At 41.2% G+C, this 72,089-nt stretch overlaps 2 protein-coding genes and 1 long non-coding RNA gene across 16 annotated transcripts in view; all 3 read right to left on the bottom strand.

Moving 5' to 3' along the window:
• naca (nascent polypeptide associated complex subunit alpha) overlaps nucleotides 1-2,610 on the bottom strand; it is a 21,515-nt gene extending 18,905 nt beyond the window's left edge. For 7 of the 14 annotated variants that reach the window (XM_078534596.1, XM_078534598.1, XM_078534602.1 and 4 more), the window contains exons 1-2: nucleotides 2,504-2,594; nucleotides 639-710 (exon numbers count right to left, since the gene is read on the bottom strand). In XM_078534596.1, the coding sequence (XP_078390722.1) occupies nucleotides 639-708 (70 nt within the window). In that variant the 5' untranslated portion in view covers nucleotides 709-710; nucleotides 2,504-2,594. Of the gene's footprint in view, nucleotides 1-638; nucleotides 711-1,296; nucleotides 1,339-2,385 lie in introns of those variants that run through there. The other 7 variants (XM_078534606.1, XM_078534608.1, XM_078534597.1 and 4 more) reach the window with 5 other exon arrangements.
• Nucleotides 2,611-14,859: 12,249 nt separating this feature from the next.
• Nucleotides 14,860-39,952, bottom strand: prim1 (DNA primase subunit 1). Its single transcript, XM_078534614.1, has 13 exons — nucleotides 39,836-39,952; nucleotides 38,017-38,174; nucleotides 36,787-36,893; nucleotides 35,826-35,899; nucleotides 34,708-34,844; nucleotides 34,542-34,600; nucleotides 32,552-32,661; nucleotides 28,024-28,100; nucleotides 26,894-27,014; nucleotides 25,743-25,812; nucleotides 21,334-21,431; nucleotides 20,070-20,168; nucleotides 14,860-18,880 (listed from the first exon to the last, which is right to left on the bottom strand). The coding sequence occupies exons 1-13, from the start codon at nucleotides 39,948-39,950 to the stop codon at nucleotides 18,861-18,863; spliced, it is 1,245 nt and encodes a 414-aa protein (XP_078390740.1). The 5' UTR covers nucleotides 39,951-39,952; the 3' UTR covers nucleotides 14,860-18,860.
• An 11,071-nt stretch (nucleotides 39,953-51,023) lies between these two features.
• On the bottom strand, nucleotides 51,024-67,181 carry LOC144672696 (uncharacterized). Its single transcript, XR_013574135.1, has 4 exons — nucleotides 67,094-67,181; nucleotides 59,262-59,337; nucleotides 53,525-53,562; nucleotides 51,024-51,084 (listed from the first exon to the last, which is right to left on the bottom strand). It is a non-coding gene; the product is annotated as an uncharacterized LOC144672696 (long non-coding RNA).
• Nucleotides 67,182-72,089: the final 4,908 nt, after the last annotated feature.

The following is a 72,089-nucleotide window of genomic DNA, read 5'->3' as shown; positions in this document are numbered from 1 at the left end:
GCATTAATAGACAGCCTCTGACATTCAATACAAACAATGGTGCTGCAGTCCAAATGACTACTTCACTCACCTCCTCCCCAGGAAATGGCCCATATGGAAATGGTCACAATACACATCCTGGCAAAAGTCATCACTTTTATTTTAAAAACACACAGGCGCAGATACCTTCTAATCGTCAGCACACCATTCGCTCTTGATCATTGGACGGGTGCAGAAACCTGCCTTCCATTTATAAATCTTTTATTTTCCATTAATACATAAACAAGGCTCAGCATTTTGAGGTATAATACCAATCTTGCTGGACATTTAGTCACTTGAAACAGACTTAGAGTGTGCAGGGAGGAAGGAGAATACAAATGGAATCTGGAAATGGACCAGGTATGGGAATAAAGTGTGGACGACAGAACTTTAAAACATACTTAACCTGGTTTGAGGGTGGGGGTACTTGAAAGCCAGAAGTCAACAGAGAGGTTACACTAGTATTTAAGCATGACCCACAATGAATGTATCAAGCCTTGATCACTGCTTATAGGGATCCTAATGAATGAGCCAAATATAAGCTGGTTTGGCACAGTGCAAAACAAAACCCATAAACAGCTAACAAGGATCCCTCACGCACAGTTGACATGTATACAAACCTGTTTCAGCTTGAGGCTGCTGCATTTCTTGCTCTGTGGCAGGAACGGTTTCTGTGGCTTCACCAGGCATTTCTAGACAAAAAAATATCTAGTTAGCAGAAATTCATGCCATAAGTGCATCAGTATAAAGGATTAAGTAGCAGCACTATTGCGAGGAATTTCTGTTGCAAAGGCAAACTTTTTGTTTATCCAAACTTAACATAGGAAAAGTTTTTGAAAGTACAATCTTCATACAGAAACTTTGAGTCACACTTGCATTATTCAAAATGTACTGCTGTTTGCTGCAAAACTGGATTCGCTAGAAACAGTCAGTGCCCCAAAGAGTTACGCTAATTGGGGAATATTAAAGCAAATTTTAAAAGCTAGTGAATGAAGCACACAAGGCCAAGCCTAAATTAAAGCTAGCCAAATTAAAACTGTGTCTGAGTCATAAAGGCCAACCCTAAAACTTGGTATTTCAGCTAAACACTGAACAAAAGGCTGAGAAATTATAACCATGCGAATCAAGCAAAGAGGGAAGTCATACAAGAAGGCTGAACCAGAAAGGAGCGTGCCAAAAGCAAAAGATGTTGGAAATAAAATAAACAGAATGCTGGAAAACACTCAGCTGGTCAGGTAACAGTTGTAGAGATAGAAACAACCAACATCCAGACCTGACCTGTTGAGTGCTTTCCAGCATTTTGTGTTTTTATGCCAAAACACAATTCTGTTTGCTGCTCCTATCAGCTCAGGTCACTTAGCATCTTATGCTTGAAAGAAAAGATAAGGAAAATCAATGTGTGATGGAAGTGGCACTACAAGTGTGCAGTACACATGGATCAAAAGCACCAACAATCCTCTACTTAGAGCTGCAGAAACCTATTGGTTTATATTAATGCTACACGCACTTGACACAACTTCAAGTACAGACAACTAAAAGAACCAAACAAGGTCATCTCATCGCTCACATAGGATTCTGTTCAAAAATGAAAAACATGTATTTCAGCTAATGTCAAGTCGATCACATTAGCAGCTTGGAATATTCTAGCCATAATAAACGAGCCATCATCATTATGAGTTCAACTACTACATACCATATTTCAAGAGTTCAATCATTTAGATTTAAAAATACTAATGCTTTCTTCAACCAGGGTTTTTGGTCTTTGCCAAAAGCATATTATGAACAGATCTGTTAAGGTTTATGGGAAGCATAGCGTAAGGGCAAGTATTTTTAACGGTCGCATTTCATTGCGGCTTCCAGAAATAATGACAAAACTGAAAAATCCGGAGGTAGTTTGCACTTGATGGACAATAGTTAGTAATAAAATACCCTAGTAGTCAAGAGTGGCATTCAACACGAATACGTGAAGTTTCTTTATAAACTTAAATAACCGATAAGATCACATTTCAAGAGTAGGACAAAATATAACAACCCAAAAAATATTTAAAGACGATTTGTACTCCGATAAATGGATCCCTACAAACTAGAGCTCCCTCAAAACCTAAAGGTATGGCCGAAACAACTTTTCATGGCCTACATGAGAAAACTAAAAAAAATTGAAACCATCTGAAAACAGATAACCAGCTAAATATACCCACAGCCTCAAACAGCACATTCGGGCTAAAACCTCGACTATTGGGCTTTTTAGCCACCCTACCCCCTCCACCATTAAACTAACCCTGCTGGGACACCACGAGATTGCTGCCGCCCCCTCCCTCAGCGCCCCGCACATTTTTTGTGAACCTACGACGTTAATAGAACTTTTACCAGTAAATTTTCACGATATCTGAAGCATAAAGTTCCCCTTTCCCTCACAATGCCAAATTTGTGCCCATTGCCAACAGTTTAATAAACGGATGGGAGCGGATTTTCCACAGACACTTACTGCTCCAGTTCGTCAAATCCAAGATGGCTGGGAAAAGAGACTGGACTTCTTTCACACAGATATTAAAAAGGTCGCACTTGTGTTTCCGGGTCACTCGTACACCCGGAAGTCCCGCCCCTATAGCTTGCTAATTGGTCAAACTACTTGCGGTCGCCCATTTCCGGGTGGCTCTTTGTTGCTCCTCCAGAATTTGGATTTCTACGTTTCTCCAGAGATACTGAAAGTTGTTAACAGCGGATTATGACAGCCTATATTATTGATATCCACCAGTGCTCGCCGCATGTAAAATAAAACTGTCTTTTTTTGGCCAGACAAGTATCTATTATGGAGAAACCCATCGGCGTGTCCAAAAGTTTTCAAACCCAAATTATTGAGAAATTTGCGCGGGTAAATTTTGTATTTGATTTATTATAAATTGCACAATCCTCTTGAAGGGTCATGCTAACCTTAAGTACGTCCAAGGAGCTGAGGTATTTTCTGGCAGAGCCTAGTCTTGGGGACCCTCACCCCAAGAACTGCTGGAGTTTTAACTAGGTAAAAACTGCAATTTATCACCTCACAGCACTGGTATACTTCTCACTTTTTGTTCAGCCAAGACCACCCTGGTGGGGTGTTGGGGCACTAGGGTAGTTATTTGGAGCATCCAGATCCGATTGATAGATCTGTCTCTCCAAGCTATCTAGTAAGTCCTGGCTAATAAGAAGCTTGACACCATCCAGGACAAAGCAACCCACTTGATTGGCACCCCACCCACAAACATTCACTGCCTCCACCACCGACACACATTGGTAACATTGTGTGCAAAGTACAAGATGCACCGCAGGAACTCACCAAGCCTCCTTTAACAGCGCCTTCCAAACCCATGACTGCTACCACCTAGAAGGACAAGGGCAGCAGACAGATCGGAACACCACCACCTGCAAGTTCCCCTCCAAGCCACTCACCATCCTGACTTGGAAATATATCGCCGTTCCTTCACTGTCGTTGGATCAAAATCCCTCCCTAACAGTACTGTGGGTGTACCTACACTACATGGACCACAGCGATTCAAGAAGGCAGCTCACCACCACCTTCTCAAGGGCAATTAGGGATGGACAATAAATGCTGGCCGAGCCAACAATGCCCACATCCCATAAATAAATTTTTTTTAAAGTGCTCAGTAATACTGAAGACCTGACTAGATCAGGTATCAGACTACAGAATCTGCCGTAAAAGACGGCAGCAATAGTGATGGAATTAATCAGTGACCCAAGTCCAATCTACAATTAATGTACTTATTTCTGAAGAATAATGTTTGTAAGAGACATAAAAATGATAGATCGGTGACTCAAGTCTATGCTAATTTTTTTTCTAATTTCTACAGAATCGTGTCATTTGCTTTTCAGCACATCTTAGCTGCAAGTTGCAGAGAAACTTGGTGGAATATTGGGAAATGGTTCCACCTTTATTCTGGACTGGGTGACCAAACAACAGTAAGGAAGATAGAATTAGAAATACAGTGAATCATTGATTATGATAAATGGCTGTACACTCAAGGTCTATAATTTAAATCTTTTCCCTGCCTGTAAATCAACAATCACTGCCCTTCACATTTCCCTCCAGAATCTCTGTTCGCTCATGAACAATGCCCTTGCCATCCACGACCTCAGTGCAGATGACTGCATGGACATTAACACACAGCTTATTTTCACCTACTCACACCTTCTAACAATCACCAATTTACTATACTTCCGAGTCCATTTTGTGAATAATCATTTTTTTTTACTCATTCATGGGTTGTGGGCGTTGCTGGCTAGGCCAGCATTTATTGCCCATCCCTAATTGCCTTTGAGAAAGTGGTGGTGATCTACCTTCTTGAACCACTACAGTCCATGACATAGTGCGTGTTGTTAATCTGCTTCACATTTTGGGGAAGGATGCCATCACAGCCAATACAATTAATGGCAATTTTATATTGTGGACTCACACTTACCAGTTATTGGGTTGAACCAACCCAATTATTTTCACAGAGAGGAGACTTTCATATCACTAGTCTGGAATTTAAAACTAGCACTTAGAAGTGAAAGAAAAATATGCCACCCATTCCTCCAGGGAAAATCTGAGATTACATTGGTATACTGGGAAATATGTTTTAATATATTTATGATTAAATTATATGCATCAGCACTATGGGTGTACCCACACCATATGGACTGCAGTGGTTCAAGAAAGTGGTTCACCACCGCCATTTCAAGTGCAATTAGGGATGGGCAAGAAATTCTGGCCTTGCCAGCGACACCCACATCCCATAAAACAGGCCGACATAACCACTATTGTATAGATAAGTCTGTCATACTGGGTGGGAGAAGGAACTCCTTCTCCACCTGGTGGTTTAATTACTTGAATGTGCATCATGTGAATGTATTTTTCCTCCCAACTGTGTCTCCAGATCATACACTATGCAAACAGGCTGGAGTCTGGTTGCTCCCATATCACATCAGAATTGGAGCATATGCTGGACAATCTCAGAACTCTCAATCACAGGCATGGGAAAGTTCCCAGCTCAGATCACTGCATCAACTAAATGGAGAAGAATGATTGTCAGTGAGCATCCTGTAAGGGAAAAGTATCTAAACTGTCTGCTACCCTGGCTGAGTTCAGCCAGTTAGTAAATATTGAAAATCAAAACTTCAATCTTCCTCATCTGCATGGCTCAGTACCATATTGCACACTACCTCTGAACTATCAAACAAATCAGTTAGAACATTTAGTATTAAGCTCTTCAGGCCACAAGATCAGAATCCATTTGATTTAAATGCTGAACTTCCCTTCTTATTAAGGACTTTTAAAAATTTCAGATCATTGTTTTTACAGCAGCTCTTAACAGAAATATGTTTTTGACCAGGATAAATCATAATTATGAGATTTACATCACATTAGTTTGGACTGGTTTCGAACCCAGCAAAAGAGTGTAACGGCAGTCTACCACCTCACTGATTGCATAAGCATTATCTAATGAGACAGTAATATACTGAATTGCTGTACTTTGAAATGCATTGTAATATGTATATGGTTAAATTACAGTTGTATCTGCAACAGGCCGACACGGCCATTATTGTACCCATGGATGTGTCATTCTCCATCAAATTGCAGCAAGAACAAGCAGTGACAGATTTGTATAAATTCCCATAATGTCAGCACTATAGATGGGCAAACACAATGTGTGGAAATCAGCACTGTCATCATGAGGAATCAAACATATTAAAGGGCTATTGTAGTCAGGAATGTTTGGATCCCAAGACAGAATTTCCTAACTGCATTATTTAAAAGGCAGTGGACAAGAAGATTGAACGCTTTAATGTTTGGGATACATTGGCTACTAGTAGGCTATTGATAAGGGTTTGCTGTTGGGGAGAGAATTGGCAACAATCTTAGCCTCACGTGTAATTGCTTTCGCTAGCGTTGCTCCAACCTGAATATGCTAAGTCTTGCCTCACTGAGGGAAACAGTGGTCATTACACCTCTCCTAATATTTACTCATAAATGTATGTCTGCTGTTTATAGGGTACCTGTCCAAATATAACTTGTATATTGTGGTTGCTATTGTTTTGCTGAGTTGACAGAGGGCTGATTTATGCATAAATGTGGTTGCTATTGTTTTGCTGAGTTGACAGAGGGCTGATTTATGCATAAAAAGACAAATTGACTGTAGATCTTAAGGTAAACCTACATTTCACTAGGAAATTGAACAGTTAATTTTGTTCTGACCCGATGCCTCACTGTTTTTCTTGGAGATACTGACTCTGATAGATATGGTTCCATGGGCACCAACTGCCCTCTAGTGTCTTGCCCAAACAGCCATTCTTCATGTGTGCACTTCGACAGTGAATAAGGGCACATATTTATATTTTGGCTCTCTAACACATGATTTATTGGTCAAATTCCTTTAAAGAAACTTGGCCTTCCTTTTCCACAGTAAACGCTTCATTTCCAGCTACACAGTTTTTTATCCCCTCAACAACACTCGATTGTTTTTAAAGTCCCAAGTTTATCAATAATTTCAATGCTGCTCTTATATTCAGAGGTGCTGGTTATCACCTCGCTCCTGGACAGGAAAAATAAAGTTTCTGTCTGACAGGTGACCTCTCTCTCTCTTCATTGCAACCTTTCTTTTATCTCCCAAGAATTTTGCTCCTTTGCTACTCTTAAGCTTCAAATACGCTATTTATATCCTTCCTTGGGCAAACGGAGTGCAGCTGAGTTGGGGGGGGGGAGGGGGGGGGCGGTGGGGGGGGATTGTTTGTTTCCTCTTTCTTATGCCATAGAAATTGGTTCTTGCTCTACCATGGGGAAAAGAGCCAGCTCTTTGGTGAGTATCTGGTAAGTGGGTAAGTTCTTATTCAATCCCTAAAGTTTAAAAGATGTAGGGGACAGTATAGTAAGGGGGATTGATACTGTTCTCTGTAGCAAAGAGCAGGAGTCTAGATGGCTTTGTTGCCTGCCTGGTGCCTGGTTCAGTACATCTTTTCAAGGCTGGAGAGGAACTTGCAGTGGGAGGGGGAGGATCCAGTGGTTGTGGTCTGTGTAGGTACCAATGACAGGCAGAATGAGGAAGAAGGCTCTGCATCGATAGTATGATGAGCTAGGTACTAAATTAAGAAGCAGAATGTCAAAGGTAATAATTTCTGGATTATTACCTGAGCCACATGCAAATTGGCATAGGACAAATAAGATTAGAGAAATGAATGCATAGCTTAAAGACTAGTGTGGGAGAAGTGGGTTCTGGTTTGTGGGGCACTGGCACCAGTATTGGGGAAAGTGGAATCTGTATTGTTGGGATGGTCTACACCTGAACCGTACTGGGGCTGGTGTCCTCACAAGATGCCTAACTAGGGATATAGAGAGGGTTTTGAACTGAATAGTGGGGGCAAGGATCAAATTTGGGAAGATATGGTAAACCAAAGAGAAGTTACAAGGCAAGAAAGACTGGTATTATGGGAAATGATAGACTCATGGATGTTTACTGCACAGAAAGAGGCCATTTGGCCCATTGTGTCCATGCCAGTGAACAAAGATCTGACTACACTAATCCCATTTTCTAGTCCTTGGACCATAGCCCTGGAGGCTATGGCTATGCAGGTGAATATCTAAATACTACTTCAATGTTATGAGGGTTTCTGACTTAACCGCCCTTTCAGGCAGTGAGTTCCAGACTCCCACCACCCTCTGGGTGAAAAAATTTCTCCTCAACTCCCCTCTTAGCCTTCTACCTCTTACCTTAAATCTATGACCCCTGGATAAACAGACTGTGACAGGAAGGGGCAGAGTACAAATCTAAGAGTAAATCAGCAGATAAGACTAGATGCTACAAAAATAAAAATTCTGCATCCCAAGTGCATGTAGCATTTGAAATGAAACAAATGAACTGATGGTGCGAATAGAAATAAGTATGATCTTATTGTCATCCTGTAGCCATGTCTCTCTAATGGCTTTGATTGGGACCTGACTATTGAAGGGTATGTGACATTTAGGAAGTACAGGGAGTTGGGGAAAAAGTGGAGGCGTGGCTTTGTTAATTAATGATGGTACTTGCATATTAGAGAAGGATGACTTAAGTTCAGGAAACCAGGATGTAGAAGTAGTTTAGGCTGAGATGAGGAATGATAAAGGCAAGAAGTCACTTCTGGGAGTGGTGTACAGGCCCCCCTAATTGTAACTACACAGTAGGACAGAGTATAAAAGAGATAATGGGAGCTTGTCAGAATCCTACAACTATAATCATGGGGGATTTTAAGCTACATAGGCTGAAAAAATCAGATGGGCAAAGGTAGTGTAGATGAGGAGTTCATAGAATGTTTTTGGGATAGTTTCTTAGAACAGCACATTCTGGAGCCAACCAGAGAGCAGACTATACTAGACCTGGTATTGAGCAAAGAGATAGGATTAATTGTTAACCCCCTAGTGAAGGCACCCCTAGGTAGCAGTGATCATAATATGATTGAATTTTGCATTCATTTTGAGGGAGAAATGAGTGTGTCCATGACTAGTATTTTAAACTTAAATAAGGGCAATTATGAAGACATGAAAGCAGAGCTAGCCAAAAGTGAACTGGCAAATGAGGTTAAGGGATATGTCAACAGAAGTTCAGTGGCAGGCACTTAAAGGGATATTTCAGAATACACAGAATATATATTCCAATGAGAAATTCCAAGGGGCCCACCATCTGTGGTTAACCAAAAAAGTTAAAGACCGTATCAAACTTAAAGAAATAGCAAATAATTACACAAAGACACATGGCTGGTCAGAAGATTGGAAAAAATGTGAGAGTAGCAAAGAATGACAAAGATTCATGAGGAGGGAAAAATTAAAATATGAAAGAAAGCTAGCTATTAATATAAAGACAGATAGTTAGAGTTTCAATAAATATTTAAATAAGACTTAACAAAGTGAGTGCTGAAGGGTCATGAGAACTCGAAACGTCAACTCTTTTCTTCTCCGCCGATGCTGCCAGACCTGCTGAGTTTTTCCAGATAATTCTGTTTTTGTTTTTAACAAAGTGAGTGTTGGTCCTATAGAGTGTCTGGGAAAATAATAATGGAAAGTAGGGAGATGGAGGATAAGTTAAACAGGTGTTTTACTTTGGTCTTCACAATAGAGGACACAAGTAACATCCTGGAAATAGATGTGAGGCAGGAACTCATGGAAAATTACAATCACCAGTGAAGTGGTATTGAGAAAATTGTTGGGGCTGTGGGCTGACAAATCCCTAGATCTGGATGGACTTCACCCCGAGGTCTTGAAAGAAGTGGCTAGTGAGGTAGTTGATGCACTGGTTTTAATTTTCCAAAATTCCATAGATTTGGGGAAGGTTCCATTAGATTGGAAAATAGCAATTATAACTCTTTAGTCAAAGAGAGGGACAGAAAGTAGGAAACTATAGGCCAATTAGTGTAACATCTGTTATAATAGAAGCAAAGATGTTATAGCAGGGCACTTAAAAAATTCAAGGCAATCGGGCAGTCAACATGGTTTTGTGAAAGGGAAATCATGTTTATTGGGAGTTCTTTAAGGAGTCACATGTGCTGTGGATAAAGGGGAACCAGTGGATGTACTGTACTTGATTTCCAGAAGGCATTTGATAAAGTGCCACATCAAAGGTTATTGCAGAAAATAAAATCTTATGCTGTAGAGGGTAATAGGGGGGTAACATATTGGTATGGACAGAAGATTGGCAAGCTAACAGGAAGCAGAGTTGACATAAATGGGTCTTTTCAGGTTGGCAGGATGTGACTAGTGGTGTGCCACAGGGATCAGTGCTAGGACCTCAATTTCTTGCAATTTATATAAATGACTTGGATGAAGGGACTGAAGAAATGGTTGCTAAATTTGCTGACAACACAAAGAAAGGTAGGAAAGTACATTGTGAAGAGGATGTAAGGAGGCTGCTAAGTGAGTGGGCAAAGATCTGGCAAATGTGAAATTATTCATTTTGGCAGGAAGAATAAAAAAGCTTATTATCTAAATGGTGAGAGATTGCAGAGCTGAGATTGAGGGAATTGGGTGTCCTAGTGCATGATTCACATGGTTAGTCTGCATGTAAATCAGTTAATTAGGAAAGCTAATAGAATATTATCATTTATTGTGAGGAAAAATTGATTACAAAAGTAGGGAGGTTATGCTTCAGTTGTACAGGTCATTGGCGAGACCACATCTGGAGTATCGTGTAGAGTACTGGTCTCCTTTAAAGAAAGATCTAAATATGTTAGCAGTTCAGAGAAAGTTTCTAGACTAATACCAGGAATGGGTGGGTTGTGTTATGAGGAAAGGCTGGACAGGTTAGGCTTGTATCCACTGGAATTTAGAGCAAGAGGTGACTTGATTGAAACTTTTAAGATCCTGCGGGGTCTTGACAGGGTGGAAAGGATGTCTCCCTCTTGTGGGAGAATCTAGAACTAGGGGCCACTGTTTAAAAATAAGGGGTTGCTCATTTAAGATAGATGAGGAGAAATTTTGAGTATTGAGTGTCTTTGGAACTCTTCCTCAAAAGGCGATGGAAGCAGATTCTTTGAATATTAAGACAGAGCTAGATAGATTTCGTGATTAACAAGGGGGTGTTGGTTATCAGGGGTAGGCAGGAGTGTGGGGTTAAGGATCAGCCATGATCTTATTGAATGGCTGAGTAGGCTCGAGGGGCCAACTGGCCTGCTCTTAATTCATATGTTCCTGCAGCTTCACTGTGCTTGAACCCAAGTTTCACTGTAGCATCTGCTCTTGCTCATTCTTTCCCATTAACTCAATATTGTGGAATCCCTTCCCTTCCTTTTCTACAATCTACATTTAAAAACCCAAGCAAGATGTTAGCTATTTCCTTCGTTCCATCAATTTGATGGTGTCTTGCACTATGGAGCTTGAATAACTTTACTAAACAACTGGGAAATCTGAGACTGCAAGTCTGAGGCTAATTTGGGTACTAGTAGAGATCAAATCAAAATTCTACTTGAACTATAAAAGTTTTTTTCTCTTTTTTTTATTCACAGGATGTGGGCTTCACTGGCTGGGCCAGCATTTATTGCCCATCCCTAGTTGCCCGTGAGGTGGTGGCGAGCTGCCGCCTTGAGCTGCTGCAGTCCATGTGGTGTAGGTACACCCACAGTGCTGTTAGGGAGGGAGTTCCAGGATTTTGACCGTGACAAGTGAAGGAACAATATATTTTCCACTCAGGATGGTGAGTGACTTGGAGGTGAACTTCCAGGTGATGATATTCCCATCTATCTGCTACCCTTGTCCTTCTAGATGATGGTGGTGGTGGGTTTGGAAGGTGCTGTCTAAGGAGCTCTGGTGAATTCCTGCAGTGCATCTTGTAGGTGGTACACACTGCTGCTACTGTGTGTTGGTGATGGAGGGAATGAATGTTTGTGGATGTGGTGCCAATCAAGTGGGTTGCTTTGTCCTGGATGGTGTTAAGCTTGTGTTGTTGGAGTTGCGATCATGTAGGCAAGTGGAGAGTATTCCATCACACTCCTGACTTGTGCCTTGTCCACCATCTACAAGTCAGGAGTGTGATGGAATACTCTCCACTTGTCTGGATGAGTGCAGCTCCAACAACACAAGAAGCTTGACACTGACCAGTGTCCAATGCCCATTTTCTAAAGCTTTTAAGAGGCTCACAACAAGCACACATTAAAGGCAGCAATATTTCATGTAATTTCTCATTTAAGAGATGCCTGAACAAAGTCTGTGGTATGTCACAGTAAAGACCACTTGACTGTATTTGGAAGCAGAAATTGCTTTCACAAGATTTATTGCACACTTGGGAAGGCTACTGCTGCGCCATATCCAATTAATCTCAGACTCAAGTTTCTATAGTTTTCTCAGTAAAGCAGTTCTTCATTCAGTTTTAAACACTGCCACAGAAACTGGGCTTCAAAGTGTGATAAATATGGATCATTCCATAGATCTTGAATTCTGTCACTGGTAACCTGTGTATTGGCTGTGTCAATCAGCTGATCTATTAACACAAAATACTGTGGATCCTGCACATCTGAAATAAACACAATTATGGAAAAACTCAGAAGATCTGACATCTGTGGAGAGAGAAACAAAGTTAACATTTCAAGTCCATATGACTCTTCAGAGCAGTGGAGGCTAAGGAGATTGACAAATACATCATGCACAAAAAGAGTGTTAATGGGAGTAGTAAGGGCTAAAGAAGGTGCTGATTGTGGCATAAAGGTAAGAAAGCAATGTGTTAATAGCAGAACAAGGGTCAGTACTCTGTGAAAGATCAACATGGAACAAGTAACAGCCCTTTTTTTTGGGGGGGAAGGATAGAAAAAGGGATAAATGAATAAAAATAAGTAGATAAAAAATAAAAATACATTTAAGGGGTGAAGATAGAGTTCATGGTCTGAAGTTGTTGAACTCCATGTTTGAGTCCGAAGGCTGTAAAGTGCCAAATCGGAAGATGAGGTGCTGTTCCTCCAGTTTGCGTTGGGCTTCACTGCAACATTGCAGCAGGCCAAGGACGGACATGAGAGCAGGATGGTGTGTTAAAATGGCAAGCGATGGGAAGGTGTGGGTCATGCTTGTGGCCAGACTGAAGGGGTTCCACAAAGCAGTCTACCTTTTCGTAACCCCAATGTAGAGGAGGCTGCATTGGGAGCAGCAAACGCAGTAGACCAAATTGAAGGGGGTGCAAGTGAAGTGCTCCTTCACCTGAAAGGAGTGTTTGGGGCCTTGAAGCTCTGAAGGTCATATGGACTCAAAACATTAACTGTTCTTCTCTCCACAGATGCTGTCAGACCTGTGTTTTTCCAGCATTTTCTGTTTTTATATTATATAAGCTAACTGATTAAAGTGTGTAAAATTATTTCATTCTGAATAATTATTTTTCAAAGTCCTGCACTAACATAATAGTTCTGTGACACCCCTCTCCCTTGTCCCATGATTGAATGTAAATCCTGGAAGACCATACCTACCTTAACTATATTTAGAATAGTTTCAAGAACAAAAAAATGCTGGAAAAACTGTCATGAAGATATTAATGTACATTATTTGAAAATTATTTTAGTGGGGTTTATTTGTAGTAGGGTCTGTCTGTGAGTGAGTGTGTCTTAATTGGATTAGAGCCAGCTAGTCTGGGTGCTTTGATGTATGGTAAGTTTAGAGATGTTAAACAGCAAGGTACAGGGTTCATTTGCATTTTGTTGAATAAACCATATGAAGACTAGGGGGTGAGATCTTGCACCTAGCTAAGAGACACCAAGCAATATGTTTATATTACTAATAAAACTGGTACTACGAAAGGGGTTTTATTGTTAGAGGTGGAATTCAAAAGGCCTGGTGATGCAATGAGTACTTACATTCAAAGGGAAGGCTAGGTATATACAGAAAAAGGGTTGTGTTCGAGTCAGGTATGTATTATTGAAGCAGCCTGTAAACCTTAGCACTGGCTGTGAAGGACCAAATTGAAAGCAACCTCATTTTGAATTCATAAGATAAAATGTGCCTTGCCTGGTGTCTAAGTCTATGGGTTATTGTTGCCTTCAGGAAGATTACCTAGGAGTGATTTGGGGAATTGTTTAAAAGTTACTATGGTAGTAATTTGTAGCTATGTGTTTAAATTTGTTGTAAATAAATTTTTAATAAAAAAAAACCTCACGGCTTGGTGGTTTCAATTCTGAATTCAGAGCTGCATCGCAAACATACAAATTGAAAATATAGGTTATGACAGTTGTTTAAAGTTTCCCTCTGGAGTTTTAAATAACTCAGCCTTTACCAACTGCTGTCATAACAATCAGGGGTTTGTCCAGGATAATATTTCTAATTTCTTGATTAGTGAATCTTGCGGTTGAATACAAGAAGCATTTTGAGTTCAGGAGTTGGTGAGATTTTTAGAAGTGGCGAGACTGCAAAATGGTTTTGGCAACTGCTAAGACATGTCTGGGAGTAGAAGATATAACTCTGGGTTACAAAAAATAACCAAGAGTAAGTTGAGAGTTAGCAGATACTAAAAATTTGGGTTACCTGCAAGGGGGGGGGGGGGGGCTAAGAAAGCAAGTAGAAGTATAGCGCAGCATTTGAAGTTGGAAATGATACCTGACACTTGTGAGTCACAGTTGGAGGTAGTGAGACTTCAGTTTGAAATGAAGAAGCTTGAACTTGACCAAGCAAAGGAACTGAAAACTTGAATTCGAAGCAAAGAAATTGCTTTTAAGAGGGAGCAAGCAGAAAGGCAGGAGAAAGAAAGGAAGCTGGAACTGGAATTTCAGGCAGAGAAAACTTCCAGCCTTTTAAGCAGGAATTCTAAAAAAGATCTTTGATTCGGAGGAGAGTTCTGATGATGAAAAAACGTTTAAAGAAACCCAGTGGGGAGATGTTTAGATTTGTACAAACTCTTCCAAAGTTTGAGGAAAAAGATGTGTTTTTTCCTTTGAGAAGATAGTTAAACAGATGAAATGGCTACAGGAAAACTGGACGTTATTATTAGTCTTAAGTTGCTGGGTAGGGCATAAGAAGTATATGCTTTGTCTGAAGAGGTATTGGTGAATTATAATGTGGTGAAAAAGGCTAATTTGAGTGCATGAGTGCCTACAACAAAACAAGAAGTTTTGAGATTTCTGGGCATGAGTGGGTTTTAATGGAAATTTGTACCAAATTTTAGCAGTGTGGTTGTTCCACCGATTGAACTATTTCTTTTAAAAAAACAAGAAGTTTCAATGGACACTTGAGTGTCAGAAGTCATTTGATAGCTTGAAAACTGTATTAACTACACAACCAGTTTTGGCAGTACCCAATAATGCCAAGTAATTCAAGTTCGCTTGTTGACACAAGCAATATAGACATTGGGGCTGTGTACTGTTACAAGATAACTGGAATTGAAAAACCAATAGGATATTTTTTATGGAAGTTGAATGTACAACAGAATATTCAATATCGAAAGAGACCTTGGGTTTGGTGTTAGCATTGCAGTATTTTGAAATTTGTTGCCAACGATTCATAAAACAATTATTTTGTACAGACCACAATCCTTTGAAGCTTTTGGATAAATTGAGACAAAAGTGCAAGAGTTTCAGGACAAAAGTTTCAGGTGGAGTCTATTACAACCATTTAATCTATGGATTATACATGTTGCTGGTACAAAGAATCTGTTCACGGATGCATTAGCATGAGTTTGAAACTTAAAAGAAAATTGGATGTTTTAAGGAAAACCTGGACACTGAACTGAGTTTCTGTTGATACTAAGGACTTGTGTATATATGTCTGATAGTGAGACGGGTTATTAAAAAATGAAGCCATCTTTTTGAATTGATGGTTCATTTTTCAATAGGGAGGGGATGTCAAAGATATTAAAGTATATAATATTGTAAATTATTTTAAATTAGACTTTTAATAGGGCCTGTGGCTGTGTGCGCATTAATTAGATTAGATCAAAGCCAGCTAGTTTGGATGCTTTGATTGTATAATAGTTTTGAGATGTTAAATAGTAAGGTATAGGTTACATTTGCATTTTGTTGAATAAACCATTCAAAGACTGAAGGTGAAAGCTTGCACCTAGCTAGGAGACACCAAGCAATATGTTTATATTACTAATAAAATTGGTACTATGAAAGAGACTTTATTGTTAGAGGTGGAGTTCAAAGGGCCTTGGTGATACAATGAGAATTTACATTCAAAGGGAAGGCTAGGTATATATAGAAAAAAGGTTGTGTCTGAATCAGGTATGTAATATCGAAGCAGCCTGTAAACCTTAGTACTGGCTATGAAGGACCAAATTGAAAGGAACCTCATTTTGAATTCATAAGATAAAATGTGCCTTGCCTGGTGTCTAAGTCTATGGGTTATTGTTGCCTTGGAGATTATCTGGGAGTGATTTAATTTGGGGAATTGTTTAAAAGTTATTATGGTAGTGATTTGTAGACATGTGTATGTGTTTAAATTTGTTAAATTTTATTTAATTTATATTAAACTTCTGGAGGCTTAGTAATTTCATTTCTGAATTCAGAGCTGCATCTCAAACATACCAATTGAAAATATAAGTTATGACAATTGTTTAAAGTTTCCCTCTGGGATTTTAAATAACTCAGCCTTTACCAACTGCTGTGTCATAACACAGGTAGCATCATCGACTTGAAACATTGGCTCTGTTTCTCTCCACATATGCTGCCTGACCCAGTTTTTGCAACATATTTTGTTCTCGTTTCAGGATTTCCAGCATCTGCAGCATTTTAGTTTTGTTTAGTCTCCTTTACCATGTACTGAATGCCACCTTTCAGTTTAATGAGCCTCCAAACTAGATTGCAACCAAAAAGCCCAATGCAAAATAAGTAATCAAAAACTAGCTTATGCAGAATAAAAATAGGTCCTTGTTGAATAGATATGCTGCCTGACATTAGCTGGCAATAGACACTGCAGGTATCTGTTCAATGGACTGCCTGATTGTTCAAGCAAAATGGCCTTGCAGTTTTCCAAAGTACACATTTTCAGTCAGTCTCTTGTACAATTCACCGTCGACCCTCAATGTTTCTTTTTTCCAATTCTGCACCCCAGTTCTTGAAGATGCTGATTCTGACTGGGGTATGGGTCCAGATGCCAGTAGTTCTCTAGTCCTTTGCCCAAGTGGCTAGTCTTCATGCACAAGCATAAAAACATTGAGGTATAAGGGAACATAATGTATTAAATTAACAATGTTCCTCATTTACAACAAGTTTTTTTTTAAAAATGCACAAAATAATGGGACATTAGATAAATCTCCAGGAACTAATCATTTCCACTCTATATGTATTAAAAGAAACAGGTGGGGAATATAAACAGAAGGACACTACGGCAGATGGAATTCAAGATGGGGAAATGTGAGGTTATCCACTTTGGATCTGAGAAAAGCAAATTAGAATATTTTCTTTATGGTGAGAGACAGGGAGGTGTGGACAAGAGAAGGCTGAGAGGAGATTTGAGGTATTCAAAATCATGAGGGGGTCTGGACAGTAAATAGAGAGAATCCATTGGTGGATGGACTGAGCCAGAGGGTATTGATTTAAGCTAATTGACAGAAGCAGCAATGGTGACAAGGAAATTTTTTTTAAAGTGGAGTGCGTAGTTAAGATCTGGCAGAGGCAGATTCAAACATGACATTCAAAAAGGAATAACTGGATCATTATCTGAAACTTGGACAAACTTGCAGGGTTATGGGGAAAAGATGGAGTAGTATTAGGTGGATCACTCTACAAGAGTGCCAGCACAGACATGAGGGGCCAAATGGTCACCACCGATGCTGTAATGAAGCTGTAGTTTGGGTGTCCAGGTTCACAAATCACTAAGTACATAGTACGAAAGGCAATCAAAAGAGGCTAATGGAATGTTAGCCTTTATCTCAAGGGTACTGGAATTCAAAAGTGAGGAAGAGATGCTGTAGTTTACAGAGCCTTGGCAAGACTCCACCTGCAGTGCTGTGTTCAGTTTTGGGCACTGAACCTCAGAGGAGATATTGGCCTTGGAAAGAGTACATCACATTCACCAAAATTATACCAGCACTTAAAGGGTGGCATAAACTTGCCTTGTATTACCTTTGGTTTGGAAGGATGAATGGTGATCTAATAAAGCTATTTAAAATCATTAAAGGTTTCCATAGAATAAATACAGAGAAAGATTGATTGATATTTAGTTAGGCAAGGCTATCAAGTGATTTAGAGCAAAGGCAGGCAAATGGAGTTGAGGTACAGATCAGCCACGACACAAATGAAGTTGGAACAGGCTCAAGAGGCTGATTGTCCTATGTCTCTATGGGGGTTCCACCCTTCCCATACAGCCAGCCCAGAATAACCTCATGACATAGGAGTTAAGGGCAGTGGCTGGATGTTAAAGGAACAGCTTGGAGAGTGGAGAAGGAACACTGCAGGCATTCTCTGATGTTTGGAGAATAGTGAGTTGTACTGCTGCCCCAATTGAGATACTTGAGTCAACAAAGGTCAAGGATCAAATCTGGGACCTTACTGTCTCCATGTCTCAATACCTTGGCAAGTACATTTACCAATTGAGTCATTAGGAGAACTCAGCATTTCCAACACAATTTTTAAAAGCTGATGTGTAGGTCGAGTCAATGTAAAATAAAACCTACTGCTAGGTTTACATCAAGGGAAGAAAACGAAGATTGATAGTAAAAAAAAAAATCAACAAATAACTGGTTAGTTAATTTATAGATTAAATAGTCTCCAATGGCATTGCTAATGACCAAAACCCTCTCTTTTCAGGCCTCTCTCTGGACTTACTCTTGAATCCCTCGTTCCCCAGGGTCCTTGGCTTGACCTCCACCTTAATTACAAAATTCATGCCTACAATTTAATTATAGTTTCAGTTAGACACACTACTCTTGAAATAGTTGTTACTTCAGATTGGTTAAATTTTGTTTGAACTTTTAAATGCTTTTAAGCTGCTTCACCTTAAACATTTCAGGTGTCATTTTTGCCTCGCGTTTGTTGTGAAGTGTGACTTGTGATCTAATTGATCCTGATTAACCACAAGGCAAGCAGGAATCCATAAGAAAAATAAAAGGGATCTTAGAGACAAAGTAGCAATATATATAATATATATATATATACATACACACATATGTATATAAATAGCTGCTATTAGATACAAAATGATTACACAAAAACCTCAGGTAGGAAGTCTGAAACAAGTATTCCACTGGCTTTCTCAGTTGAAGGCTGTTCAGAGCTGATAAAATGCAATTTGGTATACCACGAAGAACATTTAAATCTTCACTGCAGCTACGGAAGTGAAGTCCAGAAGGCAGTCACTGGTTCCAGGTTTTACAATCTGATGATTCAAGACAACATACGCCAAAATGCCTTTGGAAAAAGGAACCCACTCATTGCCGACATCAAAAATCTCCTCCTCTATCTGGAAAAAATATATAAATGCTTAAACAATGAATTAAGCAGGCCCTTTAAATGAAAGTGGCAGATACAACAATTTTCTCATTTCTGGCTGTATTTTTTTTTGAAAAGAATCCTCCATGTCATGCCCTATTCCCCACCCAAATTCTGAAAATTCTCCCAATTCGCACTCGCCTCTTGAACTGCCCTGCTTCCCCTCTCATAGCTACCTTATGAGAAATGACTTCTTGCTCAGATATCAGCACTTGTATTGGCTCCAGGGCTTAGGAGTGAAGTTGCAGTACTTGAGCAGTGAACTGCACTGTGTGTAGGACCGAACGGCCTACCCCTGCTCCTATTTCTTATTATCTTATGAAACTGAATACTGAAGAGAAAGAGTGTGACGCAGAATGCAGTGCATATGGATGAATAAATTCCTTTAAATTTCTCTGCTCTCAGATTAAAGAAAAGAAGCCTTCTGGGGCCGATCAAGATTTTTGAACAGTTTACAGAGAAAATAGATGTCATGTTCAGTATTCTGACAGTGTTGTACGTGTTGGGGATCCATTCTTTGGAGATGATATTAAGCCACCTCCCGCCCACCCCCTCTAATTTCTCTTCTGCCTCCTCAAGAATTGTCAAGACTTTTAACGCCACCCTGAAGAGCAGGGGGCTGTCCCAGGTATCTTGGTCAACATTACTCCCTCAGCCAATACCATCTAAATAGATTGACCAGCCATTCATCTCTGTTGCTGGGGGGACACTGCAGGTCCAGAATGACTGACGTTTGCCTACATAATAGCCACTTCAGCCCAAAAGCAATTAATTTGGTGAGCACTATCAAATGTTGATCTTATAAGTGTATTTCATTTTTTTCATAATTCAGGAAGGGCATAAACCTCTAGTCCGTCACTTCACAAGCAATATTCTTCTGAATTTCAAGTACAAGACAAGAATTCAAATATGAAAAAAAAACGCAGCTCAAGCACATCTTCACTCTTGAGAAAAGCTTCTAGACTTAACTCAAAGCAAACTTATGGTTTAACTCTAAAACAGAAACATTCCAAATTTTAAAAAAAACAGAAGATTCCCAGTAAAAACAATGGTCCTTTCCAGGAAAAACTTACTAGACCTGCATTGGCTTTTTCAAAGCTCCACATTTTGGCAAGTTCATGCCATAACATTTTTTGTAAAATATCCCGAATGATACTCACCACTCTGTTTCAGTAGCTGTCCTTTTCGTGACTGCTCCATTTTCTCTATAAACTGTTCAAAAATCTTGATCGGCCCCAGAAGACTTGTTTTCTTATAATCTGAGTGCAGAGAAATTTATTCACCCATATGCACTGCATTCCATCGCATACAATTTCTCTTCAGTTTCATAAGATAATAAGAAATAGGAGCAGGAGTAGGCCATTGAGACATTCGAGCCTGCTCAGTCATTCAATAAGATCATGGCTGATCTGATTGTAACCATAACTCCACTTTCCTGCCTGCCCCCCCCATAACCCTGGACTCCCTTGTTGATTGAAAATCTGTCTAACTCAGCCTTGAATATATTCAATGACCCAGCCTCCACTGCTCTCTCAGGAAGAGAATTCCAAAGACTAATGACCCTCAAAAGAAATTGCCCCTCATCTCCATCTTAAACGGGAGACCCCTTATTCTGAAACTGCGGCCCCTAGTTCTAGATACCCCCACAAGGGGAAGACATCCTCTCAGCATCTACCCCATCAAACCCCTTCAGAATCTTATACGTTTCAATAAGGTCACCCCTCATTCTTCTAAACTCCAATCAGTTATCAGTCGAACCTGATTAACCTTTCCTCATAAGACAACCCTTTCATCCCAGGAATCAGTCGAATGAACCTTTGCTGAACTGCTCCCAATGCAATTATATCCCTCCGTAAGTAAGGAGACCAAAACTGTACACAGTACTTCAGATGACATAGTCACGTGCTAGTCAGCCCTTGGAGTGAGGCCCCAGCAGAAATCAGGACCTTCAGGGCAGAAAGATGGGTAATGAATGGTTTTAGGAGAAGTGATCGGATGATATACTGGACCCGCAGCACTAAAGGATTGCTCTCACACAAGAGACAGCATCATAATGATACTGTCACTGGACTAGTAATCCAAACGCCCAGGCTAATAACATGGGTTCAAATCCCACCATGGCAGCTGGTGGAATTTAAATTCAAATTAATAAATGCAAATTAATTTTTAAAATATCTGCAATTGAAAGCTAGTCTCAGTTGTGGTGACCATGAAACCATTTATTGTAAAAATCCATCTGGTTTACTAATGTCCTTTAGTGAAGGAAATCTATCCTTATGTGGTCTCCATATGACTCCAGACCCACAGCAACACGGTTGATTCTTAACAAGGGCAATTGGGTTTGGGCAACAAATACTGGCCTCATCAGCAACACCCATGAAGGAATAAAAGAAAGAATACTCATGACTGTGCGTATACATTTACCTCTGGTGCGACGCTTCATCTCTGGTTCCTCACCACTCTCAGCACTTGTATTCTCCTGCTCTTCCTTAGTTTTCCTATCAAGTTCCTTGCAAAGAGAACTGAAAGACAACACAGAGTCAAGGGTTTATCCTGCTGCAAATTACAGCAGAACGCACTGTCCCTCAACTTTCTTCCCGTTCCCCTGAGAGCCATTATTAGGTTACACGGATGGCGGGTGCCTTTGGACACCCAACCAGCTACTCATGCAAGTTTAGACAGATTGTGCCAGCATACTGTCTCATGGTGAAGGCCATCATAGCTGAGCACAATGCTGCCCTCAACATTGTTCCCCCTAACTTCTGCTTGCTGTGCGCTTGTTGCGCTGTGCAATTCCTTTAATATTGATGCGCAGCCATGCATGCACACATCTTGAAGGGAACGTTGCTCATGGGCAGCCTGTTTGCTCCCTGCATATCACGTTCGTTCCCAATTGTTGCATGGCCACACACTCGCACAGTTTAGAGGGAACATTAGTCACCCACCATCCAAAGATGCTATGCTTCCAATAAGAAGGCTGGTACTGCAACCAGGCGGAAACTTTAGATAATTTTCCTCGCCCCTTAAATGCCAGCCTGGATTTTTTTTCATTCATTTACAGGATGTGGGCGTCTGCTGCCTTTGTCCTTCTAGATGGTAGCAGTCGTGGGTTTGGAAGGTGCTGTTGATGGAGCCTTGGTGAATTCCTGCGGTGCATCTTGTAGATGGTACACACACTGCTGCTACTGTGCATCAGTGGTGGAGGGAGTGAAAGTTTGTGGATGTGGTGCCAATAAAGCAGGCTGCTTTGTCCTGGACAGTGTCAAGCTTCCTGAGTGTTTTGGGAGTTGCACTCATCCAGGCAAGTTGAAAGTATTCTATCACACCCCTGACTTGTGTCTTGTAGATGGTGGACAGTCTTTGGGGAAATCAGGAGGTCAGTTACTCGTCGCACTATTCCTAGCCTCTTGACCTGCTCTAGCCACAGTATTTATAATGGCTAGTCCAGTTCAGTTTCTGGTCAATGGTAACCCCCCAGGATGTTGATTGTGGGGGATTTAGTGATGATAATGCCATTGAACATCAAGGGGCGATGGTTGGATTCTCTCTTGTTGGAAATGGTCATTGCCTGACACTTGTGTGGCGCGAATGTTACTTGCCACTTGTCAGCCCAAGCCTGGATATTGTCCAGGTTTTGCTGCATTTGGACATGGACTGCTTCAGTATCTGAGTCGTCGCGAATTGTGCTGAACATTATCATCAGCGAACATCCCCACTTCTGCCCTTATGACATAAGGAAGGTCATTGATGAAGCAGCTGAAGATGGTTGGGCCGAGGGCACTACCCCGAGGAACTCCTGTTGACTCCAGTTTTAAGAAGGCTCCTTGATGCCACACTCCATCAAATGCTGCCTTGATGTCAAGGACAGTCACTCTCACCTCACCTAAGGTCTCCCAAAGGAATAGACTCCTTGCTGGGCTATAGTTCTGTGGGGCCACGTCACCTTCTCATACTTTGCCCAACTGACCATTGTCCACGTGGGAGTTTTGACAAGGGATCTTGTGGGCTTTTCAACCACATGGAGCATCATGACAGAGCCCGATCCTGTCCTCACCCATCACTGACATACATGTTCTTCCAGCAGGGCTTGCTAGACAGCAATCTGGAGCAGAAGCCCTGGCAATTTCTCCTTCCTTAAAACAACGGTGCTCCGACCAGTTAATGGCACCTCCCCAACACAACTCCGATTGGGGCGTCACTGTGAGAGGTATTATGCTGTAAACTAGCCTCAGTATGCTTGGCAAGGGATGACGAGATGAAAAGCAAATGCAAGCAAGCATAGCTCCATTCAATACCTCCCAGAAATGTGTTATGGGTGCCAGACAAGCACCAGTTGGGATGCTCCCTCACAGCTTCCAAAGAACTAGTCTGATGACACTCTGACTACTGGCTGAACAATGGGCTACCTTCAAGGAGGTAGCATTGCAAGCAATATCAACGTATATTCCCTTGATAGGGAAAAGGTAGGACAGATAAATCTAGAACACTCTGGATGACGAGAGAGATAGAGGTGAAGACGAAAAGAAAGAAGTACATGCATGTCAGGTAGAAAATACAATGGAGAATCAAGCTAAATATAGAAGGACCAGAGGGGAAGTGAAAAAACTAATCAGAAAAGCAAGGAGGGAGCATGAAAAGAGACTAGCAGCTAACATAAAAGGGAATCCCAAGGTCTTCTATAAGCATATAAATAATAAAAGGGTGGTAAAAAGAAAGGGTAGGGCCAATTAGGGATAAAAGGGGAGACTTTCATGCGGAGGCAGAAGAAATAGCGGAGGTATTAAATGAATACTTTGCATCTGTCTTTACAAAGGAAGAGGATGCTACCCAGGCTGAGGTGAGAGAGGAGTTAACTGGTAGACTCGAGGAATTAGGACTGGATGAGATGCATCTGAGGATACAAAGGAAGGTGAAAGTGGAAATTTCAGAGGCGCTGGTGATAATCTTCTAGTCTTCCTTAGACACAAGGGTGGTGCCTGAGGATTGGAGAATTGTGAATGTTCAAAAAGGGGTGCAAGGATAAAGCTGGCAACTACAGACCAGTCAGTTTGACTTCTATGGTAGGGAATCTTCTAGAAACTATAGTTGGGGACAAAAATTAAGACACTTAGACAGGAGCGGGATAATTAAATAAAACCAGCATGGATTCATTAAGGGAAAATCATGTTTAACTAACTTGGAGTTTTTTTTGAGGAGGTAACAGAGAAGGTTGATAAGGGCAATTCTGTTGATTTTCAAAAGGCATTTGATACAGTGCCACACAATAGACTTGTGAGCAATAAAAGGGAAAGTAGCCAATTTCTTATCCAAGTGCCTGAGTGACAGGAAACAGAAAGTAGCGATAAATGGTTGTTTTTCAGATTGGAGGAAGGTCTGTAGTGGAGTCCCCCAGGGGTCAGTGTTGGGACCCTTGCTCTTCTTGAGATATATTAATGACCTAGACTGTGATGTGCAGGGCATGATTTCAAAATTTGCAGATGACACAAAGATTGGAAGCATTGTCAACTGTGATGAGGATAGTCTTGAACTTCAAAAGGACATAGCCATTTTGCTGAATTGGGCAGACAAATGGCAGATGAAGTTCAATGCAGGGAACTGTGAAGTGATTCATTTTGGCAGGAACAATATGGACAGACAGTATAAAATCAACAGAGAAACTCTAAAGGAGGCGCAGGAACAAAGGGACCTCGGTGTATGTGTACATAAGTAATTGAAGGTGGCAGGGCATGTTGAGAGAGCAGTTAATAAAGCATATGGTATCCTAGGTTTTATTAATAGGGGCATTGAGTACAAGAGTAAGGTGGTCATGTTGAACTTGTATAAGACACTAGTTATGCCTCATCTGGAGTAGTGTGTCCAGTTCTGCTCACCATACTCGAGGAAGGATGTGAAGGCAGTGGAGAGAGTACAGAGGAGATTCACAAGAATGATTCCAGGGATAAAGAACTGTAGCTATGAGGATAGATTTGAGAGATTGGGTCTGTTTTCCTTGCAGAAAAGGCGGCTGAGAGGAGACTTGATTGAGGTATTCAAGATCCTGAGGGGTATGGACAGAGTAAATAGTGAGAAACTGTTCTCACTCAAGAGTACATCAAGAACTAGAGGGCACAGATTCAAAATAATGGGCAAAAGGAGAAGAAGCAATGTGAGGAAAAATTTTTTTACCCAGAGGGCGGTTGGAGTCTGGAATGAACTTCCTGAAAGGGTGGTGGAGGCATGTTTGATTGAGGTATTCAAAAGGGAATTGGATTGCTATCTGAAAAGAAAGAATGTGCGAGCTTATGGGGATAAGGCAGGGGAGTGGGACTAGGTGGAATGCATTTTCAGCAAGCCAGTGCAGACTTAATGGGCTGAATGGCCTCCTTCTGCACTGTAAAGATTCCGTGACTACAGATACTGAAAAAAAAACTTTTTTTTTGCTCTTGCATTTCTCCATATTTGCTCAAAAGGCACTTGTCTGGCCAGGAAACCCTCTATAGAATGTGAAATTCAAACAGGCTGTACCAACATTTAGTTGGCACTGTAGTGCAATATTCACAAGGTACATGAAAATAAGTTAGGGATAAATTAAGTAAAATGGAAAATTTTTAATATTTTGGGATCAATTTTTTGACATCTTATGGAACCCTAGCCGATGCACTAAATTAAATTTACAAATACCTGGACACTCATGTTTCAATGTCATTCTATGGAGTTCCTCCCCTGCCTTATCTAGGCTTTAAAGAACCCTGATGCATGGCACCAACATAGTAAAAGAGAGAAAAAAAATCACATAGTTAAGTCGCTTTCTACATATGTAAAAAATCATCGATGCCAATGTCCTTCCTACCTACCTTATTGTAGGGACACTAAAGGGATCAAACTTATCCAAATTCTTCACATCTATAGGCATTGAAATGCGACCTAGAACAGCAACAGACATGATGAGTAGAATATACTTGCACGCAGAAAACTTGCAATCAATGACAATGGCGCTCAACAAAAATGATGTAGCAACACTATAAAACACTAGTGACAGAACAACTTTTGATACAGCCTTTAATATAAAAAAAAAAGGGGCTGAGGGAACAACTTTTATTTATATAGTGTTTTTAATGCAGCAAAATGCCCATTGTCTTCACAGGAGACTCTTAAAGGAGGAGAGGGGTTTAGGGAGGGAATTCCGAAGCTTAGGGCCCAGGCAGCTGAAGACACAGCCACCAATGGCGGAGCAATTAAGATAGGAGATCCTCAAGCAGTCAGAATCAGAGTACAGAGATCTAAGGGGCAAGGCTGTGGAGGGATTTGAAAATAAGAATGAGAATTAAAATGAACAGCTTTGAAGCATTGTCATTTTATGAGGCCTAGGGTTCAAATCTAGCCCCGAATGGATAAAAGTCTTTGCTTTTCCAGTCTCAAAGGAACCTTGCAAGATGAATTTGGGATGCTTCAAACCAAATCTCTATGTCTGAGTTCACAAAACAGCCAATGATGACAGGAATCAACTCCGAATGACTACAAGGGTAAAATGTGAGTGGTAGCAGTAGAGGGCACTCAAGGTTGACGCTAAGGCACATTGCTGAGGCGTAGGAGAGGGAGCTTCATTTAACTCTAGATCTCACTTATGCTATATCAGGTTTGGGAGTAATTGATACTGGATGACAAAAGGAGCAAGCGTTTCAGCATCCAGGGCTAACAATCTCAACATTTAAACACAAAAGGCTATAAAATTAAAACAAAATTAAATACTTGCGCACAGATTTATTCAAAATCCAAAACAAACAAGCTATCAACTTCAGCTGCGGGGGATAGGAGGGTAGGAGGCGCCCAAGAGACCAGATGCTTCACCATAGGGAGGATTAAAATAAAACGTACTTATTCACCTATAAGCTGAAAAGTAGCTATAGACCTAGAATTATGTCTCCTAACTACTTGTTGACCTGGATTGGTGCAAAGCACAGTCAACATTTGGGAGGGAAGGAAATAAAAGACAAACACTCAATACCTGTTTTGGGATGGACAGAAAAGGGGCTTTTTAGCAGATGGTTGATGCCTTTACTGACATTCACGTCCAAACGAGGATAGCAGTACTGCAGCTTAATCTCTTCTAAATGGATGGTGGTCAACTGTAGAAAATCATTTGATAAATGACAAGTTCTGTTCCAAAGACAACATAAGCAGCTTGTGCAGCGTAAGTCCAGCAGACTTCCAAGTCTCTTCAACTGTTATTTCAATAGTCCATCAATGTTTCGAACAAAACAATCAACTAATTTTCAAGACTTAAAATCCTCACGCATTCACTCATGCAACTAAGTTTCAGCTATTTGCGACAAATAAAACCCATTATTTTTCTTAGAATCCTATTAACCATCATTAAACAAGCCTAGGAAATTTATAAACATTGGCCACATAAAACTCATTATGTGACTATGAAAAGTATGAGACCACATTACATTCCATACCACCTAGCTTTCCATTCCCCTAATAAGGCACTGATTCATACAAGGGTACAGTTACCACAGACATGGGCAGTTTGAGAGTGACTCACCCCAGGTGGCCATTCTTTACACATGAGCCAGTGGGAGTAAGTGTGAAATGTCGAGAGACACAGCTGAGCCTCATCTGACATTTAAATGCACAAACTCCAAAACTGTAGCATCAATACAATACTCGAGGTTGATCAGAGGACCAATTCCTTGTAACTCACTCATTTGTGGTCTACCGTTGAGATGGATTAAAAATCCATCTGGACTAAGCCATACTGACCAGAACCAGATTTAATTGTTAGTCTGTGTGGAGCTGGCTATTCTCAGCCAAGGTGGCAAAGGAGCACAGTAGGGGGTGGTTAGGTGAGGGCAGGATAAGGTCTGCAGTAATGTACTGCTTTCGAATAACTGGTCGACACTTGTCTTGACACATACACGAATGATAATTTGGATGAGGAACCCAAGGTTTCCAATACCCACAGAACTGTACTCTAGCACAGCAGTGCTGTATGAGGGGAAAGTGGGAAATATTGAAAGATTCAATGCATCAGTTTAATGTTGCCACCCCATTTCCTCAATCACACCATTCGTTCGAATCACTCCGCGGGTATGCTATGTCTAATTAAGATTGAATTGTGGGACCACTTACAGTGCGTTGCATCAATTTCCAGCGTTCAGCTGAATTTCGCGCTTTGACAAAATCTATTTGCAATCCCTCTCGAAACTGTGCACCGCTGTTAAAGAAGATACCTCCATCGTCTCATGTAAATATTTGAACAGATTTTAACCACAGCATGGAAGTTTAAAGGAAAGAAACAAATCTTATCACGAGATCAATTCTCGTAAGGAACTTAACATTCTGCTCCTTTGCAATTTTAAGAACAAAGCACTTATGTAATACTAACCTAAGAAGTCGCTTAACATTAACTGGGTCAATGTGTCCCAGCATTTTACAGCAGGAACCTTTGTTGCATTTTTGCATCATGCATGGTTACACTGTAAAATCTGGTGCATCAGTCAAAACACTGTGCATTTACATGCTTTCTAAATACTTATTTGGTTATTGAAACAGCAATGATAAAACAAGGGTCAATTTACAGAAAGCGGAATTTTGAAAAAAAAAAATCAATTCATTCTCTGGATGTGAGATTCAATGAAGCCAGTGTTTATTGACCATAACTGCCAGTCCATCTTAAGGCCAGAAGTGGGGATATTCGCACGATGTTCAGCACCATTCGTGACTCCTCAGATACCAAGCAGTCTGTGTTCACATGCAGCAAGACCCGGACAATATCCAGGCTTGGGCTGACAAGTGACAAGTAACAAGTAACATTCATGCCACACAAGTGCCAGGCAATGACCATCTCCAACAAGAGAGAATCTAATCATCTTCCCTTGGCATTCAATGGTATTAACATTGTTGAATCCCCCACTACCAACATCCTGGGGATTACGATCGACTAGAAACTGAACTGGACCACCTTTATAAATACTGTGGCTACAAGAGCAGGTCAGGAGCAAGGAATCCTGTGGCGAGTTACTCACCTCCTGACTCCCCAAAGCCTGTCCACCATCTACAAGACACAAGACAGGAGTATGATGGAATACGCTCCACTTGCCAGGATGAGTGCAGCTCCCACAACACCCAAGAAGCTTGACACCATCCAGAACAAAGCATAGCTTGATTGGCACCACATCCACCACCTTCAACATTCACTCCCTCTACCACTGAGGCACAGTGGCAGCAGTGTGTTCCATCTACAAGATGCACTGCAGCAACTCACCAACAATCCTCCTTCAACAGCACCTTTCGAACCCAAGACCTCCACTGTCTAGAAGGACAAGTATATGTTAACGATTTGGGAGGCATGGGATCAGGAAATTTGCAGCTGACACAAAAATTGGTTGTGTAGTTGATAGTGAAAAGGATAGCTGTTGTCTCCAGAATGATATCAATGGCTTGGTTGAGTGGGCAGCAAAATACCAGATGGAATTCAATCCACAGAAGTGAGGTTATGCATTTGGGGAGGACAAACAAAGCAAGGGAATACACAATAAATGAGAGGAAATTGGGAGGGGTAGAGGAAGGGAGAGACCTTGGTGTGCATATCCACAGGTCCCTGAAGGTGGCAGGGCAGGTGGATAAGGTGGTAAAGAAAGCATATGGAATGCTTTCCTTTATTGGACGAGGTATAGAATACAAAAGCAGGGATGTAATGATAGGACTGTACTAAACGCTGGTTAGGCCATAGCTGGAATTGTGTACAGTTCTAGTCGCCACATAACAGGAAGGACACAATTGCTCTGGAGAGAGTACAGAGGAGATTTACAAGAATGTTGCCAGGGCTTGAAAATTTTAGCAATGAGGAAAGGCTGTGGTTGTTTACCTTGGAACTGAGGAGTGACCTGATTGAGGTGTACGAGATTATGAGGGGCCAAATTGGGGTAGACAGGGATGCCCTGTTTCCCCTAGCAGAGAGGCCAATTACCAGGGGGACAGATTTAAGGTGATTGGCAGAAGGGTTAGAGGGGACATGAGGAAAAACTTCTTCATCCAGAGGGCACTGGTGTCTTGGTATTCGCTGTCTGGTTTGGTGGTGCAGACAGAAGCACTCATTTAAAAGCACCTGAAGTGCTGTAACCTGCAAGGCTACGGACCGGGCGCTGGAAGGTGGGATTATAATGGGTGGCTATTTTTTCTTTTTCGGCCGGTGCAGACATGATGGGCCGAATGGCTGCTTTCTGTGCCGTAACTTTTCTATGGTTCTATGGCAGCAGACACATGGGAACACCACCACATGGAAGTTCCCCTCCAAGCAGCCATCCTGACTTGGAAATATATCGCCGTTCCTTCACTGTCGCTGGGTCAAAATCCAGGAACTCCCTCCCTAACAGCACTGTGGATATACCTGCACCACGGGGACTGCAGCGGTTCAAGAAGCAGCTCACCACCACCTTCTCAAGGGGAATTAGGGATGGGCAATAAATACTGGCCTAGCCAGTGACACCCACATCTCATGAAAGATTAAATTTAAAAAAACATTCAGCTTATCAAACTGCTGAGTTGGCTACATTGGGACTGATGTCAAAAATAAGCCAGACCAGGAAATGACAGCAAGTTTCCTTTCCTGAAGGACATGAGTGAATCAGTTCGACTTTTCCAACAACTTCATGCTCACTTACGGATACCAAATTTTTATTCCTGATTTTGCTGCCATGGTGGGATTTCAACTCACGTTCCAGCCCTCTAGAGTCCAGTAACACAACCACTGATCCCACGTATACAAACCAAAAGTTCCAGAAGATGGAACAATACAGCCAAGGATATAACCTACTAGTTGACTTGGGTGAACAATTTATAAAAACAAAACCATCTGGTTGGAAGTTGAGAATTTCTCCATGGAGGTCAGGGTTAACAAAACAACTAATTCACTTCCCTTCACTCTTACTCCTATTCTCTATTGGCTGGGGAGAATGCAGTGTACTGCTGAAAGAGTGCAATTACTTTTTGAAGAAAACAAGTAACACAAAAAATAAAAAGGATTTCAAATGTCACGAATAGATTTAAGGAGACTTCTTTCAACCTAGCAAGTGTCAAAATCTGAATTTTTGGGCTTGAGGTGAAGAATGTTTGTGCAGTGGACTACAATGCTTCCTCACCTCTTGCAACAGTAAGCAAGCCTTGCATAAAGAGCAAATCTAACTCAAAACACACCTTAATCCCCAGCCTCAAAGACAAGCACCCCATATTGTGACAATGAGGTGTTCCCCACACCAGACAGCACAGATTTAAGGTAACTGGCAAATGAAGCAATGGAGACCCGAGGACACACTTTTTCATACAGCGAGTGGTTAGGATCTGGAATGCGCTGCCTGAGAGTGTGGTGGAGACAGGGTCAATCGAGGCGTTAGGATCTGGAATGCGCTGCCTGACAGTGTGGTGGAGACAGGTTCAATCGAGGCGTTAGGGTCTGGAATGCGATGCCTGAGAGTGTGGTGGAGACAGGGTCAATCGAGGCGTTAGGGTCTGGAATGCGCTGCCTGAGAGTGTGGGGGAGACAGGGTCAATCGAGGCGTTAGGGTCTGGAATGCGCTGCCTGAGAGTGTGGGGGAGACAGGGTCAATCGAGGCGTTAGGGTCTGGAATGCGCTGCCTGAGAGTGTGGGGGAGACAGGGTCAATCGAGGCGTTAGGGTCTGGAATGCGCTGCCTGAGAGTGTGGGGGAGACAGGGTCAATCGAGGCGTTAGGGTCTGGAATGCGCTGCCTGAGAGTGTGGTGGAGGCAGGGTCAATCGAGGCGTTAGGGTCTGGAATGTGCTGCCTGAGAGTGTGGAGGCAGGGTCAATCGAGGCGTTAGGATCTGGAATGCGCTGCCTGAGAGTGTGGGGGAGACAGGGTCAATCGAGGCGTTAGGATCTGGAATGCGCTGCCTGAGAGTGTGGTGGAGGCAGGTTCAATCGAGGCGTTAGGATCTGGAATGCGCTGCCTGAGAGTGTGGTGGAGGCAGGTTCAATCGAGGCGTTAGGATCTGGAATGCGCTGCCTGAGAGTGTGGTGGAGGCAGGTTCAATCGAGGCGTTAGGATCTGGAATGCACTGCCTGAGAGTGTGGGGGAGACAGGGTCAATCGAGGCGTTAGGGTCTGGAATGCGCTGCCTGAGAGTCTGGTGGAGACAGGTTCAATCGAGGCGTTAGGATCTGGAATGCGCTGCGTGAGAGTGTGGTGGAGGCAGGTTCAATCGAGGCGTTAGGGTCTGGAATGCGCTGCCTGAGAGTGTGGTGGAGGCAGGTCCAATCGAGGCGTTAGGATATGGAATGCGCTGCGTGAGAGTGTGATGGAGGCACGGTCAATCAAGGCCTTCAAATGGGAACTGGATTATCTGAAAAGGAAGAATGCGCAGGGTTATGGGGAGAATGGCACTTGGTGAATTGCTCATTCGGAGAGCCAGTGAACACATAATCGGCCGAACAGTTGTTGCCTGTGCTGTAATTCTGTGATTCTGAAAAGGCAATCACTCTTCATATCTAGACTAGATCAAAGTACAGGCACAGGGATAGGACAGCAATATTCAGAGACACTACACCAAGCAATCAATTTCCAATATCAATGGAAAATAGAAATTTAAAAAAAAGTTGCCCACAGATTCACCAAATGTTGCTAATTCCAATGAAAGGATATCATCAGGGACCAAAGCAAGGACTTTCTGCCAGGTTTCTTTACTGCCAAAGATGTCTTGTTCATTCACGGCATAGTCTTCAAAATAGCTATCTATCACAGTGATAGCTTGCCTACAGGTGGATCAAGAGCAATGGTTAACAATTGGACTGACATGATAAACCCTCATCAACTAATTGCTCTTACTCCACTCTTTAGATCATCACTGCATCACACAAACAGAAGAATTATTTGCTTAGACCTGGGCTTTAAAAATGCCAAGGCATCAAATTTAGTACACAGGCTAGCCATCATAAATCAACTGAGTTACAATTTTGATAAAAATACAAACATAATTCGAGTATGAACCCAATAATACAACCAACAATAGCATACAAATGCAATTTCACGTATTCAATCACTAGATCACCAGCATTGATATATTTCATATTATACAGTATACTCTCTACCTCACTGAACAATGCCACAGGCAATTTGCTCATACCATATAATATAGAAGGTTTACACACACACATGCACGCACACACACACACATCCATCGCATAGGCAATGCACAGAAAATGCCACAGAACACAAAAGGCTGGAGTCACAATATCTAGTCTAGTAGTTGACCCTGGTCTGAATTTTTCCCACGTCGGGCGGGCTCGGTTGCAGAACCGCCCGCAATCGGCTCTACACTGCCATTTTACGCGGGCGGGCCAATTAAGCGTAATACGCAAGTGGTAGCTCAGCACTACCTGTGAGGGCAGGGGGGGAAGAGAGAGAGAGAGAGTTGGGTCCAGCACTCTTTTGCACATGTGGGCAAAAGAGTGCTTCAATCTCCCCAAGGCATGGAGCTGCCTCATGGAGATTGAAGCGTTTTTTAAAATATTAAATAAATGGAATAAAAATTTAATGAAACATGTCTCATGTGTCACATGAGATGGGGCAGGTTTTTATTTTTTAAAGAAATTTTTTATTTAATTTGTAAAAGCTTTAGGAAACTTCATCCCGCTCGTGGATGAGGTTTCCTAAAAAACGTAAAGGCCGTTTGGCCTTTTCGCCTACCCGCCAACCGTAAGGTTGGATGGGCAGTGTAAAGTTAAGGTTAATTACCTAGTTAATGGCCTTAGTAGGCCTTTCAATTATCGGCGGTGCTCAGTCGACTCTGGCACGTGCCCGCTGAACGAAATATTGCGAGACAGCACGATGACGTTGTGATGCATGCCTGATGTCATCACGCGTCATTTTACGGTGTGTCGGGCCCGCCCCCACATACCAAATGTAAAATCCTGGCCCTTGTCACAAAGTAGGGTTTTTAAATCGGCAGCCTTGAATAAATTAACCTTTGAACTCATCCAGTGGTTAATCACCAGACATACTTTTTAAAACTTAAAAAGGCACATACTTTAAGGACAAGACATTGTGTTCGAAGTGGTACAATGCTCCTGTCCTTGCACGACAGTGATCCAACTACATATGGATACATTCAGATGTCTTCATAAAGACTTGCATTTCACAACCTCAACATGCAAAGAGGTGCTTCACAGCCAATGAAGTACTTTTGAAATGTAGTCACTGCTACAATGCAAGGAAATGCAGAAACCAATTTGTGCACAGCAAGGTCCCACGAACAGCAACGAGGTAACAATCAGATAATCTGTTTTTGTGATGTTTACTTGACCGATAAATATTGGCCAGGACACTGGGAATAACTCCCTTGCTCTTTTTTTGAATGGTACCATCAGATCTTTTACATCCACTCAAGAGGGCAGATTTAATGTTCTCATCTCAAAGACAGAACCTCCAACAATTCAGCCTAGATTATGCTCAAATCTCTGGAGGGGGGTTTGAACAAATGGCCTAATGGGTCAGAGGAGAGAATGCTACCAATAAAGGCACAGTTGACATTTAATCCACAAAATGAGGTTAGTATCTTATAACCACATTCTGGTAACAAAATATTCTCCAAATAACCATAGACAGAGCTACTTTCTTACTCTAATGCACTCACTGAATAGAAGGATGAATGGGATTAGTCAGATGTACTTTCTTGATTGCATCTGTTCCACCCTGTAAAACAGCCGGTTGCATTTGGCGTTACAAACTGATGGTAGAATGGTTACATGTTATGTTTTCTCTAAAAGTACAATTAATCGCATGGCTTAGAAGATACATACCTTAACCACACTCAGGTACTCTGCAACAGCAGACCGAGCTGCCTGGGAAAGATTCCGTGCATTTTCATCACAGACCCAGCAATGGACCCCTCTTCGCCCAGAGTATATCCAGAGCCGGTGCTGAAACCCAAAGTCCTCTGTGATGTGAACATAGGAAACCTGCATTATGTCAGGTGCTTGACTTATCTCAGAGCACCTGTGACATTGAATTTCAGAATACAGAGACCACTGCATTTCTGTTATGACAACAATACCAGTGTAGTTTAAAAAGGGGTACGCTTACTCCCTCTCTCGTCCTTAAATTTTCCTTCAAGGGCAGTACAGTATATTGGATCCAATCTACTATGCCACAAATTGATTGGATGTGGGTGTGATCCACGTTAAGTTGCTGATTATAGAATGTACTGAACAGAAACAGGCCACTCATTCCTGCTGATTATTTGCAATCTCAGCACACAGGGAAGCATAGGGAGGAAGAGATGAGTCAATCCAGCAAACTTCAGAGAGCCCAGGCTGAATGATAGAACATCATGTTCTTATCTCTCAACTTTAGTAAAACGATAAGATAGCAGCCCAATCAAGAGGTCAACCACTTCTGTGGCAGCTTATTAAAGGAGTGCGAATGTGCTTTGATAAATTGAGTACCATTTCAATTTACACCAGTACTTGAAATCAACATCCATTTATAGCTTAGAAACAAAGCAAATATCTCCACAAAGTTAAGGTGCCTAGTGTGTTGTCGTGCTGACCCAGACAGACTAAACTACCTGCAGGCTCAATCCATGCTTAGGTTGGCTCAGTTCGGCTAGGGCAGCAGTAAGCGTGTTACAATTCACCTCAGCACTCCAGGTGGCGAGGGAAGAGGAGAACAGTAAAGAAAGAAAAACAGGTAAGAGTTCGTGTTTCCAAACATTACCTATGAGCCCCTTCAGAACATGTCTATTAGCTCGCTGACACTCACTCAAGGACAAAGCCACTTGCGTCAAATATCAAAAAGCTGTAGGCCCCTGTGGAACTGTAGCCCAGAAAGAATCAGCACCTTCAAGAGATGAATTGAGCAAAAAAAAAAGGCAAGAAGCAGAATTACTGGAGAACAAAAAAGCACAATGCAATTTTACCTCCCAATGCTCTGTCCAGAATCTTGATAGCAATGGTCATTAGTGTCCAGCACTTGTGGCAAATGTCTGCAGAGCTGAAGTATACAAAATAACTTGACAATTCTTCTGAAAGATTTCAAAGCCATTCTATGTCAACATGAACAGTACAGTCTCCTATCCACAGGAGACATTAGGAACGGTGAACCATTGCAATCTAATATGAGCCAGTCCCTTCCCCACTCCTTCAAACATCAACCCACAAAAGTTTTTTTAAAAAATTATAAACAGTAAAACTCTATGACCCATAAACAAGTTAACCAGTGGAAAATCTAATCCAATCCAAAATCTCTTATTAATTGGAGTTTTGGGTTCCATTTTACTAAACATAAGTGAAGAATAACTACCTAGTCAGTTTCCAAGAGTTCCAGATTATTGAAACACACAAACTGCATCCACATCTTTCAATAATTCTCATTATACTCATTTTTCTATCTCCAATTTCTGCTGAAACTATGAGTTAAGTGAAAATTTAACAGTAGCCCTTTCTACCACTAAAATTACACAGCTCACGAGCCCTAAAGTTCCTTAGTGAACATAACTGTACGGCACAAAAGAGACATATGTAATTTTATCACTTTACTCGTTAACTATGCTGCACTCGCCATACACCAAGATACTTCAGCATCCTTGGTCGACAGTTCTACTGTTGGCGTAAGGGAGCTGCTTTTAGCAGGGCTAATGCAGGGAGTCAGTGCTCTTCTGCAAACCAAACAACAGAAGTGCCAATTGTAAAAGTGACTTTTCCCAGGTCTGATGACAGGTCATCGATCCAAAACATTAACTCTGTTTTGCTTCCCACAGATGCTGCCAGACCTGATGTTTGTTGCTAGCATTTTCTGTTTTAATTGCAAAAGCACCACAGGTTTAGCATTGCAAATGCTGGGTCCATGCACAAAAAAAAAAAAATTAAGCATCAACATACCTGCAACAGGTTCGAACATCATCATAGTCTGTCATATCAATATCAAAGACCAGCTCTTTATACTCAGCATGAAAGGTTCCCGATTTCACAGAGTTATGCTGACTAGGCTACAAAAGAAGAAACACTGAATAGTTATGAATTGCTGACAAAAACTTTCACTCCACATCACTAATTTTCTCCTCTCTCTTCACCTGAAAGATTCAACACTTTCGTGAGAACTGACAGTTATTAATAACTGAATCTTCAGAGAATTTACCGTCTTATTGTGCAGTAGCACAACTGAGCTCGATACACGACAGCCCCACAATTGCATCTAACAATGGTTGCTCGACAGCAATCAAGGTTTCACTGGACAATTTTTCCTCCCTTTACCCAGGGACAATGAATGCTGCTGCAGTTCAAATCCCTACTATTATCCTGGCTGCGACCAGCTAAATTACTCGATAATATGCCAGTCAATTCATCGATCACACATTAAACTTTGGTACACAGTGCCCATGTATTATTTGGAACTTAATATACGTGCCTGCATTACTGGTCACTCCTGTAGGTGGTGCTTTGTTACAATGTTCACTGGTGCTATTAAAGAATATATTACTGAGATTTACTGAGGTCTTGTGGCACAGTGGGTCCTTACACCTGAGCCAAAAGTTCCAGGTTGAAGCCCTACCCCAGGATTTGATGTTCAAGTAAGGAAGGGGTGTTCATAATGCAGCCAATTGGGTTAATTATCAACCTGCAAATCCTTCCAACACATGCCAATGGCAGGCGGTAGGAGCGGGAGAGATTCCTGGTCAGTCAGCTATGTGATGGAAAGAGTATTGGTGCCTCTACCATCACTATCCATAGATCCAGACTACAACATGCATGTAAAAAGTGAATGTTCCCACAGCAACTCAGGCTCCCGAGTTTTCACAACCTGGACATTAGGTTCCTGCAAATCACTCAAAAATGTTTTCACTCTGTACATAACACCACAAGTGATCAGCTAGTATGAAATTAACATTGATGAAAGGTCACAGACCTGGAACATTAACTCTTGTTTCTCTCTCCACAGATGCTGCCTGATCTGCTGAGTATTTCCAGGGCTTGTCTTTTCTTAAAACCATATAAAATCAACAATGATGCCTGGAATATCACTTTTATGATGTTTTAAAATTTGTACTTGAAGGTAGTTTCTATCCAACCTATGAGATTGGAGTCATCTGAAGTATTGCACTCAAGAGTTACCTTGTTTGAGTAGACAGCTCCAATGTCAATCTTATAAGGGACCATTTTCTGTATCTCTTTCTCCAATTCAGTCTGATTATTAAAGGACAGATAACGCACATAGATGTCATCTTTCAAGGTGAAGGAAAATTCTCGATTTTGGAAATAGTTCTTAGGGACTGTTGACACAAAGAGAGTAATTATCCAACTAATAACCTTGCGAGTAAAGAGCCTCAGTGTGGTACTGAGCCACCAAGAAGCAGGTCACACTTTGCTAAGAAACATACTACAATGAGTTAATGGTTTATTTAGCATATTGGCACCGGTATACTTTCATGTTCTGTAATTGGCTTTTTGTGCAATATAGAGTTCATTTTTAAACTCTTTCATTCACCAGTGGCAGATGTATTTCACCATGTTTATTCAGCTGTGTTCTCTATCCTGTCCCAACCCAAGTTTGGGAGGGGTAAAAACTTCTAATTGTAAGGTTAGGTGCTTTTAAACAGCCCTGGTGGACACTTTCAAACATGCACCATTTACACTGCTCAGAAATCCGAGTGACAACAGATGTGTGTGTGTGTGTCACAGTGAGAGAGATGCTTACATGACTGCATTCATTGTCCATCCCTTGTTACCTTGGCTGTTTCCTTAAAACAACTAAGTAGTTTAAACCACTTTAAAGAGCATTAGTCAACCTGGAGTCACACATAGGCCAAGCCAGGTAGGAAAAGTAGGTTCCCTTCCATGCAGGGCATCTGTGAGCTTGTTGGATTTTTAACAATAATCCAGAAGTTTTTCCTGCTGCCAACCTACAACATAGATTTGCTGACAAAGTTACATTTTGAACAGTGAAAATGGTGCTCCAAATCAGCTCTGAAGTTTCAATAGATGCTATTTAGCACACAAAACCAGCATAAATGTTGTGCAAGAGGCAGCAAACTCATGGCATTATCACAGAAGTTACATGGTAGACCTGTAATATTTAGGCACTTTTCTGGCAGAAACACTGATTTAAATACAATTCTTGCCAACTCCCTTTCAATAGTTTTGCAATTGGTACAAGTCTGCCTCATAGAAATCTCAACTGTGGATAATTATCTGCCTTGATGGCTGAAAGGTAGTTTAAACAGGGAGGGGGAATGGGTATGCTAAATTCATACAATTTATAGCAATTTACAGTTGTTAACAAAATATAAAATTAAGTTGATGGGTTTTGACATGTCCTAAAGCACAGCTATCAAAATGCAGAGTTCGTGTATGACTTGACTTTCCTTTTAACTACAGGATTTTAAAAAAATTAATTGGATGTGGCATCGCTGGCTGGGCCTACATTTATTGCCCGTTCCGAATTGCCCTCGTTAAGAGGGCATTTAAGAGTCAACCACATTGCTGTGGGTCTGGAGTCACAGGTAAGGATGGCAAATTTCCTTCCCTAAAGGGCATTAGTGAACCAGATGGGTTTTTACAACAATCGACAATGGTTTCATGATCATCATCAGACTTTATAATTTGTTTTAATACCGCCCTTGTGGGATTCAAAACCAGGTCCCCAGAGCATTACTCCGGGTCTCTGGATTACTAGTCTGGTGACAATACCACTATGCCATCGCCTCCCCTATTTGTACTTTTAAACATTTGATATTTAACAAAAAGAGGAGAATTACTAAATCGCAATGAAATGCATTTTAGATCGATTTAAATAGGTACAGAGGTACCTTTGAATAGAAAGCAGCCAACACACAAGTTCCTTCCACTTTACCCGAACCCTGGAACAAACCCTTTTGCACAGTAATAAAATAGCAAAAAGTACTTGCAAAGAAAAAATATATTTCCTCCTTACCACCACCATAGTTTAACCACCTGAAGTACAGCGGAAATGGGAAGAGACGTCTGTAATAAATGGGGAGTAAATCTGGTAACTCAGCCGCATCATACTGACTCTCGCTTGACGCCATTTTCTGAGGCAAAAAAGGCGCCGAAAGCTGTCACCTGGAAGCATTTCCCTACACCGGAAATAACCCACCAAGCTTGCTGGGAGTTGTAGTTTGCAGGGCCTGCGTGCGTCTTTCTGCCTTCCAAACCTCCAAATCAAGAGTGCATCTTCAGAAAAAGAATGTTTGCCAACCTTTTTTGGCTGCTGTTTTCGATCCCCTTTCCTCCAAATTAAATAAAATTATACATTTTTATACCGAAATGTGGCATTATGTCACAATCCTTCAAGCCACACAATTGGACTTGTTTCTAGTTGAAAGCAAAAAACTGCGGATGCTGAAAATCCAAAACAAAAATAAAAATACCTGGAAAAACTCAGCAGGTCTGGCAGCATCTGCAGAGAGGAAGACGGTTAACGTTTCGAGTCCGTATGACTCTTCGACAGAACTAAGGAAAAATAGAAGAGAGGTGAAATATAAGCTGGTTTAGAGGAGGGGGGGGGGGGGGAGGTGGGACAGGTATAGCTGGATAGAGGGCCAGTGATAGGTGGAGATAACCAAAAGATGTCACAGACAAAAGGGCAAAGAGGTGTTGAAGGTGGTGATATTATCTAAGGAATGTGCTAATAGGTGACATTAAGGGTAGAAAGCAGGATGAGCAAGGTACAGATAGCCCTAGTGGGGGTGGGGTGGAGGGAAGGGATCGAAATAGGCTAAAAGGTAGAGATAAAACAATGGATGGAAATACATTTAAAAATAATGGAAATAGGTGGGAAAAGAAAAATCTATATAAAGTATTGGAAAAAAGGGGGATCGGAAAGGGGGTGGGGATGGAGGAGAGAGTTCATGATCTAAAATTGTTGAACTCAATATTCAGTCCGGAAGGCTGTAAAGTGCCTAGTCGGAAGATGAGGTGCTGTTCCTCCAGTTTGCATTGAGCTTCACTGGAACATTGCAGCAGGCCAAGGACAGACATGTGGGCATGAGAGCAGGGTGGTATGTTGAAATGGCAAGCGACAGGGAGGTCTGGGTCATGCTTGCGGACAGACAGAAGGTGTTCCGCAAAGCGGTCACCCAGTTTGCGTTTGGTCTCTCCAATGTAGAGGAAACCGCATTGGGAGCAGCGAATGCAGTCGACTAAATTGAGGGAAGTGCAAATGAAATGCTGCTTTACTTGAAAGGAGTGTTTGGGCCCTTGGACGGTGAGGAGAGGGGCAGGTGTTGCACATTCTGCGGTTGCAAGGGAAGGTGCCGTGGGAGGGGGTTGAGGTGTAGGGGGTGATGGAGGAGTGGACCAGGGTGTCCCAGAGGGAACGATCCCTGCGGAATGCCACCAGGGGAGGTGAAGGGAAGATGTGTTTGGTGGTGGCATCATGCTGGAGTTGGCGGAAATGGCGGAGGATGATCTTTTGAACGCGGAGGCTGGTGGGGTGATAAGTGAGGACAAGGGGGACCCTATCATGGTTCTGGGAGGGAGAGGAAGGTGTGAGGGCAGATGTGTGGGAGATGGGCCAGACACGGTTGAGGGCCCTGTCGACCACAATGGGTGGAAAACCTCGGTTAAGGAAGAAGGAAGACATGTCAGAGGAACTGTTTTTGAAAGTATCATCACTTTTGAAAGTATCAGACGGAACTGAAAGAATGGGATGGAGTCCTTACAGGAAGCGGGGTGTGAGGAGCTGTAGTCGAGGTAGCTGTGGGAGTCGGTAGACTTGTAATGAATATTGTTTCTAGCTGAGGCAAGCATCACCACATATTAAGATAGGGACTGCATGGTATTTGTTCTGTGCTCAAAGACTACAGTCTTTCTGGTGTGATGTCTTTAATAAAATGAATGTAACATGGCTGACCCAACACATTCCCTCATGGCAGAGGTCATGTAACTATGGCAAGTTAGGTAGGACACTTAGTAATGATTGCATTTCAAAACCCAAACATCCTCCTTTCCATAACGAACAACAGGCAACTTTGCATGCACTATCACGTGTGACTGAGAGTTACCCACTACACCACAACTGTTCTCACGCATTCAAAACTGTTTGTTATTCTCGTCAGTCTCTACACATGCCTTGCACACACAAAATTGTGCAGGTCTCTTAATGGTACGTGTGCGCATTGTCATTGGCTGTTTGTCTGGATGATGTTCCATCTCCAGGAAGTGTCGTTACCGTGGCACTTGTGGCCGTGGTAACTATTCTTGTTGTTCCATTTCCATTGTTGGGTACCGGTGGATCTCTAGAAGTGATGGTTGTTCTGTGCTCAGTACAACTTGTGAGATCCCATCTTCCTGACCAGCCGACTGCTGTGAAGGAACAGCTTCTCTAGTTGTTCATACATGCCTGTGGTTCTGCCGATAAATTTGGTCATTCACTTCCATTGCATACAATCGAGGTGACAACTGCTCCATGCATGTCCCAAGTTGCCACATGGGCTGACTCCTGTTGAGAGCATTGAAGGCTTGTACCCTGACAGACTCTCCAATGCTCAACTCTGGCAAGAGTTTGGCAGTCTTGTCAAAATGAAATTTGGCTTTCTGCTGTTTCACCTTGATTGTTTCACTCTCATCTGTTACTACTTCTGAATTCAGTAGCTTTTTTGCTATTAGAAGGGTAGTTTGGGTGTGACTACTTTCCATGCCTTCAGTTGCTGTGTTTCTCCACTCAAGGATTGCCTTGTGCTAGATTTTCTCAATTTCTTGATGATTGCTTTGGCGATTTTCACTGTCACTTCAGCCTTTCCATTCAACTGGGAATAGTACAGAGATGATGTATAGTGTTAAATTTCCCAATCCTTCATGAAGAAGCTGAATTCTTCACTCGTGAATCGAGGACATTTGTCACATCACAATGTCTGGAATGCTGTATAGACTGAAGTGTGCTTTCAAGCACTCTGCTATCTCTCCTGTTGTCATTGATCTACCTCCCAGCTGATCTACCTCCCAGTAGTCAGAATAGTAGTCTACAATCACAAGATAATCAGTTCCTGCTATAGTGAAGAGGTCTACTTCCAGCTTCATCCATGGTCTGTCTAGGATATCATGCATCATCAATGGCTCTCTAGCTTGTTTAACTTGGTACTCATTACAAGCACCTCACTGGCTGATATGGTCTTTAATTTCATTGCTCATGTTTGGCCCGTAGAGCACTTCTCTTACCTTCCTCAGACTCAATTTAATTCCTTTATGGCTTGCACAGATGCGCTTCAGCATCTCTCCTCTCATCTCCTTAGGGTTGATGACTCTATTTCCTTTGTGCAAGGTGTCATCTTGGGCTGTCAATCATCTCTGTATCCCCAATATGCTCTTGTGACCACAGGTCTATCCTCGATGCTCTCAGGCCATTTTTTCATCATTACCTCTTGCAGCACTTGGAGAGCTGCATCTTGTTGGGTAGTTCTCTTGATTTGAGCAAGGCGCTTGTCTGTCAGATTCAATGTCTCTGCTGGGTTGATGACTTCCAAGGCGTGTCGAGCTGCAACTGCACGTTGAATCTGGAAGATTTCACATTCTGTTGTAGCATCCTCAACTTTCTTCATGGGGAGTGCTGCTTTTGACAGCATGTCAGCGCTATATATGTTTTCCTTGCTTGAATGTCACATCCTGGTGATAACTCCGTAAACAAAATAACATTCTTTGCAGATGCTTTGGAACAGATAGTAGCAGTTTGAGAAAAATGCTTTGAAGTGGCTTGTGGTTGGACTCCACAGTTATTTGTTATTTTGTCTTTCCCAAGCAGGTATTGATGAAAATTCTCACAAGCAAAAAAAAATAGCCAGGCACGCTTTCTTGATCTGAGTGCAGCATCATTCAGTTTGCATTAATGCCCTGGATGCAAGTGCGACTGGTTGTCCTTGCTGCATTAGGGTTGCTCCAAGACCTGTCTTGCCGACGTCACACCACAAGGTGACTTTATCATTGACATCATAGTACTTCAGCACTGGCATTGCCGTCACTAGTTATTTGATTTTAGTGAACGCTGCTTCTTGTTCTGTGCCCCAATACCACTGCACATCCTGGCAGTGAGCTTGTGTAATGGCTCGCACTCACGACAAATTGGGCAGAAGACTTTGCTAAATAGTTCATGAATCCAACAAATCGTTGCACTGCTTTCTCATCTGTTGGTCTCTGCGTTGCTACCACAGCTCTCACCTAGTCAGAATCCAGGCGAAGACAGTTTGCTGTCAGTTTATGACCTATGTACTTGACTTCAGGCATCTTCAATTGCAATTTTTTCTTGTTCAACTTCAGCTTCATCTGGCGAGCTCTCTCTAGCAGTTGTATTAAATTCTGATCATGGTCAGCTATGGCTTCTTCCATTGTGTCTCCACATCCATTAACTAGCACTATGGCTTCCACTCCAGGAAGACCACTGACTATCTCATGCTGTCTGCATTGGTACTCTTCTGGAGCCATGGAAATGCATAACCATCTGTATCTCCCAAACGGCATCCAGAATGTAGTTAGAAAGCTTTCATCCAGCTTCACTTGCTAGTAACCATCCTTTGCATTTAGGGCAGTAAAGATCTTTGCCTTGGCAAGTTGCGGCAAAATTCCTTTGATGGTTGGCATGGGGCAGTGAGATCTCTTCAGCACTATATTTAAATCCTTTGGGTCGAAGCATACTCTCAGCTTTCCAGGTTGTTTCACTGCTACCATGCTGCTAATCGAGTCTGTAAGAGCTGTCACTTTCTTGATTACTCCCTTCTTTTCCAGCTCTTCTACCTTGTCTTTTAGACTTGACTTGAAGGCAGCTGGAACTCTTCTCAGCAGATGCTTAATTGGTCTTACACTCTCATCCACTTCGAGATGATATTCTCCAGGTAGACATCCAAACCCCGTAAATACGTCTTTGTACTCCTCTAGATCTGTTCAGCGGTCAATGGTTGTGTGTGCTGTGACACACTATAAATCTCTGTTAGCACATTTAGGGTTATCAGGCCAAGCTTTAGACTTGCTCCAGCTGAGTGGCTACTGCATACTGTCTATGATCTGGAACTCTAGGTCTTCATTCTTGTCATTCTATTGGGCTCTCGAAACTAATTTGTCCTCTTGGTATGAATATCAAGCCATCGTATAGCTTCAACTTTACTTTTGACAGCTTCATTTTTGGATCGCCATGTTGAGCCACTTCGCACAGGTCTGTGAAGGTCATGATGTTGCATGACACACCAGTGTCTATCTGACACTTCTTGTTTACTTGATGCCCTCCTTCTGTGGTCAACATTCTAACAGTCACAAACCATTTATTACCGATAGACTTGACGGAACCAACCTATTGTATCGTCAGACTCTTTGGCTGATATCTCTCCAATGGCCATCTGTATAGGCTTGTTTTGCTTCTTTCTGGCCAAACATTTGTGCACAAAATGATTCAGCTTCTTGCAGTTAAAACTACTGCTTTCCCCACTCTGAACAATCCTTCTTTTCCTTTGTGTGATATCCTCCAAAGTATTTGCATCCTGTCCTTTGTCTGTGATTGTTCTGCACTTTCAGCCTGGAATGTCATTCAGCATAATGTATTTCCTGGTCTGTTCTGACATACATGTGGTCTAGCTGATATTTTATAACCTCTGCATTTCTACGCACGTCTATCACTTTCTTGAGAATAAGTTTCTCCTCTCCCAGTAGACTTGCTCTCACTGTTGGATCTCTTATGCCTAAGACAATTCTATCTTTAATGAGATAATCTTTTAATTGCCCAAATTCACATGATTCTTCAAGCTGTGTTACTGCAGTCACATACTGATCTATGGACTCTTTTTCACCTTGCGTCCTAATGTTGAACACGTATTGTTCATAAGTTACATTCACTTGGGGTTCAAAGCATGCCTTCAAGGCTTTCAGAATTTCTGCAGTTTGTTTTTTCTGTTCTTTGGATAGATTTAGGGTGGAATACAATTTGTAGCAGTCTCTCCCCAGAAGTGTTAAAAGGCTTGTTAATTAAATCTGTTAAAATTTCATAGTTTTGCCATTGCAACTGGAAAAATTGCAGGTCTGCCACATATCTCCTTTCATTTCAACAGGAGCTGGGAGTGGAAAATTTACAGCCATTTTTGTCTCACCCAGTATTTTACTTGCAGCCTTCAGTTTGTGTTAGCTTTTCCTTCTGTTTTTTTTTGCTTCAGCAGCTTTTAGCATGTTGGAACATTTCAGTGTTCCTCTTTCAGTAGCTGTGACTTCGCTTCCAGTTTTTCAAAACTCAATCTCAACTCCACTTCTGACAACATGTTATGAGCTCAAAGACTACAGTCTTTCTAGTGTAATGGTTTTATTGAATTGAATGTAACATGGTTGGCCCCAGACATTCCCTCATGGCAGAGGTCACATGACTATGGCAAGCCAGGTAGGACACTTAATAGTGATTGCATTTCAAAACCCAAACAGCATTTGACGCAAGGTGGTCTCTCGGACTAGTTTTGATTGCCTAAAGGGATAGGAGAGAATATTTCCAGATTTTTTTCCCCCCGAACTGGCCTGGATTTTTATCTATCCTGACCCTGAGCTGATCTTCCAATTTTCTCCATTACCAAGATCCCTAGTTTCACCTCCATCACTCTTGCATTTGTGCATCTGCTGCCAAAACCCTCATTCGCACCCTTGTTACCTCCAAACTCAACTATTCCAGTGCTCTCCATCTGACCAGTGTCTCATCTTCCACCCTTTGTAAACTTGAGCTCACCCAAAACTGCTGCCTGTATCTTACTTTGTACCTAGTCCTGTTCATCCATCTGTGTTCACTGACCTACAATGGCTCTGGCAATGCTTTAATTTCCCCCCTCCCCCACCCCAATCCCTCCATGGCCTCACCCCTCCCTACCTCTGTAACCTCCTACAGCCCTACAACTCTCCAAAATCTCTGCACTCCTCCAATTATGGCATCTTGGGCATTTCTGATTTTCATTGCCCACCATTGGCAAGCCAGGTATGCCTTCAGCCATATGAGCCCTAAGCTTTGGAATTCCTTCCATAAAGCTCTCTGACTTTGTAAGATGCTCCTTAAAACCTACCTCTTTGACCAAACTCCTTTAGCTTGATGTCAATGCTTGTCTTAATATCCCAATGTGCTTCACATGAGTGTGTTTTGCTATGTCAACAGTGCTATCTACATGTAAGTTGTTATTGTTTTAGCTTTAAAGCAACAAAGAACTATAAAAATCAGTTGACAAATGTTTGGGATTGAAATGCAATCATGTACTAAGGGTCCTACCTGGCTTGCCAATATACAAGGCAACCCTTGAGTGGAGAAACGCACCAACTGAAGGCATTGAAAGTAGTCCAGTCCAAAGACTAATGTCATGCCACACCCAAACTATTCTTCCAATAGCAAAAAGGCTACTGAAGCCAGAGGTAGTAACAGACATGAGTGGAAAAAAAGTGAAAAGAGTCTATCGATCAGTATGATCATTCTTAGTCTGCAGTAACACAGCTCACAGGATCCTGTGAATTTGGGCAACTAAAAGATGATCTAATTAAAGATAGGATTGTCTTAGGCATAAGAAATCCTGCAGTGTGTGCAATTCTACTAAGAGAGGAGAAGCTTACTCTCAAGAAAGCGATAGACATGTGCAGAAATGGAGAGGTTGTAAAATGTCAGCTAGAGCATATGTATGGCAGAACAGACCAGGCTTTGCATTATGCTGATAGATATTCCAAGCCAAAAGAGCAGAATGATCACGGACAAAGGGCAGGATGCAAATACTGCAGAGAGCATTACCCAGACAAACAGCCAATGACAACACGCACACATACTATTAAGAGACCTGCATGATTTAATGACTATGTATGCAATGCATGTGCAGAGACTGACAAGAATAATGAACAGTTTTGTTAATGCATGAGAACAGTGGGTGTATAGTGGATAACTTGGGTAACTCAGTTACACATGATAGTGCATGCAAATGTCTTTTGCTCGTTATGAAAAGGGGGATGTTTGGAATTGAATTACAATCATGTACTAAAGGTCCTATCTGGCCTGCCATAGTCATGTGGCCTCTGTCATGAGGCACAAGCTGGGGACATCCATGTGACATTCAGTTCTCATAAAGACACTGTACTAGAAGCAATGCGCTCTGAGCTCAGAATTACAAAAAAATGCTAATTTGTTTTAATTCATTCTTAGAATATGGGCATGACTGACAAAGCGTTCATTTATTGCTCAACCCTAGTTGCCCCGAGAAGGTGCTGAGCCTTCTTCAAAATGTTGACACTGCTCCAATAAAGCTGTTGTAGTGATGGACCTTCTTCATGAACCACTACAATCTATCAAGTGAGTTGTTCTTTGGCTACAACTGCCCTCTCCACCTCAGAGTCAACTACTTTGCTTTAAAGTATATATTTATCTCTCAAAATGTAGAGCAATTGTTGACAATTTTGGTACAATTTCAGAACATCAAGAGTATTAACATTAAAAGGTTGGAGTTGATCAACAATCCAGATCCCAGGCCTTCCTATGTTTATTTATTTACCAAACTTAGAAATGATTATCATCAGACTTTAATAACACTTCTACACCATGGCTGAATATCCAAGTGCAAACTTTACAGAACTCTTGTATCCATTTGCCCTTGGGATGGAAAATCAATCTTAAATGTATCCATATTTTGGCTTTTAGAACACCTATTTAAAAAACACTAAACTAGAGGCATAGAAAACGGTTAGGCAAATTATTTAACAAATAATACCGGTAACTAGAATTGATATTTAATTTTGAATGGTCTTGGTATTAAATATGTCAACTGTTACCATTTAAGATGCTAATCACATTATTAGTTTGTCACGTGCCTAAATTTATCGTAAAGTTCATTATTCAACCAAACATTTTATAAGTTTAGATACAAAGGACTGATGTCTGCTATGCTGACAGAAATGCTCAGTTAAAGAGTCTGTTTCAGGACCTAGCCATGAAACTCATCTGCACAGAGCAAATCAGGTGTCAGACTGACTCCACCCAGCATTACCAGTTCTACAAACTGGCCTAAAAAAAGAAAAAAAGTCCTTGAAGGGACTGCAGGAGGTTGCCATCAAAATGTAATTTGTTCATGCTCATCTCCAAAAGAACCATTGCCAATTTATGCTTGCCTACGCATCACCACAGAAGGCCACCAACTGAGGCAAGCAGTTCAAAATTGGAGTGGGCCATGGGTGAGCTGCCTTCAGCACAACAGGGTCCAGCGGTTTGCTGATTATTATAGTGAGGTTTGAGGACTAATTTAGGACAATCCTTGTGCCTGCCAGTTTGGGGATGCACTGGAAGCCACCAGCAGTTATACACCAAAATATGGGCCCCCAGATTAGTGTGTTCTGTAAATTTCAGCAACTGAGTTTTACTGATTATGCAGTTGGCTACATTAGTGATAAGGTAGTGCCCAAGATAATTAATTAAGATTTTGTACTCTGCTGTATATAGGAACAGGAGTAGGTAATTTCAGCTCCGTAAGTCTGCTTCACCATTTTTGTTAGCAATAGCATGACATCAGCTACCTTTTAAAGCTTAATTCCTTATATTTTCTCCATATTTGTTAATACCCTTGCTTTCCAAGTAACTATAAGTACCTATCACCATATTAAAGGGTCAATTGACATGGTATCTGTGACCTTCAGGAACAATGGATTCTACATTTTCACACCCTTTTGTGTCATGAGGTGACATCTGCTGGTTATAATTTTGATCAACTATTTTCTTATTCAATTCAGGTTTAATACCATGTGAGAATTTTTCATTTAAAAAAAAATTAAATGGATGGATAGCAACATTATAAATTGCTCCGCAAATCTTACTTTTGCAATTCAGCATGATAAACATCTTTTCTGCACAGTCACTTTATACGTGAAAGCAGTCTGAAAGTCTATCACTTTTTAAACAACCACTGCTAATGTAGCACATATTTCATAAGATTGGCATCACCTCTGCCCATTAGAGAAATTGAAGTATAGTTACTTGGCCAAGGGCTTACAAGATATGCAAGTTTATTTGCAACTATAATGATCATTTGTTATTCAATCAGGTATGCTGGTTGGATTAACATAACATCCAATAGGTTCCAGGTACACTTTTTGCCATGTAATATAGAACTGATTATAGAAGGTAATTTAAGAATAAACAGAGGTGAAATTGATGTAGGGCAGTAATGTAAATGGACGATAGTGAATCAGAAGCCTGTTTCATGCACTGCAGGAGTTTCTTTTCCACTGACCTCAATGAAAAGAAAATCGAGCGAAGTGTAAAATGGGCTATCAATACTGCCTGTTTTAAGCCATTGGCCAAGACCAATTTCACTCCTATATATTTTATGCTGTAGATTCTCAGTTTCTGGGTTCAGACTGATTCCATGTGGTATCTTTGTTGCCAACAAACAGAGGGGTGTAGAGTGGAAAAAAAATACTCAGCTGGGATTTCTTATATATTTTATTATGATCTTTATACATGAAAAATCCATATTAGCAATGAGTTAGTTGTCACTGTCTTCAATCTACAAAAAGCAGAAGAAAACCAATATTAACCAGAGAACAAATATCAAAAAGTCACAATAAATAAACAATGAAAAAGTCTATATAGCTGAGAATTCATGAATGCCAAGAGATACAAAATCAAAATGAAATGTCACTCGCTTCCCCTGTCTATTTTTATTCTCTCAAGGCCCCACCCATGCCACACATCATACCAGCTGAGGGCAGATAGAGAACTGCTTCTCCCAGTACCACACTAACAAGTTGATGTTATGTATATGTGTAAGAGAGCGGTGTGGGTTGATTCACCCCTTATCTTTCATTCCCTGGCTAATGAGGGGTCTGTTTAATTTGTTAGTTCATCTTTGTGAAGAAACTCAGGAGAAGAGACTTTTGAGCAAAAAAAAACAATGACCTACTACTCCACGGAACTGGTGCACCCACACACTTCAGGGGACTACCTAACTATAACTGATCCGCAGTCTCACCATGTAATTTGAGAGAGAGAAAATAAATTACTCTGTACCAAGCAACTTGGTTGCAGCACCCAAGTAAGCTCTTAAATAAAACAAGAAGTCCGCCTCAATGATCACAACTGGGACATAAATCTGTTATCACTTACGTTTATTTTTGATTCTGTGTGTTCCAGCCAGTTCACTGAGCTCTGCAATTTCATGTTCCAGTGTTGCAATTTCTGCATCTTTCTCCTTCAGGCTAAAAGCAAGAGAATGGTATATACAGTCATAGTAAAAAGCTCACCTTGTTTCTTGTTCGAGGCAGAAAGCTTGTAAAATGGAGTACAAATGTGATGTCAATCAAATGCAATAAATCATTGCATGTGTGTGCGCCTGGAATTTCAACCAAAATGCCAATCTATCAAAAATGGTATCAAGATCTTCTAATGAACAAGAAGAACAGCCACTAGAAAGAACAGCGAGAGAAAAAGAGAGCGGGCAGCTGCTCAAACCAACAATCCTCCACCACCAAACTATGTCCTCACTGTTTAACAGGATTCAAGCCACATGGTGAAGTCAAAACTAAGACACAGAGCCTTTCTTTGCTGATAAAGAGTTTGACTTTGTCCGATGCCAACACTCTTCAACACCCAGTGTCCCAGCTATCCCCTAATTTATAAGTGTTCAAATACACATCACCTGTTTCCCTTAATGTAATTGATAAGACATTGACACTCACTGTGGGAGAGTCTGCAAGGCTAAGATAGAGCTCATAAGCCATCTGTAAACCCACAGCCAACACGGAAATGTCATTTCCACCGAGTTATATACAAGGAACAATCATGTGATTCTTGATACGAGGGATTGCCAATGATGATGTGTGCCTATTTTTGACTAGATGATGTTTTCTTGATATGTCTCAAACTTAAGGGACCAAAGCTACCACTTCCCAGATGGCTCAGTGGGTAAAGTTTCCAGGTTCAATCTCTGGTCTGCTGAATGAACCGATTTCAGTCAGAGCAGCAGAATGGAAATTCAACTGGCTTTAGTGTCCCACTTCACAGGGTTTTGGGGGGTGGGTTGGAAGGAAAAATCATCAAGTGTTCCCACGTTGAACACTATCCAGTCACCTCTGCTAGAAAGTCCTTTTATGTAGATGCATAGGCTGTGAACAAAATCAAAGCTCAGCTCTGGTACCCCCAGCAGTTGAATAGCCCACTAATATTCATATTAGAGGAATAGCCACTTGGTTGAAATACGAGAAGTGTGACAGGACCTGCACCCTAGGAAGAATTACCACCTTCTGGGGAGGATGATATAAAATTGGGGGAAACTCATTTTTATAGTTACTCATGGATTAAGGTTGGTTACCTGGCACAACAAACATTATTATAAAAGTGGCTGATGGATTAAAATGAAGAGCATCATTAGTTATTCATTTAACAGCTCAAAGCACATTACAGGGATTTACAGTTTAAGGCTTTAACCTACATGTTATGGTCGATCAAGATTTATTGATCAGCCTGGGCTACAGCCTTGAAAGGAGGCATATGAGAGGGGACCCTAGAGAGCTACATAAGATAGTAAGTGGAATATAAAATGTTAATTGAGTGCTATTTCAGGTTAAACTACAACCGTAGGACAAGGGGATATATAGGCACAGATTGGTAAAAGTCAAGTTCAGGACGAATTTCTACAGTGATCTATGGCTCCAGTTATTGGAGATGAAAAATCTAGACTTATTCAAGAAGCAGTTCGATGCTGTGATGAGAGACCTTAGATGAGAAGTGTAAATTACAGAGAGGAAAACAGAGTGTGCTGGAAAAACTCAGCAGGCCTCTCCACAGATGTTGTCAGACCTGCTGAGTTTTTCCAGCATTTTCCGTTTTTCTTCGATTTCCAGCATCTGCAGTATTTTGCTTTTATCTTAATGTAAATTACAAGTAGATCTAGATTTGATAGGGGAATGAGCCCTCATCTACCAGGTGTCATTTAATATATTTTAGTGTTATGCACATGGGTACAAGCATTTTTAAGCGGCAGAGTTGCATTCTCAAGGCTGTTGAGTGAGAGAAGGATTTATGTGTCACAGTGTATGAACCTCTGAAGGTTTGTGACCAGTGCTGCAAGACTATTGCAAATAGAATGTTGGGATGTATTGCTAGAGTGATTATAAACATCACTAAAACAGATGAGACAAAGTAACAAAAGAATCAAATTAACCAGAGAACAAATACTCAAAGATCACAACAAGTAAAAAACGAAAAGCAATGTATATGCAGCCGGACATTCATGAATGCCAGAGATATAAAAGCAAAATTAAATGTTACTAGTTCCTTCTGTGTATTTCTATCCCCTGTGCCATACATCATACCCGCCGAGAGGGTGGATGAATAAATTTTCAGGCCTCTCCCGGTACCATTAATTGGTTAGTGCTGCATGTATGAAAGAAGTGTGGGTTGATTCACCCTTTGATCCTTCCTTTCCTTGCTAAGGAGGAGTTTGTTTCATTTGTCACCTCACCCTGATAGCTTACCTCAGAGATGGAACTCCCCAGTGAAACTGCTCATGATGATTTGGCTAATATTGTGCAGAGATATATAGTTAAAACTTGGGGGCTATGAGATTAGTTCTTTAGATCAAGATAGCTTTACAAACCATGCAATCAGAAACATGATTTTCACAGTGGTTTACTTTACCTGTTTTCCAGTTGTTCTACTGCTTCTAATTTGGTGAGCTAGAATAATGGGGAAAAAAATATCAAAATGGTGGAAAGAGAAAATGCCATTCATCTTGATCATCAATTGCCTTTTTAGGGCCGATATGGCAATTTGTCATCTATTTCTTACCTTATGCCAATGCCCTCTACTCCCTGATCAAATTAGTAAACTGGTTAACACCTTTTCAGGATTTAGTGCCATGCATCAGTCCATAACTTAGCTCAGTGTGAATAAGTTACTCCTTATACTTAACTGCCTCTACCACTATATCTTGGATTAAAAATTTGCTGGTTTCTTAATGAACCTGGAGTAACTAAGTGAGGAGATGCCTATATCATTACTGAGGAGATGCCTGCATCATTACTGATGTACTACCCTACAGAATTCCTCAAGCTTTTTAAGAAAATTCCAAAGGAACCTAGGTTGAATTTTCTAATTTCCTCCTCTCTCTGTTGGAAAGCATTGGTCTCTATTTGACACACCCCCTTGACAGCATGGTTAAGTTCAGGAGATCTCCATGAGGATATAGTCCATTGTATAGCATGTCATTACACCAAAGTGTTGTGCTGTTCCAATGCTTGCTGTGATAGTATTGTAAGGATATTCAGATTTAGTATCGTCTTGGAGGGGTGGCATGGTGGTGCAGTGGTTAGCACTGCTGCCTCAGCTCCATGGGCCTAGGTTCAATTCTGACCTTGGGTGTCTGTCTGTGGAGTTTGCATGTTCTCCCAGTGTCCATGTGGGTTCCCACTGGGTGCTCCAGTTTTCTCCCACCGTCCAAAGACGTGCTGGTTAGGTGTATTGGCTATGGTTAAATTGTCCCGTAGTGTGTATCTGTGTATGTGCACACAAGAGTGTGCGGCCTGTGATGGACTGGCGTCCCGTCCTGGGTGTACCCTGCCCAGCACCCATTGTCTGTCGGCTCCGACTCCCTGCGACCCTGAATTGGATAAAGCGGTTCTGGAAAAGTAAGTACGGTCTTGGACCATAGAGCTGATTCTACAGTGGTGCACTTGGTGAGTGCTTCTGGCCTGTGGTGTTAATTCCAATAAGTGTACATTGAGGAAGGATGAATCTGAAGCTAGCCTGTACCTTAATACAGGTTTATTTCCAAGACAACAAAGCAAAGTCACAGACTCTCCCAGTACCTCCCAGACACCCAGAGTGAACTGGTTTATATACTCTTGCAATGATTCTTTAATCCTTCCCCAAGTGTGCTTAATTACCAACTGCATGTATTCTATTGCGGGACAAAATTTCAACATTAACAATTCCCTTATTTTTGTACAGCAAAAAAATGCATTTCTTTTCCAGAAAAATAAAAAAAGTAGAAAAATAAATCACCTATTTTCAAAATAAAAAAAACTCACATCCTGACTTCTAATACCCCAACAATTTTTCACTACAGGTATTTCTTTTAGTAAAAAAAAAGTCTAATAACTGATTGCTTGTACCCATTGGAGCTTAGATTTCCTTTTTCTCCACCATTTGTTTCAGACTTGCAATATCAATTCATAACCTTTTTTCACTCACTCTTTGTGGAGTGTACGTTATCCCAAAGGGATCGACTGTCAATATAATATTCTATTGGGACATTTCCTTCATTTCTACCCCACCACCCAACGTAGTATTTCCCCCAACGTTTTAGATTAAAAGAAGGCCATGTCAATCGCCTCTACTATTGCGAGAGTCTCTCCAGCCAGGGTGCTTTTTACTCCTCGCTATTTTCTTGGCTTCCCAAGCCAAGGGACACCACTTTCAATTTTCACCCACAAGGAATATTGTAAAACCTGCTGCACTTGAAAACCCATCAGCAAGGTTTGTGAGAGAGGCATCACTGAACATAATCAATTTTATATATTTTTAGGGTCACCCAAAGATGGAAACTTGAGTACACATTTCTCCATCTTTAACTTTTTTTTTGTTCATCTGTAAGATATCGTGGACCTTGGGATGTTTCATTGTAGTACTCAGTTCAAGAAATTCAAAATTTGCATCCGGCTTTGTCTGAGTGCCCAGCCAGTTTAATTGTCCAACCAGACTTCACAGCTGCTGTCTCATCCTTGGAATCATCAGCATCTTTTTGCTAACACCTAGCCCGACTGACTGCAGTAGGGCTAACACTTTCTAAATACGATTACTAATGCAAAGTAACCTCAGACCTATATTTTGTTTTATTTCTAATCCAATATATCTAAAAAGGCCCCATTAGCCAGACTCCCAACCTTAAAAGTCTGAACTAAACTTGTCAATAACTCTTTGAAACTCACTAGTGCCACCCCATAGCAAGTCATCAACATGCACCAAGATGATGTCTGCCAGTTTCCCACCATGGTACCATTAAAACATGGCAGGATCTGCTTTCATTTGGAGACAACTCAACTTTAACAACACCCGATCGAGCTGAAAAGTACCACGCTCTAGAAGCATCATTTAAACCATATATGCATTTATTCAATTTCCAAAGTTTTCCCTCCACCTCTGGTGCCTCCTTAAGAAGTTAGAGAAACACTTCCTTCTGGAGGTGATTCCCCTGCAGAAATGAAGCTTTTAAATCTATCGACTTGTTTAAACGTCACCAAAAGAACCAAAATTTTATTTCAATATTACCTTCCTGCCATGGGTGAATCCACTCTCATTTCTTTATCTGCTAAGCATTCTTCAAATCTCTGGGCCACTAACCTGCCCTTGGCCTTAGTGCCATCCAGTTGGACCTTTTCTGTGCAGATCGTCCCACCTATGTGATAACATTGGCTGACCCCTATTTGGGACTTCTGAATACACACCATACTCCGTCCAAATGTCCAGCTCCCTCAGTTTAGCCTCCCATATGGTTTTATCCCCTAACTTGTCAGCTGCTACAAAAACCTCAGTCGTGCCAACTCCTACTTCTGCTACCTTGTCGTAATGATTCAGCATTCTCCACTCAATGTCGTCCAGTCCGGCCACAATCCCTACTTGCCTGTGTAAAACTTTCCGGGCTACTGTCAGAACCCCTGCACACCTCATCAGAGGCCCTATCCACTGTACATGAACATTTCCTCACCTGGGATTCATCTCCCGACCCATTACTGCAACTTGGGCTACGCTTCCATATTTTTCTATTCTCTTACTCAGTTTTCCCAGTCCATGGCCTGCACTACTTGTCCATTATCCTGGACATTCAGCCAATTCTTATATTTTCCAGTAAATTTTCCTGCCCGTCCCACTATTGTTGCATCCCTCCGTTTATCTGATTCTTCTGTACAGTACAATACATAGGAACCCACTTTAACCTCTGGACAAAATAGCCTCTGTTTATCACAATCCGATTTTCTACTAATATCTAACTCCTGATTCATTTTATCCCTCTGGCTCTGCCCTTTGCCCCACAAAATATGAGTATGCAATGCATATGGTACTTTATCATCTATCACCTTGTTAGTATTTGCAAATTCATAATTCATTCTGATGACTGGTGAAGAATGGACTTTCATTGTTTGATTCCCATGTTGAATAAGCACAGATTTTCCTTCATACCCTATAATTTTCCCTGGGCCTTTCCATTCCTTTTGATCCTCTTTCTTATAATAAACTAGATCACCTGAACTAAATGTTACCTCAGATGGTCTTATGCTGTGTTGCAATGCTCTCCTAATTCTTTCGGAAACCTCCGCCTAGATGAAAGCTTTCCTGCCTGCATGCAAATCATTTAAGTGGGCAGGGGAAAAAAAAAGAGCTAATGGTAGTTCCTTCAAGAGCAGGGGGAGCATCCGATAGCACTGAAGGCAACTTTGGATTCCTTCTGTATACCAACTGGTACGGGCTATACCCCCCCTCCCCCAACCATTTGTAAAGAATTATTTGCATGCATTGCCTCTGCCAACACTGTATGCAACTTGCAATCTGGTTGTTCAGCCAGTATCTTATGCAACAGGTCATCTACCACTGCATGATTCCCCTCGCATAAACCATTGTTGAACAGACTCTCAGCCGCAGTATGCATAACTATGATATTCAAATTTTCACATGTCATGAAATTCCTCATTTGCAAATTCCCCTCCATTATCCGTCAGGAATTTTGTCGGTGTTCCTAATCTGGTACCCATCCATTTCTCCATCACGTTATTGCATTATTGACAATGGTCCATTTGTCCTTACTATGTATTACCGTGGATAGGCTAAATCTAGTCACCATACCTACAAAATGTAACCAAAAAAAAAAAACCCACGATCTTTGTCTCATACTTTTAAGTCCATTGCCACCACATCATTAAATCCCCTGGCCAGTGGCAGACTTACAACAGGACGTGGCAGTGACTGATATTTAACAGAAATGTCACATTGAGCTGTGATTTGCTCAATAAAGGCTGTCATATTCTTTATCAACCACTCCAGCATCCCACAGTAGATCTTTCAGTTTTTGTGGTGCTAGGTGTGAAAATTGTCCAAATAATCTTGTCCACCAAACTTATATCCCCAGAAGTTAACAAGGCTGCGTGAACTCTTTGACAAGAAAGATCTGGCTTCCTTAATGGCAGGCAGTAATGGCCTGACTGAGTAAAATGTAGATCCACATTTTCCTGAACACAATCACTGTCATTCTCCATGTCTAGCTTCATCTGTACTTTTTTCATCAAAGATCTGTTCAACAATAGAGGTATCTCGCTGGAGACCACATTAGTACTGAAGAAGAGACTGATCCCAGCTATCTTGCAAGGGAGGACTACTCTTCTGGAGTGTATTATCATCCCCAAACCTGAAGCACGTAGAGCTTTTATACTCCTTAACCTTCCGCTGATCTGCCTCATCGAGTAATTCCAGGTAGCAATTAAGCCAATCCACCCCACATACTGTGGAAGTACAACCACTATCTAAAACTGCGCAGTTGAAGGAATCAGCCATCAAAATACTCATCACCAGGTTCAAACTCCCAGTGACCAACACAATTCCTTCATGGCAGTCACCATCATTTTCAGCCTCAGAATTATCTGTTTCATGCATTATTTCAAAAACGCAATTCTTTCACTGCGGGAAATTCATTGCTTAAATGATACTTAGGATCATACTGATTAACTATTCCCCGTGCATTTTTCGGGTTCAAGCACCTACGGTCATGTTCCCAGACCCGCTTTTTGTCTCTACTCTCAAATTAGCTAAAAGTGTGACCATCTTCAGACCACCCATCAGCAACCCAGTCTGTGTACTGGAATCTGCGTTTAATATCTTGTTGATCTTGAAATTGCGCCACCATGGAATCCTCATCCTTTGCTTTACTGCAGAATTGCCTGTATTTGATAGGAAAGTAGCTGGAAATACTGTTTTCCCAAAAAACTTTAGGGCAGCAGCCATTTGGTCTAGGAGAGAGTCTTTCCCATGGAATTGAACTCCTGTCAAAACCAAAAGTCTATTGTGCATGCATTTCTTATGTCAATCAAGTAACTTAAATGCCAATACAAACTCCAGGATTTCAAGGTTAAACTTTTTCAGTCTCTTACATCACTTAAAGTCCATAATATATTCCTCCATGGACTGATCATCTGTTTTCTTAAATCGACCAGAGGTTGACCATGCTTCATATGCTTTCAACAAATCATCCTTTTTGTAAAACTTATCCAAAAACTGTAACAGAAGGGTCAATCCCTCTTCAGTATCCAATTCATTCACGTCCAATTCTGAAATAATACTTTACTCCTAATCTTACTTTTTGCTGGTAATGACAAAGCCAAAGCCATACCTTGCTTCTTTTGGGGTAACGAAGTAACTAGTGTCCACATCTCGAATTCATTTTTCCATTGCTGATATGGTTCCGCCTCCGGGAAAAAAAAAAATTGGTGGACAGTCAAAGCCTGAGATTTTGCAACATCCTTCTTCCATTCTGTAACTGAGCTTGTCAGCAGCAGTATGTTTTTTCTCTCAGAGGATAGAGACAAAAAAACTTCTCATTCAGCAACCAATCACCAAAGCTTAATGTTCATCCTTGTTAATTCCAATAATTGTATGTTGAGGAAGAATAAGTCTGAAGCTAGCCTGTACCTTAAAAACCAGGTTTATTTCCAAGACAACAAAATAGAGTCACAGACTCTCCCAGTTCCTCCCAGACACCGAGAGAACTAGTTTATATAATCTTGCAATGATTCTCTAATCCTTCCTCAATTGGGGACAGTTGTGCTTAATTACCAACTTAAAGCATGTATTCTATTGCAGCACAATTTCAACATTCACATGCAGAACCGAAAAAATTAACCTCAGCACATTCAGCACTGTATTCCCAATTCTGAAGGAGAAAATTATTTATTTTTTGAGGCAATAGAGGTTAAAGATCCCATGGCACTACCTGAATTAGAACAGAGTTCTCCTGGCTGCCTAAACAACATCTGTCCCTCAAACAACACCTAAAACAGACTAACTGGTCATTCATCTCATTGCGCTCCATATAAAACAGCTACTGCACCTTCACTACAAAAGTAATTAATTGTGTGAAACGCTTAATGTTTCAACTTGATTAGACACTATTCAAAAGCAAGTATAATATTTAACATAGCATTAATTGAGTGGGTTGTGGCAGGCAATAATGCAAAGATCCGTCATGGTGGATCTCTCCCCACTTTCGTGCCTACCCATTTACAGCTTTTGTTTCCAGTGGTTGGCAGAAGCATCAACCTTAAACAGGCATAAAGAAAATTTAAATATTAATTTCGGGTGGTAACATTCTGCATTCCATTTCCTGCTGCTCTTCTGTGCAGGATGTCAGGTATAAATTACACCCTGAAAATTGTGCTTGCAGGGTAGCTAGCTGACAGTATTTATGTGGAAAGTCATGGAAAGGGTGCAATATAATGTTAAAGTAAAACTATTTCAATGATTTCTCAACCAATTTTTAAGCCTCTGTGTCAACTGTCATTTATTTTTTTACCTCCAACGCCATTACCAGCATCCAGAGATTTCCCAATGGGAATCTCCCTATCTAAGGTGTTTAGAAGAAGTAAAGGACCAACAAAGGGATGCCAGGCAGGTCAGGATGCTTGAGGGATGCCATTTGTCTGCCTGCCAGGTCCAACATCCCCGCATCAGTAAAAAGACACAATTTGTGCCACCTGATGAAAGCAACATCCAAAGCTTGCCAAGAACAACTTCAATGTAACTGCAATTTGAGTGAAAACTCATCCAATGTGTGTGTGCCTTGTTCTTTTTATCACTATGCTTTCCCTTGATACACTGGAAAAAGAATGTGCTTATAACCCTAAGTGCTACCTCAGGAGCTAAAGTGCACGAGGTGGCTAGTTACTGTACTGCTTTTTGGAGTCTCTTCAGATTGAGGTAGCCCTCATCTCACAGTAGCCAAGAACCAAGATGAAGCACCACAGACTACAACTCTTGTCTTGCGGCATGAACAGGCTTCCTGGAGTCCTTCTGGCCACGTGTAGAAATGGGAGACTGGTGTGAAAGCACACATCTGCTGCTATCTAGAGAGACAGTACCATCAAGACATTCATTTTGGGCATACCAAAAGTAGTGGCCACCAATCTGTCAAAAAGCACACCCAATGGTACCAGTGAAGCTCAATATGGTGCTACCATCTGCTGCAACCCAGCTCAATCTTCCAGAGGCCATAAGAAACCATCCTTTCTAATGACCTGCAGTGTTGCAAAGTCATCCAGCATTATATGTCACTTGCAGGTACAGAATTCAATTTGTCCCATAAAGAGCATTGCCTGACATGGCCTCAGTATCTGTACATCTATTTCATACTTTACCAGCATCCTTTTAAAAACAGGAACTGTGAGATATTGATCCCAGGCTCTTTAGTCATTGGGCGATGTATCAAGTCAGCTTCATCTTCTTCGTGTCCAACTAACAGCTCTTTCTGCTCACTTATGCTTTGTGTCTCACCCAGTGCACCTCCCTCTGGATCTCTTTCTAATTCCCCTGTGGTGAATATCTCTGGGCTCGTGCTTGTGAGAGAAGGAGTAAGTGACAGCATATGCTTTGAGTGCTGAGAGGGCTGGGTGCACTGGGGCCTGGCTCATCTTCTTAAGGCACATCTAGAGGAGGAAATGAGGAAGAGAAGTTAGAATTGATTGTTGAGAAGTAGAGTTGTCATGTCACTTTCATTTGGAGTGACATTATGGTTTTATGATATAGTTTGCTGTCAGGTAGTGTGGGGTATAATAGGATGAGAAGGAAGAGAAGCAGCCTGGAGCTGGCATCTGCCCTTCCACTTCCCCATATCCAGCACTCTATGGCCTCCCTCCCCAGGATTTAGAAAGCTTCCTCTCAAGGTGGAGCAGGAGTAATTGATCAAAAGGCTTGGAGATCCACCAATTGTTGTAGCTCTCTTGTGTTATGGGCTGCCTTGTTGAAAGAGAATGCAAAATTTGGTCATCATGCAGTGTAGCAAAATCCATCTGTCAGTGTGCAGCCATTCATTTTACTAGATAGGAAATCACATGGAGATGTGAAATTTCCTGATATGCACTCCTGGCAAAGCAGAAAATGCCCCAATAATTTTCAAACATCTGCATGTTCAGAGCAGGCTCAAAGGGCTGAAAGGCCTACTCCTGCTTCCAAGTCCTATGTTCATATAATGATTGCGATGACAGGTGTATACAAAAGCAACTACATTCCAAGACAGGCTTTTCGGAAGGATGCAAGTAAGGCTTCGAGTGAAGGAACAGGTTTAGGTGAAGGCTATGATTTAAAGGGAACTGTGCTGCCTCCTAGGTGCCGACGATAAGTAATTCCAACACTTCAACAGAGTATGAGGGAACTGTCACTATAAAGTGGCAGATGTGTCATACTTAAGGGCTATGGTCAGTTACTCTTACCCTGTCTGACCTGATATAGCAATCCCTACCTACAAAACAACATTAGTACATGATCATGACTTTTGCTGAAAATGCAATGACCATTGTGCAGCTCTATTGCCCCTGTCAGCCTCTTACCTTTTTAGGACCTTCAAGGGCAATCCAAGCAACACTCAGGAGGAGCAGCTACATGAACTAAAGTCTTCAACTTGGTCTCCAACTAGACCCACTTCACCACCTTATCAATGCATCTTCCTATTGTAAGGATCAGCTCAGAGACACCGACTTGAGGGGGATTATTTTGTCAGAAGTAGTAAGGATCACATGGTGAAGCACAGAAGTGGCACAGAGGGTACAGATTAGGAACCAGTCATTGCTGTTGGGAGATGCCAGTCCTCAGATGGTGGAGTCCACTAACTGCATCTGTGGTGCCATAATAGATATGTGCAAAGTCTTGCAGCTGAAGCAGAGCAATCTCCTCTCAACAGAGGATCAAAAGTCAATAATAGCTTCCTAAATAGCAGCTTCAACTGCTACTGTAGATGAATTGAACATACGAATCAGGAGTGGGCCATTCAGCCCCTCGAGCCTGCTCCACCATTCAACAAGATCATGGTTGACCTGATTGTGGCCTCAACTCCACATTCCAGCCGAACTCCCGATATCCTTTAACTCCCGTAGTTAGTCAAGAATCTACCTACCTCTGCCTTAAAAATATTCAATGACCCTGCCTCCACCGCTCCCTGGTGAAAAGAGTTCCAAGGACTAATGACCCTCAGAAAAAAATTCTTATCTCAGTTTTGAATGGGAGACCCTGTATTTTTAAAGTGTCCCCTAGTTCTAGTTTCTCCCACAAGAAGATGATTTTTTCAGCATCCACCTTGTCAAGTCTCCTCAGAATCTTAAGTCTCAATATGATCAACTCTCATTCTTCTAAACTCCAATGGATACAGGCCCAGCCTGTTCAACCTTTCCTCATAAGATAACCGCTCCCCCCACCACCAATCCCAGGTATCAGTCGAGTGAACCTTCTCTGAACTGCTTCTAACACATTTATATCCTTTCTTAGCATCCTAACTTTGTTATTCATGTACCAGTACACCCCAGATCCCTCTGTACCACCGAGTTTTGCAATCTCACTCCATTTAACTAGTATACTGTTATTCTATTTTTCCTGCCAAAGTGGACGAATTCACATTTTCCCACATTATTTTCCATCTTCCAAATCTTTTCCCATTCACAACCTGTGTATATCCCTTTGCAGACTCTCTACTTCCTCTTGACAACTCACTTTCCTACCTATCATGGTGTCATTGGCAAATTTAGCTAGCATACATTCGGTCCCTTCACCCAAGTCATTGATATAAATTGCAAATAGTTGAGGCCCCAGTGCCAATCTCTGTGGCACTCCACCAGTTACAGCTTGCCAACCTGAAAAAGGTCCATTTATTCCTACTCTGCTTCCTGTTAGCTAACCAATTCTTTATCAATGCTAATATGTTACACCTAAACCATGTGATCTCATCTTGTGTAGTAACCTTTGATGTGGACCTTATCAAATGTCTTCTCTTCATACACCACATCTACAGGTTCCCCTTTGCTTGCTACTTCCTCAAAACACTAAAATTAGTTAAACATGATTTTCCCTTTCACAAACCCATGTTGACTCTGCCTAATCAAATTATAATTTTCTAAGTATCCTGCTATAACCTCCTTAATAATGGATTCTAGCAATTACCCTATGACAGATGCTAGGCTAACTGGCCTCTAGTTTCCTGCTTTTTGTCTCCCTCCTTTCTTGAATAAAGATGTTACATGTGCTATTTTCCAATCCACTGGGACCCTTCCAGAATCTAAGGAATTTTGGAAGATTATAACCAATGCATCTACCATCTCTGTAGCCACTTCTTTTCAGACCCTAGGATGCAGGCCATCTGGTCCTGGGGACTTGTCAGCCTTTAGTTCTAATAGTTTTCCAAGCATATTTTCCTCAAGTGATGGTGATTATTTAAGTTCCTCCCTCCCGTTTACCTCTTGATTTTCAAGTATCTTTGAGAAGTTTTCCCAAGTCTTCTATAGTGAAGACAGACACAAAATACCTGTTCAACGTCTCTGCCATTTCCTTGTTTTCCATTATCAAATCTTCAGACTCACTGTGGAGGGCCAACACTAGCTTTTAGTTACTCTTTTCCTATTTAAATACTTGTAGAAACTCTTACTATCTCTGCTATTATATTAATAGCTAGTTCTCTCATACTCTACTTTCTCCCTTTATTTTTTTAGTCATTTTTTGCTGATTCTTAAAATCTGACTAATCTTCTGACCTACCACTAATCTTTGCTGATTTGTACAGTGTTTCTTTCAATTTGATGCTATCCTTGACTTCCTTATTCAGCCAAGGGCGATGCATCCTTCTCAAAGGGCAGAATTTTACAGCCCCACTTTAGCGGGGACGGGGCCGTAAAATGTGGTGAGCCATTAGAAATCCCATTGACGGCAGCGGGAACAGTAAAATCCCGCTGCCGTAAAATTCTGCCCAAAGAGTCTTCTTCACTGGGATAAGTCTTTGCTGAGAGTTACTAAATATCTCTTTAAAAGTCTGCCACTGCATCTCTACTGTCCTACCTTTTATCTAGTTTCCCAATTCACTTTAGCTAGATCTGCTTTCATACCCTTAGAAACACCTTTATTCAGGTTTAAAACACAAGTCTTAGATTCAGAATTTCATGTTCAGTTTGACGGAGAGAAATCTATCGCTGTTGCCTAGAGGATCCTTTACCATGAGGTTATTGATTAATCCTGTCTCATTGCTCATTACCAGATCCAGAATAGCCTGCTCCCTGGTTGGCTCTAGAACTTACTGCTTGTCCCAAATACATGATGAACTAATTTTTCAGGTTACCTTTGCCAATCTTACTTGCCCAATCTACATGTAGGTTAAAGTCATGATTATTGCAATAACATCTATTACACACCCCATTTATTCCTTCCTGTACACTATTTTTAAGGGTCTACAAACTACTCCCACAAGTGACCGCTTTCCTATTTCTTATCTCTACCTAAACTGATTCTACATCCTGCTTTTTTAAGCTAAGTTCATCTCTCACTACTGTGCTAATGACATCCTTAATTAACAGAGCTACCACACCATCGTTCCCTAGCTTCCTATCTTTTCAAAATGTTAAATACCCTTCAATATTCAGGTCCCAGCCTTGGACACCCTACAACCATGTCTCTGTGATGGCTCTCAGGTCATACATATTTATTTTTCTGTCCTAACAATTCATTATGAATGCTGTACATGTTCAGATACAGAGCCTTTAACTGTTTTTTTTAAACCATTTTTGCAATCCCTGGCCTTATTGGCTGGTGCACTCTTAAGCTTATACTCTGTCCCTTCCTGCCACACTGACTATCATTACCCAATTGCTACCTCACTCTATTACTTCATTGTTTCCCTTTGATTTACTACATCTCCTCTCACATAATCTCTACTCCCACTATTTAGTTTAAAGCCCTCTATTCCATCCTAGTTATACAACCCTCTGGAACCTGAACGCTGCTGGGGCCAGTGTGAAGACCTTCTCAACAGTACAGCTCTCACTTTCCCCAGTACTGGTGCCAGTGCCCCATGAATCAAAACCCATTTCTCCCACACCAGACTTTGAGCCTTGCATTCATTTCTCTAATCTTATTTACCCTACGCCAATTTGCTCGTGGCTGCTGTAATAACCTAGAGATTATTACCTTTGAAGTTCTGCTTTTTAATTTAGCCACTAGTTATTCATAATCCCCGAGCAGAACTTCTTTCCTAGTTCTATCTAGGTTATTGGTATCCACGTGGAACATGACAACTGGATTCTTCCCCCAGATGCAGATAGTAGCCCTTGACACAGAGCAACTGCCTTGGGCCTATGAGCAATTAAATGAATTTGGACCACCATAAACACAGTAATCATGACAGCTTCCCATATAGCAAGCACTGACATGCATAATTATGTGCTTAGCATCACACACCAGCTTCAGATTAAAGGAATGAAATATTTCATGTTGGCAAAAGTTAATTGCATTCTGGGAAGTGGCACAAATGGTGAAGCAAGTCCAATTAAGGGCCTTTCAGACCTAAGGAATCAGCAAGTCTATAAAACTTTCATATGCCACTGTGCCAGGACCACTGGGAATGATGTAACTGGGCAACTTGTACAAACAAGGCTTGGTGCAGTAGTGAAGAGCTGGTTGGTCTGAAGTGGATTATAACCTTAACCCCTTTTTGGAGCCATTTCAGATCAGGAACACTCCCTTAAATCATCTCCTTCACTTGAGCCACTTCTCGCAGACACTTCTTTTGGGTCCAAGCAAGTAAACTACCTCTCCCGCAAGGAAGATAACCATCAAGAGACATTAACTTCTTCCAGGTAGCCATTTTAATAATTATCAGTTAGGTTATAATGACCCAGATATTGTAAGGGTCCAGGGATCTCTCTTCAAAAAATACTCATTTTGGAGTGTACAAGACAGGGGGGTTCTTAAAACTGCATACAGAATACATGAGACATTTTACTAACTTATTTACAAATTTATTAAAGAACCATAACTTGCAATACATTAAGTAGATTAATACAGCACAACATTAAATATTATAGAAAGATAGAAAACAATCTTAGTTCTAACATAGAATCCAGTAAAAGATAGTTTAAAAATTAATGCCACAGGCTAAAAACTCTCTTAGGATATCTATCAAATATTTAAAGCAAAGTGTTACCTTGAATCCCCAAGCGTTTTAGCTATCTGATGAGCTAGACACTCCAGAGCTTCAACTCACTTTAAAATGTCCAGCTCCTCAGCAGCCCAAGAAGCACTGACCTAAAGATTTCTGTTCAAAACCTCTGTCTTAGCTGACAAAAATCTATTGTATTACATCATCTTTAGCAGTTGTGGGTGTTACCTCTTTGTGTAAACTTCTCCCCTTTTTATAAGGCTATATTATTATCTATGAATGATAATTATTTAATTGTTGAGGATTGCCTTATTATGTGAAGATTGTGAGCATTTATCTGGCCAATAGCTGTTTGTAATATCTTCCAATGCCTATAATGACTTTTACTTGTCCCTTATTTTCATAATTTGTATTTTATGAAAAAAAGGATTTAAACAAACTTTTACTGCATGGTCAGCTTAAGATTCCTTTGTCCATGATGAGGTCATCCAATGGTCAAAGCCTCTTTTTTTTTCTTAAGATCAACAAAAGTTGAATCTTGTAAGAGTAATGTGCAATATTCCAATTAAGTTGATTAATGATTTTAAATTAATTGATAATGATTTAAGGTGGTGTTCTGTACCATCTAAAGCCAATGTGCGATGAATCATTCTTTTAAAATACAAACACATCAGTGTGCCCTTTTGCAAACAAAGCCTTTAATCTTTATTTTCTTTAAAAAAGTCATTTAGAATGTAAAATAGGGCTCAAAATATTCTGGGTTTTTTTCTGGAATATTCCTGTGCTGTGATATCTATGTCCTTTGTAACCTTTTGTAACAGTCTGTACCAGTATGTTTATATCAAAGGCTTTGGAAAAGTTCCATCTGATACGGCAGATTCAAAGATGTCCCTATGTGTGTGCAAAGGCTTCTGGGTAAGCTCTGTCTGCCATATTTAACAAAGGTAACCCTTTATTCAATTCTAAGGTATAATTTCTTAATTATATATGAATTCTACTTATTATCTATATTTCACCTAACTAATCTATATTTTCACGACACGTTAATATGACATGTCAAAAATGCTTCCTTAAAGAAACCTGTTGAGTATAAGTGGCACTATTATTTTCATGGCCATTCATAATGTGGTGCCTCTGGTCAATATGGGTTCTAAATCACAGATTGTCACAGCGCAGAAGGTGGCCTTTCGGCCCATCGTGTCTGCACTGGCTCTTCGAATGATCAATTAGCTTAGTGCCATTCTTCTATCTTCTCTCCATCGCCCTGCAAATTCTTCCTTTTCCGATAACCGTGTAATTCCCTTTAGAATGCTTCGATTGAACCAGCACACTCAGGCAGTACATTCCAGACCTTAACCACTCACTGTGTGAAAAAATATTTTCTCATATCACTTTTGTTTATTTTGCCAATTACTTTAAATCTGAGACTCTCATTCTCAATCCTTTCACAAGTGGGAACAGTTTTTCCCTATCTACTCTGTCCCGACCCCTCATAATTTTGAATACCTCTATCAAATCTCTCAGCTTTCTCTTCTTCAAGGAAAACAGTCCTAACTTCTTCAATCTATCTTCATAACTAGGAACCATTCTCATTAACCTTTTCTTCACTCTCTCCAGTGCCTTCACATCCTTCCTAAAAGAATGGCGCCCAGAACGGGACACAATATTCCAGCTGAGGCTGAACTAGTTTCTTATACAAGTTCAACATAACCTCCTTGCTCTTGTACTCTATGCCCTATTAATAAAGCCTAGGATACTGTTACCTCTTCAAAAAACTACAGCAAGTTAGTCAAACATGATTTTCCCTTGAGCAATCCATGCTGGCTTTCCTTAATTAACCTGAATTTGTCAATGTGACTATTAGTTGTATCCCAAATTACTGTTTCTAGACATTTCCCCAACACTGAAGTTAAACTGACAGGCCTGTAGTTGCCAGGCTTATATTTGCAGCCTTTTTTGAACAAATGTGCAACATTTGCAATTATCCAGTCCTCTGGCACTACCCCTGAGTCTAAGGAAGACTAGAAAATGATGGCCAGTGCTTCCGCAATTTCCACTCTCACTTCCCTCAGTATCCTTGGATGCATCTCATCCAGTCCTGGTGCCTTACCAACTTTAAGCACAGACAGCCTATCCAGTAGCTCATCCTTATCAATTTTAAACCCTTCTAGTGTCTGAATTACCTTCTCTGTCTTTACCTAGGAAATGGTGGAAGATGCAAAGTATTAATTTATTACCTCAGCCATGCCCTCTACCTCCATGTGTAAATCATTTTTTTGGTCTCGAATCAGCCCTACTCCTTTTACTGCCCTTTTACTATTTATACAGCTATAGAAGACTTTGGGATTCCCTTTTATTTTGGCTGTCAGTCCCTTTTCATACTCCCTCTTTGTTTCTCTTACTTGCTTTTTCGCCTCCTCTCTGGACCTTCTATATTCAGCCTGGTTCTCAAATGTATTTTCTACCTGACATCTGTCATAAGAACACATTTTCTTCTTTATCTTAATTTCTATCTATTTTTTTGCCATCCAGGGAGCTCTGGATTTTTTTGCCCTGCCTTTCCCTTTCAAGGAAATATACCTTGACTGTGCCTAAACTCTCTCTTCTTTGAAGGTAGCCCATTGGTCAGCTACCATTTCTCCTGCCAACCTCTGACTCCAATTTATTTGACCCAGATCAGTTCTTACCCCACTGGCTTTTCCTGGTTAATCATTCTTATTCTGGATTGTTCTTTGTCCTTGTCCATAGCCAGGATAAGCTGTTGGGATGAGTCTGTTATTGCCTTTCATGAGAAGCACAGCTTTCTGAAGCATTGGCTAGTCATCAGCTTCAGACAAGGGCACCTGGGTTTACAGGCATGGTGGCATCAGTATCTGCAGGTGGGAGCTTGGCATCCCTGAGCTCTTCTATTCCAATCTTCTTCTTCTTTCTCCTCAAAACAGAAGTAGAGGGGAATGCCACAGGGAAAGGGCACAGTAGTGGCTTGGATGGAATGGTTGATGGTTTAAAAAAAAGTACAGGATTAAATCCCTGGGGCAGTGCTCCAGCTATCTCAGAAAATTCTAGAAGACCTAGAAGAAAGTAGGGATTCAAAGAATGGCCTCTCAATCCCATTTCCTCTACTACCCCAAATCTGCCACAAAATGTGGGAAAATCTAACTTTAGCTTTCAACAGAACTTTTGAGCTGTGCTCCAAATTTTCCCATGTGCCTGTCCTGTTAAGCTGCAGGATGCCTTTAAAATATGTAGCTGCTAATTCTTATCCCAGTGGGTCAGCTCTGAATCAGTGGTGTTCATGATGTTTGGAGTTCATAGCAAATACTTTAATTCAGTTGACTGTGGAGGCTACGGTGGGGCTCAGCCCATTTTATTTTGGGTGCATGAGAATTGTACCTCAATCTACTTTCGCTCAGAAATTTGACTTAGAAGAGATTCTGGGCTCATGTGTGGTATAACATGATTAATGAGGCTCCCACAGTGTTATAAGGGGGGAAATATTCTAACAGATTACTTTATACATTACTATCTACCTTCAAGAATCTTGCCTTTATTTTGAGGTGCTTCTTTTCTTTCTCGGTTTCCTATATATTAAAGTAAACCAATGGAACCAAAATTACTTTGGACAATAATACAAATAAAATTATTTATAAAATGGTTTGTAATATAAACAAAGAAGCCCATGGTGGCTGAAGGGCAAAGAATAAATGGTTCTTGTCTACCTCTGGAAGTGATGGAGAAATTTGGCAGAGTTCTCCCTCATACATTTAAACAATTAGAGAACAATCTATGAGAGAGTATACATGTCTGTGGAAAGAGTAGTCTGAATTAATGGCCTTTTCTTATTCCATACTTTTTTACATTCTGAAACAAACTGATCCTAATGGCATTAATTGTAGAGGAAGCTGTAATCTAAAGGATTCATCCTAGGTCCATCGCTTCATTGTGGCAAATGGAAAAGTTACAAAGATAAAGAGAGGATTACGTAAAAGTAAGTACTTGCCATTTAAAAGCTTTGGAGTAGAAATTTGTATCGGGTGATGGTTATATACAGCACCCGATATTCAGTTTACTTAACCATAATGAAACTGAATATTAAGTGCTGCATCTAATGGGTGGCTGATCCAATATCTCCCATTCTGCGCCACCACCAGAGACAAATTTCCATTCCTTTATCTCCAGAATTGCCTTTCTGTTCAAGCAAATGGTAACACCTGAAGCACTGGGATTAAAATGTTTCGTCCTCTAAACTTCAAGATCCAGGCACTGGGTGGTGCAATGGGTTAGCATACAGTGCTTTCAGCTCAGATTTGAATCTCCTCTCTGTAAGATTTCCATGCAAAATGATTTTGAAGGAACGTCAACTAATTTCCTCGTAGTTATGGGTTCACAATTCCAGGTCTTAATGATGGTTGGTGTGGAAAATGTTTATGCTGATTCAGTAGGGAGTGCTTGTGAGGTTGACACACGAGTACAGAGAAACTATATCTGGCCTGGTAGTATTTGGTGCAGACCCTTGGCCTAGAAATTAGTCATGGTTGTGTGCGATCAGTGTATGCCTGAATTGAGAGGCCCAAGGATCGATTGAAATTAGTGTTCAAGCTTCATCAATATACTTAGTGAGAGCTGGCAGCACTCCACTCCACATACAGCTCGCCCAAGCAAAGACATCGATGTTGGGCCACCTGTCTCACTAACAGCAGGTGGAAAATGTGTTCTGGGAGGGATTATTGGAGCAGGCTTGGGCAGGGGCTTGGGTCTCCATTCCTGCTCCACAGAATATTTTATAATTATGAATTAAAATAAAACAATAAAAACTTACCTGCAGTTGGCAGCCACTGAAGAATCCCCAAGTGGAGCAGGCCCAATGACCGTCTTACTCTGCCAACTGATTTATCAATGGAGCCCTTCAATAGGGGATAGGCTCCTAATTTATAATCTCAAGGAGCCTAACACTAGTTTTAGGCTTTGCCTGGGTATATTGCATGCCAATTTCTACCCCGGGAGTTAGAAGTAGATAAACTTTCCCCGACCTATGTATTTG

Source organism: Cetorhinus maximus, chromosome X, assembly GCF_964194155.1.
Source record: "Cetorhinus maximus chromosome X, sCetMax3.hap1.1, whole genome shotgun sequence".
In the NCBI taxonomy this organism is placed as follows: domain Eukaryota; kingdom Metazoa; phylum Chordata; class Chondrichthyes; order Lamniformes; family Cetorhinidae; genus Cetorhinus; species Cetorhinus maximus.
Note: the sequence above shows the minus strand (reverse complement) of the source record. Positions and strands in the feature narration are given on the sequence as shown.

Excerpts from the sequence above, each read along its gene's own strand:
- prim1 (XM_078534614.1), bottom strand. The coding sequence starts at position 39,950 with ATGGCGTCAAGCGAGAGTCAGTATGATGCGGCTGAGTTACCAGATTTA. Across the intron at positions 36,894-38,016 it reads GAGCTGTCTACTCAAACAAG|CCTAGTCAGCATAACTCTGT; the intron begins GTAACTCTTGAG and ends CTTCTTTTGTAG. Across the intron at positions 27,015-28,023 it reads GGAAATTGATGCAACGCACT|TTGACCACCATCCATTTAGA; the intron begins GTAAGTGGTCCC and ends GATTTTCTACAG.